General features: G+C 41.3%; 1 protein-coding gene across 3 annotated transcripts; it reads left to right on the top strand.

Moving 5' to 3' along the window:
- Positions 1-4,854: 4,854 nt before the first annotated feature.
- On the top strand, positions 4,855-56,112 carry LOC134172550 (cytosolic phospholipase A2 beta-like). 3 transcript variants are annotated; one of them, XM_062635734.1, is made up of 21 exons: positions 4,855-5,015; positions 24,431-24,549; positions 30,291-30,363; positions 32,176-32,312; positions 33,327-33,458; positions 34,998-35,056; positions 36,700-36,742; positions 37,975-38,038; positions 38,453-38,580; positions 38,702-38,812; positions 39,428-39,465; positions 41,909-42,044; positions 43,005-43,141; positions 43,405-43,627; positions 44,205-44,322; positions 45,366-45,503; positions 46,636-46,740; positions 47,326-47,511; positions 50,503-50,669; positions 51,329-51,515; positions 54,044-56,112. In XM_062635734.1, the coding sequence occupies exons 2-21, from the start codon at positions 24,529-24,531 to the stop codon at positions 54,286-54,288; spliced, it is 2,448 nt and encodes an 815-aa protein (XP_062491718.1). In that variant the 5' UTR covers positions 4,855-5,015; positions 24,431-24,528; the 3' UTR covers positions 54,289-56,112. The 3 variants fall into 3 exon arrangements, with proteins under 3 accessions (XP_062491718.1, XP_062491719.1, XP_062491720.1); XM_062635735.1 differs by lacking the exon at positions 4,855-5,015 and adding an exon at positions 5,200-6,203; XM_062635736.1 differs by lacking the exons at positions 4,855-5,015; positions 24,431-24,549; positions 30,291-30,363; positions 32,176-32,312; positions 36,700-36,742 and having other exon boundaries at positions 33,330-33,458.
- The last annotated feature ends 223 nt before the right edge of the window (positions 56,113-56,335 follow it).

Here is a 56,335-nt window from a genome sequence, read left to right as displayed (position 1 = left end):
ACTCCCTTTTATTCAGAGTCTTACAAAATTTTCCATGCATAATCTGCATTAAACCTAAAATGCCTGGGTCTGACTGTAGACAGCACTTAGAGAATCATAATTAATGAACTACATTCTATTAATTTAGCCTTTTATCTTTTCAGTGACTTAAGCCACTGAACATTTGATATCTTGCATTTAGGTTGTACATTTATCTGTATTAAAGTCACTCTAGTGAAAGGTGTGGGTTTATGCTGCAGTTTAACTGTTTTAAGGGTACCTCGCTGCCCAAAGGGACAGTCATGCCTTCTCCCTGCTTGCTGATCTGAGAGGTAATCCTGTAGGCAAACAGAAATCACAGAAGGTTAAGATGTTCCACCGGATCAGAGAAGGAAGCAACAGGAACACGCATGGGGTGACTGGGAGAAGCTGGGGTGAGTCATGTTGTGTCTTTCAGGGTCAGTGTGCCCTTGTGCCAACCCAAGAGAACTGAGTAACTAGCAGCATTTGTAGTTCTGTTTGTAAGAGCTGATTCTAACTGATGCTCTGTTTCTGTACACAGTGCAGTGATTGCTCAGTGGCTCACTGTGTGCTTTTTAAAGTTCTGAGCTAGTTTAGTGTTTAGATTTTTGGAAGCAAACCAAGGGAGCCTGGAGGTGGCTCCTATTTCCATGTTGTTCATTTCGAGCTCAGTTTGCTGTTACTGAAAGGAACGCACGTGACACTGCTTTGGATGTGCTTGGTTCAAAGTAATGTCTGGAACAAGCAGGTAGTTTGGACCTGTCTGTGTGTAAGAGAGCTGGCAGGTCACAGAACAGCCAAGTCTGGGTGCAGAGCCAAGTGTTGGCTGAGCAGACCAACTGTTAGGACTGGGCAGGAACAGAACACTGGGAAAAGCCGTTAGGATCACAGTAGTGGAACACAGATATCATCTGTGAGAGTGTTCTCAAATCCATCCTGCTGAGCTTTAAATTTCTGGTGATAGATCTTGCAAAATGGAGATATCCGTGATTTAGAGGTGACATCAGAGAAGCACACACGTGACAGTGCAACTGGTGTGATATATGTGATGCAGTTTGGCTTGGAGTGAGATGAAAGGGCAGATCTCTCAGTCTGATCTGATTCTTTCTGATGCTCTCCTGTGCAGGTTAGGTTGATGTTACATTCATAAATACATGCACTGATTAAGCTGCATTTGTTCACAAGTTCTGGATGCTGAGCTTAAAAGTTCAAGCATTAACCAGTGGCTTAGAAGTCACACATTGACAGTGTGGTGAATTTGAGAATGACTGTATGATCTGGACACAGTGCATTTGGCCTGATGAGCAGTCAGCAGTTCCCTGCCGGGCACTGAGTGTGACATGAATACTGATGTACTGTCCTGATCATGCTTCTGATGGAATATTGCTAATACTGGGTTTAAATCTGCAAATAGAGATCACGTAGCACTTAAAAGTCAGGAGTGAGCTGTGGGGTCTTCCCTGCAGCACCATAGCCCTGCCGCACTTAGGGCATTCCCCTTACTTGTGACAGAAGTAGCAATGCCTAAAGGAAGAAACATTAATTTTTGTGTCTTTCTCACTGATTGTTACAAGTGGGCTCCAACTCAGTAAACCCTCTCTTAAATCCCTGACATGAGACTCCAGGCTGCTGCCAGTGGACTGAAGAGAGAGCACAGTGCTTTAGCTTCGGGGATGTTCCAGTAGAGCGTTCACTGGCTGTTGGAATGTGGAGCATGACAATGCTGTTTTCCAGTGGAAGGTATGTTTGGAAGGCCAGTATTTGCTGAGAAGGACAGTTTTTCACCTTGCAAGAAAAGTTTGGAAGTGGCAGTTGGTATGGGGGGATTCTTCTCTCAATTTGACTGTTGTTCTGAATAACTCCATGGTCTCCTTTCTTACAACATATGCAAATGCAACTTGAAAACGTCTTTGCGCTGTATCTATCCAACTATACCTGGCTGCAACTTAATGGTGAAGATTCATGTTCCTGTTTGTACTATGAGGGAGGTAAATGTTAATACTGTAAAGCCATCTGAAACCTTTCATTATCTGGTAGCCTTTGTAACCTTCCTGACTATTTTCTATAGGATGGATTAAAGTTCAAGAACATAATCACATGCTACCCTTCCCTCTAAGTTCAGGATCAAGGTTATAATCCTGCTTATGGGTACATGCTTATAAAGAAACATATGAAACAGGTTGTGCTGGAGTGTGTATTAGTGATTGACTATTGTGACAGTGTTCAAGGCTTTAAATAAGATCAGGTACCCTGGAGATTCCTGCTGAATACCTGAACATCTTTTGCATGCTAAAGGCGCAGTGGCTGGTAAACACTCACAGTTTTTCTGGTGAGGAGGGTGGTTAGAGAATGCAAGAACAGCACAGAGGGGTCACACTTTGCAACCCTGAGAAATGGAGAAACAACAGAGAAAAAAGTTATTCACAGTGAGCGTGACTGGACACTGGAAGAGGTGCCCAAAGAGGTCATGAAATCACTGCCTGTGAACATTTTTGAGTGGAAAACGGTGTAACTTTGGAAGTCAGTCCTGCTTTGATCAGATGTCTGCATGGGATTACCTCGAGGGCCATTTCCAGTGTTTTGAGATTCTAAGAAATAGCATATTCATTCTCTATTCCCCAGAATTAAGTGCACTAGCCTGAAATGGAATGACTGGTTCATGAGGTGTTAAACACGTTTATTTATTCTTTTTAATTGTATACACCACTCATGCATTATATCCACATTCAGAACAGGTACAGGAACAGGAACCTCTGAATTGCTTTAGCACATGCATAAATACCTCAGGAGGAGATGTGCTATCTCTTCCTCTCTTCTGGAATGTGTACCTGCCTTGGGCATTGTCTTTAGTGGAAACTGAGGGATAAATTTGACCAGGCAGTGAATGACACAGTTCAAGTCAGTTCTATTGAAACAAATTCCTCTCTTCAAAGATGAAAGAACATACCGGAACTAGAGTATTGGGGGGGGGACGACGACAACAGATTCCAGCCTGAGAGGAGCTAGCAGAGTGTTGAAAAGATGCTACCCTTGGATCTAACAGGAAAACATTTCCATAGAGCATTTGGGAATCTTAAAGATGGTTTTAATGAGTGAAACCTGTGAGTACTGTAGGTACAAGCCAAAGAACAGCTAAGTGGTGGAAGAGGTTTGTTGAATGAAAAGAACGGTAGCTCTCTTGGAGACACCAGTTCTTACTTTTATGTTGTTCTGTTTGTTGCTCCCCACTGAAGATTGACAAACCCAGGAGAAACAGTTGGCAGGTGGTGGTGAGCGAAGCTGTATGTGCCACCCACAACACAGCTTCCATCCAAAGCTGCCAGTAGAGACCCAACCCTTGCTTTCAAGTGATGACAGACTTCTAATTACTGTACGAAGCTCTGTCTTAGTGCAGTTTTAGTCAGCTTATACTGAAACAGTGCAAAAAGGTGATGCTTGAGAAAACTGGATGTGAGGTTGACATCTGACTCATGCTTCATTTTGTGTGTAGGCTTATTTCTGCCCTTCCTGCCAGATTAGACATTACAGTCCAAGCCTCCCTATAGATGACTCCCATTTCCTTATAAGAAAATGGAAGAAGAAAGGGCAAAAGAGTGTCCTGCAGAAGAATCTGTGCACTTGATTTGTCAGGATGATCCCCATAGAAAAGGAAAGGTAGTTGTTTCAAAGATGCCTAGATTTCATCAGGGACAGGGGTTTTGCCTTCAAAACTCACCATGAAATTAACGTTGTTAAAATGTGACCATAAAAAAATCTGATTTGATAGTGGTATTCCTGTCACAGCCTCTGTAAGACTCCATATCCTTCTCAATCTCAATTACTTCAGAGGTTTGTTCATAGTTATTTTGATCAGTGAAAGGTCAATGCCTTCAGCCGATAGTCACTGATTTATTGTCTTACACTTGCAAATGATTTCCAATACTTTTTATCATCATCCTTAAGCTCTGTGGAATAAAATATCATGGCTTTTTTAGAAGTGGTTCATTACCAGTTCTGTTGCCTGGTACTGTCTTACAAATGAGACCTTTTTTTCACTACTTTCTACTATATGATGGGAAAACACATAGAAATATTTCACTCCAGCCCAGTACATGCAGTGGAATTTCAGTATGTGCAATACCTAAATTCAAAATCATAACCCAGCAAGGCAAAATAAACAATCAACTCAATTAGATGTAAGTAGAGATATAAACTACGCATTTCTAAGGAAACGAAAGGCAGAAAGTGCCTTCAAAGAGTATCAATTCTTAATTTTCTCCCTTTCATAAAAGGAAGTACGTGAGTGTGTGTGTGGGTATGGGTGTATATAAATCTGTGTTGAAAGGAGGGTAAGAATGGGGAGTGGAAAGAAAAGGAATAACAGAAGATTAAAAAGAAGATTAACCCCCCCCCCCGGTTTTGCAGTTACTTGTATGGTTTGAATACTTGTACAGTGTAGAATGTAGGGTCCCCAGCAGTATTCTTCTTCTGCCAGAAGACATACACATGCAAGTGGAAGCAGGATGGCTCAGGTCCCGACGAGATGGTCTATTTCAGTGCTGTGCTAGAGGGGTTATGTATGATAACCACTGCCTGCTTTGGGATTTATAGGATAAGTATGGTTGTAAGATGCCAATTGCTCGGTCACAGGGTGAATCCAGTTTTCCTTTGTAACACAATGAGTGACAGTATGACCGGATACCACAGGACAAAACGCCAACTTAGGAATACCAACTGAAATCTGTGTTTTGTATACTTTCATAACGATGTGGTTTTGCAATCGGTTATTATTAGTACAGTTATTGTCTTGGGATGCTGACAGCTAATGCTTTTATGAAGAGTTAATAACTGCTTTTCATCACTGTGGACAGGTTATAGAAATGTTCTCAAGATCTCTCACTTTGAGGTCAATGCAGAAACCAAGGAACAACTTCTACTTACTGCGTTTCTTGTTGACTCCACTCGGATTTTCCAGTCACTAATCGGACATGAAAATAACACGGTCCTTTGTTCTCCAACTGCTACAGAGTCCCGAGGTAAGAAAGTTATTTAAAACAGAAAAATCATTTTTTCCTCCCATTGGGGAAAGGTCAGCACTTGGTTGAGTAGCTCTCTTGTGTCCTTAAAGATAGGTGGTAAAAATCGCCTTTAAATAACCATTATAAAAGTTGGGGCTCTCCATGGGGATTAGGAGGCTGAAATTCATGCCTTAGTTATGCTTGTTCAGCTTCTCCCACTTCCAGTCTAGTGTTCTGATCAGTGGGTTGTTGATTATTGATACATGGGTGGTTAGGGTGGGTTCAGAACGAAGTCTTGTTTTTAATTCCACATTAGACCAATAAGTTATGAAATCTTGGTGTTCTTTTTATGCAATAAAAGCTTTCTTTTTTCCACCATTACCTTACACATCATGTAATGTGGAATTAGTCTTTTGGTAATTAAGCTTCCTTAGGATATATGCCTCGTGCTGTTCTTCGGGTTTCCCTTGATTCATCTGGAATATTACGCCCAGAAGAGGAAGACCAGAGATAAACATTAGCTTTTTTCTTTGTTTTTAGTTGTCTCTGGCTACTCAGCACATTTTATACATCCTGAAACCCATTGTCTACTAACAAAAGAACTCCTTGGAAAAAGCCAACCCCATTTATCTCCTTACATGGTCTCTTCATCCTCTGCGGCATGAGAGAAAGCTTTGATGCTGCGAAGCTTTGGAAGTGCAATGCACTGGAAAGCGCCAGTGCCCAGTAGTTCCTAAGCAAAGAGAATTCAGTCGTACTCAGGCCAGAACTGTCTTCTCTCTCCACTTAATTTTCTGCTTGTTCTATTTGCTTTCTGTGCATTTCCATCACTTGTGTCTGCCTGATAAGCCATGTAACAGACAGCTCATGCAGGATGGTAATGGGCTGAGGCAGGTAATACCGTTCTACTTCTCAATTCACAGACTGAAGAAAAATAGCTCAATTTTTTAATAACATTTGCTCCCTGTCCTTTGCATGTGCAAGTTCTCCCTCTGGGTTGAGAGGAGAGTAGAGATTTTTAAGAGAGTGATATATTATCCCTCTTCATTCCTTTCAGTTTATAAGGTTCATAAGGCCATTTAGCTTTCCAGTGCTTCTGCTTTGCTTTTCTTCTCCCTGCAGAAGAGTATAATTTTGCATTATCAATGAACACCAGTCCAGACCTCAAAGGAATGCAATTTCCTGGGCTCAGGAAGGAATCCAGAGGTTAGTCTCATAAATTCTATGTATGCTCTGCAGCTGTTCCAGCTCTTAGTCAAGTTTGGCAATAGGGTCATTTCATCTATCACTCATGTAGTAAACCACATTTCTTTTATGACCTCCTAGCCAGCTGTTCAGGCTAAATCATGACTTGACTAATGCCTGTGCATGTCTCAACTGCTTTCCTGTTATTCTGTCTGTGGAACAGTGCAAAATTCTCCTTATGAGGTGGTGTTCCTGGAAGACAGATCCTTCTGCTACACATAAAGAATAGGCAGTGATTTTTCTGTGGGTCATGGCATGTACAGATCACACAGTCAAGGAGATCTTAGCTGGATACTGACTTAGTATAAGAAATGGAGTTGTTGGAGGAGATGAGTCTCTGTGGCCTGTAAGGATGGTTCCTCCTTGCCGTGGTCCCCAGTTTTTTAGTGTGAGGTTCCATGTGGAGACAATCAGAGATGCTTTTATCTCTGTGAGATTTTTCTTCATGTGTTTTTAGGTTTTCATTAAAAAAAGTGTAAAAGCTGAAAGCATATTTGAGCTGTGAAAGTGATAGGATCAGGTCATGGGCCTCCAAACAGAGTTTTCAGGAGGAAAAGAGTAAAAAGAAAAGCAAAGCTCTGCTTTCTCAAAAACCATTCGTCATCTAAAAAATGTCTCACTGAAGCAAGAGGTGCTTTGATGAGCTCAGATCTCATGACATTGTTTGCTTGGCTGGCAATTCTGTGACACCCTCAGCTCTGTCTTCCTGCAGGCACAGCAGAAACAGCAGGCACAACATGTACCTACCTCTGCTTTTAGGGAAGAGGAGCAAACTACTAAACTCTTCTGCTCTTGGCACCAGGGCAGCTAAGGGCCTGAGCTGCTTCTGTTCATCCCTCCTTTGTCCTGGTTCCTTTGTTTTATTCTCCTCCTATGTTAGCCTGTTTCACTCTGATAGGTTCTCTGAATTCTGCTTTTCTGTCTTTCATCACATATCTCATAACAAGAATGACAACTTTGAGATGTCATTGTTGGCAAAGATCGTAAAATGAGTTCTGTATCTCTTATAATACAAATAATCACATTATTGTGACAAAGTAGGTCTTAGGCTTTAGTTCAATTAGCAGGCACTCAAATTACAACATATTGCAGTTAACATTGGTATAGACCTATGTCTTTGTGAGTCCACTTGCTGTTTGGACTGCTGCTGCAACCTGAATCCAATCTGGGAGCAGAGTGTATTGGAGAAAGACACATCCAGGTGTATTATTGCAATAGAGAGGAGCTAATATATGAGAAAGATTTAAAGATGATGCTTACTTCAGGGCAGAGGGACTCAGTGCCTAAGATACCACTTAAGCCCTCCTTGTGCAATGAATAAGAAATGGCAGGCCCGGCACAAATTCTTGTTGCAGAGGTAGATTTATTTCATTTAAAAATAAAGTATCTGCATGTTTGGAGCTGGGCTTTAAGAATATGGAGATGCAAATGCTCTGTAGCAAGGATTCCTCCAGGAAAATAGGATCCTGTCTTACCATTATTGGTAACACATAACTATCTATTTCCATATGTGGATTGTGTTCGCGTGACAGAGGCTATGTCCCCTTGCCAGTTATGATGTCCAGTGTATCCTTGGCTTACCACCACCCTGCAAAACCCATCAGCAACCCCTGAACTTTATTCTGGATTCATAGAAGTTTTCTGACAACAGAATACCTTCTGCTCTCATAACTGGGTCTTCTACCCCTTTCAGAGAAAAGGCTGGGTCTCTTTAGCAGTATCTGTCTGCTCTAAAGACTTATTGTTTCATCTGACCCAGTGGAGTCCTGAACACTTTGTCCAGGATTTTTGACCACGAGTCTACAATGAGATCAGATGTCAGACATCCTAAAAGGCTTCAATTGAAATCAATGGGATTTTACACATCCGCAAGTATTAGATTGGTGCCAGAGTGATCAGTAACTTACAGAAATGAATGCTGGGGAAGCAGAGATTCAGTTTTCCTCTTTCTGTATTCTAGAATCACGATTTACTGGACAGGTATGAAGTCAGTAATGGAGCAGTGGGCGCTCCGTTATGGACTGGGGCTAGGATGTTTTGTTGTGCAGCATTAGGTGTAGTGCTTGTTTGCCATTGAAACTTCACTCTCGTTGTAGTCTGAAGGCTGCTCTGGAGTTTCACTATTACATTGCCTTCAGTTGACCTTTTCTGAAAGAACACTCTTCATCCAAACCCATCAGAAAGACTAAATACTTTCTTGGCTGTGGAAGAAGGTCGCTGTAAAAAAGAGATGGTAATTAAAGATAAGAAGAGAGGCAAAGATCAGTAGAAGATATTTATACATACATATATAGGAGTATATCAGCTCCAGTTATGTGCTGCTGAAAGGAATATTTGTTCCCCAGATAGTCATCTGCTTTTAGTTCCAGCAGACTTGAAATGATATCTGGTTGATGCTGCGTATTTTATTGTATCAGTTGGTGCTTGCTGGTAAGGAAAGGAAAAGAATGAACTCCACTCTTTCACTTGGATACAGCATGTTAAAGATAAGCTCTGATGTGAGATGATTTAATTCTTCTACTGTTTGCTGATATAGTATATATTGGTTTTGCAAAGGAGGTGCAGCAGCTAGTCATGGAATTCACTGGAATTCACTTCCAGCTCTGAAGAGAGGATCAGAAAGTGGCTTTTTGTAGTAAAAGGGATTTACAGGAACAATAGTATATGTGTCCTTTCTGAGCCTCTTAAGAAGCCTCAGCTACCCCAGTTGGCTCTCAAAACAGTAGCTTTAGACTTTTGCAACTGGACCTTACCCTTAGGCTCTCCAGGAGTCTCTCTCAGGCACACCAGCTGTGCAAAGCTGAAGCATCTCTCCTGCACCGTGCTGTGCTGTGTGTGAAGGGTCACTGCTAGCTTACAGCAGTGTCAAGGGCTGGCACTGTGCTGCGAGCACCTCCTGACCTGACTATACCGAATGTCTACCCTGACAAATGGCTTTGCTGTCAGGAATGTTGGAAAGACAGAAACTTGAGGCACCTTCCTTGTCCTCTGAAGGAACAAATGCTGATGTTAATGAGTCTATAGACTCACTGAGGGACTGTTACCACATGGCTTCTCTCTGTTTTTTTCTTGACTTAATTCTGCAAATGGATTAGCTGTCAGTCTGCCCAGAGCTTTGCTCTGCCGCAGCAGTAGTACTTGGTAGTATGATTGTTGAAATATATCGCTATGTCTCACAGAGATGATTCAGCTGCCTGTGTATTTCCCTGAATATTGTAAAAAAAAAGTACAAAATCCCCACTGCCACAAAGATTTGAGGTTCCGTTTATGCAATCATTGCAATGCAATTAGACTCCTCAAAAGCAGGGAATAGGTAAACGTTATCTTCAGTTGAAGCTGGGAACATTCATTCTGCTATGCCACGTCCTGAAGAAAATGCAGCATGTCCTGGAAACTTTAATCAGAATCTAAATGCAGGATGCTTTAGTTTACTTTGGCATAGAAGCATTAGAGAGAAACTACTTCAGTGATTTGGGTGTATAATGGTGATTGAGGCTTGTGGTGAAGAAGGACTGATGACTTGCCTCCAGTCAGATGTGCTGAGGGAACATTTTACCCATGGATGCCTTCTGTGGGCTGTTCCAAACGTGTATCTGAGTACAAAGCAGCTGCCTCGTTAGCTTACAGCTCTCAAGCCTACATGTACCTCGTACGTCCCTGTTGCTTCCTTGCCTATGTATTTCAAGGTTTGATTCTGTCTTCATTATATAGTTGAGGTGTAAGGAAGGAAGAGGGTATTACCAGCAGAGGGGCTTCCAGCTTGCTTTTCAGTGTGATTGCAGCCATACTAAGCTTTTTCCAAGTGTTCCAAAATTCTGTGTAAGCAGTCACTGCAACTGAAGTCTGTGTTGTTTGAAGGGAACAGCATAACCACTTTGACATATAGCTGTTGTATTTAGTTTGACCAGATGGAACAACCCCATTTCGTTTTAGAATACAGCCAATCCTAACACAGTTTCTTTTTCTTTCAAGCAAGAAAATTTCTACCATAAATATTAAATACCATAACAAAACCTACCAATAAAATTCTACCATAAATGAAACAAGCTTTACACTTGAGAAGATGGAGAGGAAAACTTTATCATCTATGTGCAAAACTGTATAATCATTTATAATATCCTCCCTCCCAGCTGTAAAACGCATGTCTTCTTTCAGTATACACTGTCATATTCAAACACTGGCTAAGTGTGTATTTTGCTTTCCTGTATGGATGATCCTCATGGCAGCAGGGAAACATTCTGTAGCCTTTATTACAAAGCCCTACTCCTGTGAACAATGCAGGGATGCCTCCAGCCTTTACCCAGGCTTGCCCACGGACAGCACTTCTATTAGCAATGACAATGACATTAAAAGGTGCATCCTGTGAGTCACAGGTAAGAAAGGAGAGGAAACATGGGTCTAAGTGTAAAAGAGGGTTCAGCTGCTCAAAGTATAGTCATCGTGCCTGTATACCACGGAGACATGTACACTACATGGCAGAGAAGCTGTTGTCACCGTAGCAAAGTCAAGTTTACAGGTCACAAGAGGGCAGCAAAGTCTCACTGCTCAAGGTGACAACATTTGAGAGATGGGGTCATTCATCTTCAAGTCCAACTCCTGTTTTGGACAATCAGAAAGCCCTGTGTCTAACTAGCTGGTGCTTCCCAGGCTCTGAACTACTTTGTATGCAGAGTGAAACTATTATGTACGTAGGTGACTAACCTATTTAATCTAAATACAGATGCACTGTGATAGTGCTGAAATAAATTGCTCACCTGGAGTTCAATGCTGAACAAAAAGCTACACCAGCATGTTATCTACCTAATCAATAAAAAAGCAACATTTATGGAACACTGACTTTGCAAAGCCTTTGCAGCTTAGTCGTTTGTTATATTTCCCCTTCCTTTCTGCTCTTGAGAGCAAGATATTCTGAATCCTGCCTCAAAATACACGTTTCTTATAGAAAAAAATTCCTTATAGTAGTACTGAGTGAATATATTACCTGTGAAGAGCTTATTTAGTGTAGTATTCTCTTTCTGCTTGAGGATATGTAAGTAATCTGTATTCTGTGTTCAACTGCCTATTTGCCTGCCTGTCTCTGTGTCTCTCTTTCCAATAAATCTGCCCATTCTTCATGAGCTGAACCTTCTGAATGTGCAGTACTCGATTTGGAAAAGAACTGTGCTGGGGAGAGATGATTCATTGCATCAGTCACCGTGTTATATAATGCTGAGTGATAGCAATTGCTGAGAACAATCCGAGCAGCAATATTCCCACTTGTGAAATTAAATGCAATGTCTGTAAGAATAAATGGAGGTATCTGGGTGTACTTGGAAGGAAAACAAGTCATGAGAGCAAGGCAAAAATACATCCATTTTCAAAATGGTTTGCTATTTTCTGCAGTATTACTGCAGATTTTAACTAGAGTTACCTCAGTGCACCTTCCAGGTGCACTTTTCTGGGAAGAACATAGAATCAGTTCTATCAGTTGCTTGTATCTACCATGTGAATATGAGGTTTTGGCACATGTGAAAACAGTGCTTATTGGTATTTACCTGCTGAACTTACAGGTATGCTTTCAGAGGATACTTTTGCAAACATTAGACTTTTGGATGTATGCTGAAATCCCTAATGGTCATTATCTTTGGTTTTGTATACCTGTTCAGATGCCTATTGTTTTATCCAAGTTTACTCTCACTGGTCAATATAGTTGCATCTGAGCATCCCAGAGCTAAATTTAATAAAAGCAAAATGAGAAAACTGCCCTTTCCATAGGCAATTGGCCACATGGTGTCACTGTGTCTTAAGGCAGCAAAACCTCCACCAGCAATGCCTTTAGCAATTCCAAGTTTTCAAAGTATCCAAAGCATGTGGTATTATCTAAGGAGACGCTTGAGCAAAAATGGCAAGGTCATGGAAGCTTCACCGTAGGAGTGTTTTAGGAAGACATTTTATGCAAAGCATCTGTTTTCCCGGCTTCTTGTACCTTCCTGGAATACATCAGAAATGTTTTTAGCCCGGAAGCGCTTGTTTGTTCTCCAGATGTCTGCATTTGGAAGCATGCTTATATGGAAAACTTTATCTTAAATTGCTGCAAGTCAGAGATCTCAAAATTCAGTGGTGCCGAATCCTACACTTGAATCATCATCTTTCTTCTTCTCCTTCTACCTTTGTATATCTGAATGTGCAGCATCCTGAGCAGAGGAAACTTGGCCTTATGGAGCTCAGAGCAATATATACTGTATCTCCTGGGACCCACAAAAGGCTGTTTAATCCCTGCTATTCTTGAAGAATGCTTTGCACAACACACCTGCCCAAGAGAGCTGTGCCAAAAGCTGACGCACTGGGTGTTTAAGGGGTTTCATAATCTACAGCTATAGCAACAAAGAAAGAAACAGTTGTGTACAGATACAGTGTGAGCCTTAGCAAGAAGATGATATCTGGCTCAGGGCACAATGAAAGACTGCAAAATCTCATGCAGTAAGTAGTGTTGGTGCGCACTGTTTCTTCAGTAAAACAGTGACCCCGGACTAGCAGGACTTATGTTAATACCCCGATAGTCTGTGTAGGTTGGATTAGGATTTTATAGAAAGGCTGAATCTCTGGCAATGACTTACCACTCACGTAGAGTGCAACGTGTTTTGTTTTCATTGTTAGGACATTAGGTAGTTGCAATGCTTTTCCTAAGTCAGATGCTCTGCACTGTATGACACTTAACTCCCTGTATAGCTGCTGAGAATGAGAGCACTGTTTTAAGATGCATATTTCTTAGTGACAGTTTCACTCCTGGTTTTGTTTGGGATAGGATTACACTTGTAATATACCTGTTTTCATGGCCATATCTCCAATTTAAGTGCACAGTCAAATCATATTTAAAGTTATTAGGTCTACAGATCTTGGCTCTGTGAAAATTTTGATGCCTTGGTATGAATTTTGGTGCAAAGGTATGAATTGAGGAAATGGTTGTGTTAGTCTGGCCTTGAATGACGTGAGATTAAAAGTGCTAAATAAAACCTGAACTGTCAGATCTCACAGGCTAGGGTACAGTAGACATACCCTAGAGTATGTAAATCCTTTCAATAGACAGGGCAACCTGATCTAGTTCCAGGTGTTCCTGGTCATTGCAGCGGGTTGGAGTAGATGACCTTTGAAAGTCCTTTCCAACCCAAACCATTCTATGATTCTATTCTATGGACAGCATACAGGGTGGATTCAGAAGACCAGAACACATTTGTGAGTAGCAGGTTGTGTTTCCTCTTGTTACTTGCAATGTAACAACATCTTAGAAGCACGTTCAATGATGTTTATTTAGGAACACTTGAATATGATTTTGGCCTATTCCCTCTCACCACTGCATCTGTAAATAACAGGAGGAATTCTCCATTGGCCTCTATGCTGGTGGTGGCCCTTAGTCTGGGACCTTCTGCAGAAGGTGAAACATGATGTGGTTCATCCTGGGGGAAGAAGAGTCTGAAACAGAAAAGTAGTGTTTCAGTAAATGCAGAAAAGCAGATGGGGTCTCCTGTAGGAGAAGGTGGTACAGATAAACTTGGGAGTAAATCAGGAACATTGCCAAAGCAATTTGTCCTTGTTTCGCAAATCCTGGAAGCTGCTGACCTCGTTATGTAGATACAAAATGTCTCTTGGTAGTGTGCAAGGGATTTGTATCATAACTGTAATTATCTTAATAGCACTGCTGCCATGGTGGTATATAAACAGGAAAGGCTGAAACCCACTGACACAGATGAGTTGCAAATGAAGTGCTGGTGCCTCTACTATAGGAATATGAACAAGAGATGGGAACTGGCTGAGGAAATCCCTCAAGATTTGTCCCTGGGAACTGCCTTCAAAGTGTTTGCTCAAGGAAGAAAGGTGTGAAGAAGGGGAAGGATGTGTGTTTCCTCCCCTTACGGTTTTATGAACCTTGGGCCCTGGAACCAAGGTTTCTCCTGAGAAAGCTTTTATATGTTGCCTCATTAGTGTGTTTTCTGGGAGGCTCTGTTACTCCATGTTTGTGGGAAGAGGTACGTTGTATACCAGTGCCAAGGGTGTGTGGTTTCTAACGCGGTTTGACTGCAGAGTGAGTCTCCTTGAAATAATGGGAACAGCTTGTCTCTTCATGTGAACCTTTTCATGAAGCACATAGACCGTCACTCCCTATGGTCATTAGTCAACTACAGGCTCCTAATACATGTTTGAGATGTAAAGAAAAGCTTGATGCATGGAAGGAAAATAGATTTTTAAAGTTAAGGCCAGCTGTGGTTATTTAGTCTGACCTACGGGATGCATGCATTTTTCTCAGTAATTCCTGAGTCATGTTCCTGATGGCTGATTGAACTACGCATAAAGTACCTCATCCAGTCTTGGTTTAAATTTAGCTGTCATGTGGGAGGGAAATGTGGTGTGGAGGCTGAGACAACTCAGGGGTCACTATATGAAAGGAAGATGTAGGAGGGAAAATACATAGTTTAGCTATTCCACAGGTTTCAAGGATCAGCAATAGAATTTATTGTCATTTATGGCACTGCAAAAAGTCAACAGGGAAGTGAGCCCCACCATGGTAAAAGTGATGAAAGTTCCCAGATAAGCTGTAGAGCTTGCTCGAAAGAAACTGTGCAATCTAAGGAGATTACATGAACGCCAACGCAAACACCAACACAAGCGAGAAAATAGAAGTAAAAGGGCAGGAGTTGAACAATAATTAAGCCTGTGAATAAAATGTGGTATCTTTGGGTTTTGTGGGGAACAGAGAGGGGAGGCTGGGCTAATGTTTTGTGCATATTCCTTTGTGTGTTGTTTGGTTGTGCTCCAATGCATCAAACACTTTTGCATCTGAGTTGGCACTCTAACAGTGAATCCTATTAATATCAGTTAGACTATTCCTGAGAGGAACATGAGGAAGTATCTGAGATCAAAGCTTTTGACTTTTGAAGTACATGAGATAACTACTAAATAGATATTGGAAAAACTGGTATTGTTTAACCTCAAAACCTACTAATGAATTACCAGTTGCTGCACATCAGGAAGATGTCTCTGAGTTTCTTCCGCACATCTTTTTCCTATAGCAAACAGAAAACTTTGAACTTTGATTGTAAGTTGGCTTTTGGCTGGCTGAGTTTTGACTTGCTCCTCTCAGTTATCTGGAGAGGCAAGGGACAGGAAGGCACAGTGTAAGAGTTGAGGATTTCACTTGTGCTTGACACCTCACAGGTAGCAGTAACAACCATGAGATGCTTTGTTGTCAGTATGTTTTGTGTTCAACACTGCTGTGACACAGAGAGGCTGTATAATGGCGATGACTACATATGTCAGAAGGAAGTGAAGGTCAAATGATCACAACCAGAACTAGAATTAAGAAATCAAATAGGTTTTGCTGTCTCTAGAGGCTGAAATGGATTGGCATGGGTTCATAGGTTCATCTGTACAGTTGTTTCAAAATGTTAGGTATAAAAGGAGTTAATTGACTGCTAGTAAGGTTTGTTCTCATTTGGGAAAGCATCAAATAGCTTTACAGTATCGTTTCATTGTTTTGCAATGGATCTCTTAATATATTCTGTTGAAGTTATTAATATCGGCTTCCTTGTACAGGAGTATATTGAATGAAAATTAAGCTGCCCTGCTCACTGCTTCTTACAGACTGTCTCTGATGCGGAGTGAAACTGTTAATTAACTTTCTGGCTCCCGGTTATTCCTCACAGAGTTGAAGGATGTTTTTCTAGGGACAAGTGAACAGCATTTACCTGCATCTGCAATAATGTAATGCAACCATTCCTTTAATTTGATTCAGAGCCACAGAAGGCAAGACAATGTCCTATATGGAACAAGAAGCGTCTTCAAGTATGAATTCATGGGGTGCGATGCATTTCTGACCCATGCTATGTTGGGCTGTGGGATGTTTTGGTGCTGTCTGGATCCTGTGTAAAATGATGTCTCTCATGATAGAGACACTTAGTGAAGAATACACTAAATTTCTCTGAACATTGACAGTGTCAGGATACAGTATTTGGGTTCATAAAGGAAAGCATCTAAAGGGTAGTTTTCAAATGATAACCATTTGGAGGAAGCAGTATTCTATAACAATAGAATAATGATAATTTTTTCTTTGCATTTCTAGTTTCTCTTTCCTTTGAGTTGCTCCAGTTTCTCTGATCTAAGGTGAACTGATTGCTGCTACTTTCGTTTCATGCTACAAATTGTTCACTGAGTTGTCTAGGATGTGCAGAGAATTGATGACAGAGCCAAGGAGTATTCAAATGCCAAGGAGTATTCAAATGGAGCAGGAGGCACATTACCATTTTTATTATCATTTCCTCTCTCCTCTATTTCTTGTAAGCAACAGCACACAGTTGTTGCACAAGGCATTCTGTGCTCCACATATCTGTCCAAGTTGTCAGCTGTTTGTGCATCAAGTTTGAGGAGGAGGAAGAAATATGAGGTGTGTTAACAACAGTCAGGTTCTTCCCATTTGGAGTTTTAACATGCACGAGGAAATGATGTCTGATGAATAGAGCTGATCATAAGTTTTATGATGCAACGCTTCTTCTTTTGAACCTGTTGATTGGGTTCGGTATTGCTGGGTTGGCTGGTTCTCCAGCTTCATGGAAACCTGCTTGGAAAGTTGTCATGCTGTCGTCAAACTTGTGGACCCACCTGGCCTGTTCCACTGGCTACCCACCATTCTGTGATGCTATGACACTTCTGTCTTTGCTCAGCTACCGCTGCTACCCCACAGGCTACCAACAGCTGAAAGAGCTGTCCATTAGACGTCCTTCACCTGTTGGCCAATTCATTTGCTTCCTGCTTGCTAGTGCTCTTAGCTACGCATGTGACAGCAAAACAGCTATGTAGGCAGGGTCCTGGCATGTGAACTTAGGCATAGCCCAGAAATGTTTCAAAATCTTTCGTACATACATGCATGAAAACTTTCTGGGAAGGGTGACAGAAGGTGTGATTTCCTCTGTGGGATGAACATTCCAGCTCCCAGCACTGGGGCAGGCAAGTCACAGGACATTTTACCTTCTTGCGGTTCACAGCTTGCTTGCTGTACTTGGCTGACAAATGCATTCAGTATGTGTGTGAGTACACAGTAGAGAAGACCAACAATTAGTGGATTTGAATCATAGAAGGCAAGGGTCTCTGCCACTTTGCAATGCATCTATTGCATGGGGAGAGATTGCAGGGTCCAGGTTGCATGTGTTGCAGAGAAGGCACCATTACAAGTTTGTGCCCCACTGCTTTGACAGGCTGTGGGTGAGGCTTGGTTCCTGGAGGGATTTATGGGAGGGGTCACCATTTGAAATCTAGTTTTCCATCAGATCTCTACCCCTGGAAGCTAGAGTCTCTAAGTGAGTGCATCTCCTCCAGCACAGACTCTCCCTGGCTAGAAGACCTAATTTTGGACCTTTGGCACATAGATCTAGATCCTCTGGCAAAGGAGGCAGTGTATGTAGCTTGTTTTAATGTTCTGCTCTGAACAGAGTCAATGCCTCTCATAACCTACACAAAAATTTTCTGGCTTATTGGCCATATCGTATCTCACCTGACACATAAACCATGAATGTCAGAGGTCTAAGGTTAAAAACACCCTAGTTCATTGAGATGCTAAAAGCTATACATTTCCATTGGTTTTGATGTGAGTTTCTATTCTGAGTTCTCAGGTTTCAAGCATTGCACATCTTAGGAGCTTCAGAAGTCCCAAGATATTGCATGAATTAGAAGGTTAAAAGAGATCTGTGCCTGTGAAAAATCAGTTTTCTACTAGGATGAAAGCATTTACAATTGCAGTCAGGTGTTATGTTTTATGTGCTGCTGAACCAGAAGAATTAAAACAGACCTAATGTGCAGACATAGAGACAGAGATGGTATCAGGCTCCAGGGATGACTCTGCCTTGGCACAGGTTGGAGTAGTTTTCTTGAGACCAGCTGAGACACTCAGCGTGTTTCAAGTGCCAGACGCTCTGCTTATGCTTGTCTGCTTTCTACACTGGTTCAAGGGGAGCAGGTGACAGAAAGCTGCTTTCATGCTGCTGGAGTAAAGTTGAGAGTGTTCTCAGCAACTTGAATTCTAAGTCACACTATTAGGAAAAGCTTCTGAGTTCTTTTTGTTACAGGAATGGTACAAATGGACTAGAAGGACAGACATATAAAATAAAGGAAACAAGAAGGACAGACATATAAAATAAACAAGCATTTTTTCTCATCAGAAATAATTTTTATAGGGATAAATATCAGTTCAGAAGAAGCTTTCGTATTAAAATCCCCATGACTCTGTAGAGCCCATGAAGTCCTCATGAAGTAGTCGTCTGCTGTTGGAAGTTGTAATACACCAGCAGTGAGTCACAAGGTTCTTAATTGCTCTAAATAAGCTTGCAAGGCTCGTAACTCATAATAGCTCTGGTTATTCTGTTTTAAATTGTTCCCATGGGCTGGTTGATGTCTAGAGATTTTGTATTAAAAAAGAGAAAAAATTATAATGATGAATAAAAGTAAAGTCAGGGAGAAACTCAGTTTTCAATTTTGACAACCCTGCAGTAACCTTAGAAGAACTATACAAATAGGTAGTGAAGCTCCCTGCTACTGGGGTCAATGAATTGTAATGATCTGCTTGTAGGGATGTGCGCTGAATTGTCTAATGTATTTTCCACCTCTGATGCTCATTTCCCTAAAAATCTTGATGCTTTAGGCAGCACTTATGGACAACGCTACTTGCCTATGGTCAGACTCCCACTACTGAATTCAATGTGAGTTCCTATGTTCTAGTAAGCTGAGGCTACAAAGAAGGGCAGTCCTGTAAATTCCTGAGAAAAAGAGTAATTTTTTGTTGCTTCAGCTCCTCAAATGACCTTACCATTTGGCCAGAAGAGTGCCAGATGCAGTACTGTGGGGTATGGGCTGAAGTCTGTAAGCTTGGGACTGCAATGGGAGCCAGACCTCCTCTTTTAGTGACAACTAGCTCTTAGGTGAGTTTTGCTGCACCATGAAACTTCCCCCACCTGATATTTTTAAGACTTGAGCACTTTCAGGTATTTACCAATGGTTGTGTGCCAGTATTCACTTCTTGTTTGTGATCAGTGTGCCTGCTAGAAAGGCATGCTTTGCAGGTATTTCCGAAGCTACTGGTAGTACAGTTGAATGTATCCAGTTCACCCTCAATTGGCTGTTTCTGTCTTTCTTTGCCCTGTCTCTATGCTCAGATGAGTGCTTTTCTTACATTTACACTTCACTGAAGTCTTCCAGATGACTTAAGCTAGGACATAGGTTGGCTGATGCTAGCTTTTTTCAAAAAACCTACCCGTTAACTGTACTAACATACAGAATAACATAGTGAGGATACCTGCTACTTTCTGTAGTCTTGTTAATTTTGGAGAGCTATGTAGAGAATAAGTTACTGCCAGGAATGATTGAGTTGAACCCTTAATGACTTTCATGTTACCTGAAATAAATCCTTGTGTAACTTTTATCCCTTTCTGACCTAACGTATAAGGGCTGTCCTCATAACCTTGAATAAAATCAAATACAGGCCTGAATGAGAATTTGACACAGCTAGGGCTAGAAGGGAAACCCAGCTGTGTCATACAACTGCAGTAACCTTTGTTTTTTAATTATTCTTGCCCAACATAATAACATTCACTAGCAAACATTTCCTTAGCTGGTCTTATCCCAAAGAACTTATGGAGTGAAAAACAAGAGAAGAAAACAAGAGTTACTGTCTTGACTCTAAAAAAGTGACTGTTGAAGAAACAGAAGAGGTTGGTGGCAACTAAGAAGAAAACCCTTCTCTTGATAATTTGAAGCTAAATACCATAACCATAAGTCAAGTCTTCCTGTCAGCCAAGTGGTGAAATGTAATACCTACCTAAGTCTTCTGAGGTCTTTACTGAAGCAATTTCATACTGACATCAGTGTCAGACTGTTTGTATAAGATCTGAAGATAAAGGTCTCCGAAACTGGCTTGAGTGGAATGATATTGAAATATCTTACTCATTTATTTCAATTAGATGCTCTGCAATCACTTGGTTTAAAATAAAAGAAAAATATCTAAACATAAACACAGTGGGTTTCAATGTGTGGCTTTACATTGACGTGTCTTGGAAAGATAACACTCCCGTCCTCAGATATCCCAGGTAAGTAATAAGCAGCTTCCTCCCATCTTGAAGCTGCAGAGATCACTATCTTGCCATGCTTAAAACCACACCTGCAAAGTATCTAAGGAAATTAGTAGCTCTCTTACTCTGGCCAGGAAAAAGAGCCAGTGATACTGGCTTTACTGTATGATATCTTTATTCAAACTCGCAGTGGCTCAGGAGATAGGTAAGAGGATATAGAACCTTTTGCTTTTCTGAAACAGGTTTAGATCTTGATAGCCAGGATGGTTCATGTATAAGTTCTGTTATCATCTGACTGCCACTCAGACAGACGACTAGTTGGAGTCCTAATACCGTCAGGTTGGCTGAAAATGTTTGGTCAGAAAGCATTCAAAGATCTAAAGCAGTTTCGAATTAACTGTGTTGTTTTGCTCAGAAAGAATGGGGTGGGGGGAAACAGTGAAAAAATAGAAATGTTTTATTTCAAAATTAAATGTTTCAGTTTTGAAAGGTCTCCAAATCTGGCATTTCTGAAGCTTTGCTTTAGAGCGTCTAGTTTCATATGGCAATGCTGAATTAAAAAATGGAGATCTAGTTGAATAAAGTTTTTTTTGGGGGGGTTATTTCTCACAGTGGTTAAATAACCTGGATAAAAATTAGCTTGGGGATGAGCTAGGGAAAAAATACTAATTTTTGTTCCCTGATTTCTGAGAATATTTTGAAAATTTTTGGTTTCAATTTGACAATAGACAATTATTTTCTCGGATTACTGTAATTTTTCTAACCTAGCTACTGAGCTAAATAAGATACAAACTGATTTGAGGCAAAGAGAAAGCGACTGTCATCTCTCATTATCAGTGTCTGAAAAAGAAGTCTCCACAAAGCAGCACAGTCTTCCACCTCCATCTCTCAATGGTGTGGCTGCATCTAGCCCTAGGAAGGTCCATCACTTAATTCTACACAACCACTTCCATGAAATAAATAAACAAATGTTCTTATCCAGAATGATAGCAGAGTTAAATTTATATAGTATTTGCCATCCTTGCTTTTGAAGCTGTTAGGATCAAGCACAAGAGCACTATGAAGACAGTGCTTCACTAAGGGCAGTTCTCTGCACACCAAAGCTGAGACATGTTTGTATGTAATTTTGTGGTGCTGTTCCCATTGCTGGGGTAAATAATAAACACCATTAAATGAGCCCTTAGTACCTTTTGGTAGTTCTGTCTCACTTAGCTTTTAAGGTTATGCCAGCAGTAGGATGATCCAAATCGCAGCCATTTAGAGTTGCTATCACTCTACTGCTTTTATCTGACAGCTTGGCTGTGACTCTGAGTAGCTTCTTGCACGGGGCTGTTAGTGAGCAGCCCCCTGGGTAAGCTGCATGCAGCTGAACACTGTATTAATTAACTTGCATACTGGGAGCAGCATGGGCTTGCATTCCTTCCATTCTGATTCTGTTTCACATACACAGGTAGTGTATGAAGCAATTTAACCTCAGAGTAATTTGATATGTTTTCTTATCTCTTCCCTCCCCCGCTCCATCTTATTTCCAAGTACTTTCTCAATATTAATTCAGAAAGGAAACAAGATTAAGTCAAAAAGGTGGAATGAGACCAGCTTAATTAACCTGTACAATCTGAAATCCCTTTTCCCTCTGTCTCCTGAACAGCCTTTTACAGACTGAAACTGGAGATACCGTTTTACATATTCTGAATCTAACTCCACTAGTATAAGTCTAGCATGACTATGTCCTCCTTCTAAAAAGGGGAGGCGGAGGACTTTCTGTGCCGCCTACTAGATACTGCCTACTGTTTAACTTGTTCACTAAGGTGCTGTGCTGTGCTGTCTTTGCCTTAGTTTTGTTCCTTCCTTGGTTTTGCAGTTGACTTTCTTTGTCTTACTTTCCCCATGCTGCATTGTTTTTTGTGTCTGCAGTAAAGCCTGACTTCACGTAGCCCATTTCCCTCATGTCCAGGAGGAAATGGACGTGGTACTTGTCAGCGTGCTTGTTGACAAGCAACACAAGATGTTTTATGTATTTTGGCAGTGCTGATTTACTGGAAACATTGACATTTTGGAGCAGCTTTTGGAAAAATTTGTTCCAGAGCTCTCCAAAATAGCTTTTGCACCTTGATTTGAAGACATTCTGGGAGCTTTTTTTCCTTCTTTCCTGTTCCATTAAGACCCGGGTCTCTCTGCTGCAGCTGTTCTCTATTTAATGTGTTGCTCTGTTTCCAGGCAGCCATACCCCTCTTTGAGGGGAGTTCATTTTTCTCTGGCTGTTTTTCCATTTGCCTTCCCTTTAGGAGGTAAATTTGTCAGCCTACTATTTTGGTTTCTCAGTTCACTACAGCAACAGCAGCAATATGAAGGCAGAAAATGAAAACTTCACATGAAGAAGTGATTTTCCCCCTTTTCCTCTGCTTTTTTCTTATCTCTGGAAATGGGATGCTGCACACTCCTGTGTCCAAGGAAGCATGGAGAAGAACGTTTGCACTGCATTCTTGACTGCTGGGAAAAATGTCCAAGTGCGGCTGTCAAAACAGTGTTACTGCAGAAGCACATCATAGAATCATAGAATAGTTTGGGTTGGAAAGGACCTTAAGATCATCAAGTTCCACCCCCCCGCCATGGGCAGGGGCACCTCACACTAAATCACTCACATGGTTAATCGCACTGAACCCCAGATTGCTTTCTGATGAGTTTGGCTTATTTTTCTGTGGGTTTTGCAGCTGCCCTTTGATTTGCAGCACATACACAGCAGACCTTTATTTGAGATACCTTCCTTATTATTTCAAAGATGGCAACCTACCTAGGCACTCCAGTTCTAACCCTGCTGCTTGGGTAAGTGTGCATCCAGTCCTCACCTCCAGGATGGTGGCTGCATTGCCAGCAGAGCAGAGTCTTTGGAAATGTCAATTTGAGGTGTTGCTTGTCATTTCCATAAGCCCAGGGGCATTTGACTGGAGCTGATTTTCAACTGGGGACCGATTTTTGTGGAAAATACTGTAAAAAGTGTTCAAAGGTGATCCGTCTGAGGTTCAGGAGAGATCTAAAGCCTAAGATTCCAGGAAACCTATTTTCCTAAATAATTGTTGTGGTTGCATTTAAATTTTATTTCTTCTCTTGCCAAAAGCCAATCTCATAACTGCTATTCAATGAAAATTAACTCTTGACACTCTCCCTTTCCATAAGTGTACACGGTCCCACGGTCCACTGGTTTGGTGAGGCTTGGTCCTATCTCATATTGCAGTCCTCCAGTGAGGACATATCTTACTGCAGACTTATGGTGGCCTCCAGCCCTTTTCCAAGCCTGGGTCTGCAGGACATCCAACACGAAGTTACAAGTGTGGAATAAGGTAAAGCCAAAACAGATGGCCTGGTGCAATGTCCTGATAGGCACTCCATGGGTTGTCCATCAGGAGTCCACAGTCAGCATGGGAGAGGTGAGGGAAGCCATGCCTGCACCATCTCCAGAGGCTGCCTTAGGACCCACTACTGTCACCACCAAGCTGATGGGGGAATAGGATGGGAATATGCAAGATGTCAATGTTCTTCTTATAAGAAGTGTGTAGAGGGGAAGAGCCCAGAAGGTATGCAGCTTTTCCTTTCCCTGCCAAAATTTGCCTCAGTTTCACCAACATTGGCCAGGTAGGTACTTCAAAGTGAGGAGATTTACTGGCTGGCAGAAAGATTTCCAGTAATATATTGGAACAAGTCCCTTTTGTAGGAAGAGTTGAAAGGAGCAGTCAGAAGTGGGTTGATCTCCCGCAGGAATTTTTATTATTAAGGTTTGGCTATTCCCTCCCTTTGATTGTTTTTTATTTTTTGGAGTATTTTGTGGAAGAACGTAAAAACTATTGAAAATTCATTTACTGACTAGATAAATGGAAGAGATGGGGAGTGCAGAAGACTTTCTGAATATGGCAGAATCTACCCAAAAACCTGGGGTAATAGCAAGTTGTGATAGGTAATAAAGTGACAGGCAAAGGTGTGGTAACTGCAGCTTTCCTCTCCCTTCTGACACTGCAGATCTGTCCCTCTCAGACATAGGCAGACTCTGCTCCGCACAGGGGAGGCAGAGGGTGGAGCTCAGCGCCTGTATAAATTATATGTGTCCTTCAGGTTATTTCAGCCGCAACAACAAGCTGTGAGCCTGTTTGGCAGCTGACGGATCTGTTACTCAAATTGGGGTGCCTGTTGCTGTCGCCATCTTGCATGCCATGGGGAGCCCACCAGCCAAGGTAAGAGAACTGCAGCTCCGTGCCTTGCTGTGACCCGGCACCTTGCCATTGGGACCTCCCTCCTCCAGGTCTTGAGAGCAAACTCCTTCCTCTTTACATCTGCTGACACACAGAGTGGTACGATGCAGGAGGGTCATCTTGGACTTCGTGAACTCACCGCTTTCCTCTTTCACCATGTAGTAACTAACATGCAAGTGAGCTTTCGTGACAACAGAGACTAGGTGGCCCTTTGCTTTTATCGTGAAGTGTGCATGCTGGCATGAACACCGGGGAGGAAGAGAGGGCTGGCCTTGATGAGTTTATCTCACTGTAAAATGAAAGTGCGTTACCCCTACTACGTGCTCTCCTCAGGAGCTTGCCCCAGCTGAAAACCCAACATCTTTTTCTAGCAACAAAGCATAATTTATCTTACTTTAGCTGCAGGGGAGAGTTCTGTTGAGCCCTTTGGCTGATTTAGCTATCTTTGACGTAATGTTTAAAGCGCCTGCAATTCTAGTGGAAGTATTTCATGTCTGGACTTGAGTTCTGTAATAGGAAGTTCCATTCAGAGATCTTAACTGATACTTAACATAAATCAACAGAATTATTAGCTGAGAGTTACTTCCTCATGTATGTCTTCAAAAAGGAATGGATGCAGTGTCTGAAATCCAAGATACGTGTTACTTACAACTAACCTTTCTCTATATATCAAACCCCATGCCAAATTTTGCAACAAATAAAAGAAATATGGGCATTCATGGGTTTTAAATACAGTAAAAAAAAACAAAGTTACATGCTATGACTTCTAGAGAATCGTGAATCATTAAGAATGAAGAATACTACTTGTACGTGTGTCATGGTAATATTTGCAAGTGAAATCAAAGATCCAGGAAAATATCAGTAGCTTGAAGAGAAAGCTGAAACGATAGATTGACAATATTCAAATGTTGGATGCTCAGGGCAAATGACATAAATGCAATGTACTTTGGATAAAATTTGTATCTAATCTATCTACCTCTTAGATCCAGAGGTATCTATCTGTCTTAGATATAAAAGCTATCACTATTAAATGCAAATGTTGTATCTGATAATATAATTCTGGATCTGATAGATGAGTCGATAGCTCAGATATAATTTTATCTAGAAAGTCTCAATTACAGCAGAAGTTCTTGCATTTGACCCTAATGCTGTGAGTACCATTCTGTGAGTATAGACGTAGTCCTTGTTAATAGGCAACACCATCAAAAGGTTAGAGTGAGACCTTAGCTTCAGGTCAGAAAGCTTCTATTCCCAAGGAAGGAAATTCATTCAGTACAGCCCGTAGCTCTGCCATACAGCCAGGCAAATTAATTTTTCATGAATGTAAATTAGTAAATAGATAGGAAATCAGAACAGAGTGGGTTTTGTTTATTTTTTTATATTAAAAAACAAGGTGTTTAGAAAAGTGTGGACTCTTTGAGTTATTTAGGAAGACCTACAGAGAAGACTATGTAGTATTCTACTAACACTGTCTGGTATTCCAATTAATTTTTTGCTGTTTAAAGAAAGCTACCAAGTTGGCACAGAAGTGATGGACAGTAGTATTTTACAACTTGCTGGGAGTGCTTTTGATATTCATAGCAGGGTCTTTTCTTCTGCTCAGACAAGATTAATCACTCTTTAGTAGTTTTATTTTGTGACCCATGGAATCATTTTTATGTGATAAAATACTCAGAAATAGTTACTAACTGTTCAACCTCGAATGATAAGATTTTGGATAACCGTGATTCCCAAGGAAAACACAGCTTTTGTGGTCATGCTCTCTCCTTCTGTTCTCTCTCCTGGTTTTGCATTCGCTTTTCCCACCAGAACTTTGCATTCCTCTAATTTTGAAGAAAATAGGCAGCTGATGGGAAGGAGAAATTGCTAGCAATATTCTCACTGATGGAGGGGATAAGAATATCAGTCCATATTAGATGTTAAAGAATCTATGTGTAAGAGTGCTTTGGAACCAGGCTGATCACAAAACTTTTTTAACCTTATTTTGATAAATTGCCAAGTTGTAGTTGAAACAAATCCTTAGGATCTAAGATAAAATAAATAGTAAGAATATGCCAAATGATTGTGTGAGATCTTGTGCATAAGATATTATACAGCTTCTGGTACACCACTGGAGGAAGAAAAAGTAATCCATGAAAGGAAGTAATTATTCATATCTGAAAGACATCTATAAACCCAAGTGATAAATCCTACAGCTATCTACATGTCAAAATAGCGAGGGCAAACTCTTCACGTAAAACTTCATATACCTTGGTGTTATCTCCTCTCAGAAAATTGGTTACATTTGGTGCAAGGCCATCAAAATTGGCCTTCCAAGTACAAACCAAGAATTTTTGTTTTAAGAAAATAAAGAAAATTAAAGAAAGAGAAGAGAGAAAAGAGAAGAGATATAAAAGAATAAAAGCAAACCAAAGCAAAGCAAAGGAGAGAAAACAAATTAAAAAGAAAGCAGATGTGGCGATGGGAGTACGTTCCCAGACTGTCCATCTCTGCAGAAGCTGCCCGCTAGAAGACTAACTTTCTAGTGAAGGCAGCTATGAGATCTTGTTCTAGGAGCAGGATGGAGAGGCAGTAAGGAGTGAAATCAAACATAGGAGCTGTTGGGAGGTTTTTCTTCTTTTTCTGCCATCCAAAGACCATCTCAGTAGGCTCCTCATTATTAATGAGCTTTGAGAAGATTTCATACTCTCAAAGTTGTCTTTTTGGGATGAAACCTTGAAGTGACCAACTGCTTGCAGACAGGAGAATTATGTATCCTCCTAAAGCTGACCAGCATATTACTGCTTTCTGGAAGCCAGTCAGTAGGTCAGTAAAGGTGACCTACAATCAAAGAGATGTTAGCAACAGATGTGAATTTTCAGTTTTTTTAGGTTTGACACAGCTATGGCAATTCTACATGTTAGTTTTATCTCCTGTTCATTGAATTTTCCATATTTTAAACCTGAAATGGTTCCCCCAAAACTGTCTTTGAGAGTTTTGAAATGGAGTTTAGTGCTAAATGTTATCAAGTGAATAGAAGTTTGGTTTTTCTGTTTCTGTGTGGGGTTTTTTGTTTGTTTCTATTTTGTTATTTGGGGTTTTTGGGGGTGGTGGTGTCATTTTCTTAGCCTACTCTTTGGGACTCTGGGCATGCTACTATTTATTGGTCTGGGGTGTTATGCAAACATACACAGGCAGCCATCATTGATGTCAATGTGGCACTACTAATTTTCCAGCAAAAATGGAATGATGCACTTCTGGAAAAGCTACCTTTGACTTGATATTTACAGAGGGAGTTTGTTCCTCTGTGTGCCTATGCAGGAAACTTTCCTCCAGGGAAGTGAACTAAAGAGAGCAAGACCAGTACAGCTGCAAGACTGTCGAGAGCTGTCTGGATATGGTCTGTGCTTATCAATTTGCATTAATAATGAAATTACACATTTCTTGTCATGTTATGAAAATAGCAAATTACTTCTCTAATTATTTTTAATAAAGGGTATTCTGAAATGCTGGCAGTTTTAGGCAAGGATGTTATTTGAGACCACTCAAATCAGATCCAAACAGTCTGCTATGGAACACTGCAGAAGAAAAATTAGCTGTGCCTTTTTCTGATGAAAACAAAAAGAATAAGCCCAATTCTAAACGGTTATCACAGCCTGAAGTAAACTGCAGGCTTGGGAGTGGGATGGCTTCTGTTTTTCCCTAAGTATTTGCACATAATGTTTATTATGGCCACATTTACCTATCTGAACCTCTTTTTTATCCTGCACAACACAAGGACTAAGCTGCAACAAATCAGAAATAGTGAACAGTCATCTTTGATGTAGGCAGATGTTGACATGTTTAAGGGAAGTGATTGCTGTTGAAAGGGGAAAAGAGGAGGAGTGAGGTTCTCTGGTTCTAGTGGGAGAGGATGAAAACACGACACCAATGATAACTGTGAGTACTCTGATGATGAACTGCAGATGAACCATTTTTATAAACAATTACATTTTCATCACAAAAGGTTCAAAGCAACTTTGTACAACATCCTTTTCTCCTTTAAAGGCAGACTCTGAGCATGCTTTGGCTTCTGTTGAGCAAGGGGGAAGTGATTACAAAATAACACAGAATTAACATATTAATTAAAAACAGTCAGCTCTGTAATTGTCTACATAATCCAATACTTCATGTTAATGAGACCCACTAGGAATGCTGACTGAGTGTTCCGGTTGGGAGTATTTGCCCAGGAAAATTAAAGTCAAATTCTTTCAGTGGCCAATGGAATAATATGGAGGTGTCCCAGCTGGAACTTGTAATGTCTGTAATGCATTAAATGCAGAATGTTTTAAATTTATCAGTTTCAAATTGGGGGAAAATGTAACAGAAATAGTTCTTGTCATGCAGGAACAAATATGTCTTACATTTTTATACAGGAATTGTTTCAATCAACCATTAAAAGACCAAGAAACAGAGTAATCTGTGATTTGGTAGGTTTAAGAACTCTGCTCAAGGTGACTCTTGAATATTAATCTGAATTTAAAAAGGATGTCACTTTAAATGTGACATCATACAATTTAATATTAAGCCTATTTGAACGTGCCAAATCACAGTTGGAATGGCTTCCATTTGATGTAATGTAATTTACCTCTAAACAACACTGAATTAAACTGAATTAAGGCTATTCTCATCTCTAATAAACTTGCCCAGTTGTCTCCACCCCATTTTAAAAGAATTTCATATTAAGTGTAGTGTGTGACTCCTTCTATAGAGAAGTTCAGTTTCCCCAGCAGTTTGTATCTCCAAAGTTAATAATTTCAATGTCAGGAACATTAATCATGGTGCTAACTTTCAAAATGAAGTTGTTGAATTATTTTGTTGCAATGTAATGAAATAGATAGTCTCATTTAGGCAGATATGATGTTTCAATTGGTATGTAGTTTAAGCTGCCATTCAAACTGATGCAACACTACCAACATGGTGAGGCCCTGTTTTTATTTATTTATTTTATTTACTGTATGCTATTATTGCTGACAAGCTGTGCTTATATGCAAGAAATATGTAAAACAACAGAAATTTAAATGTTCCAATTTGAAAGAAGAAGAAAATATTTTTCTGCTTATAGTATTATCATGTGTTTGTGTATGTGTGTTCATTCAGGCTTATCAGAATGTCTTTTGAAAATGACAAATAATTTCTGACCAGCTTAGGTTGGGAAGCTTAATTCTTTGTTAGGGTTAGGGACATGTAACTTGAAATAAGTGTTACGATGATAGCTTGTGTATGATAGAAATAAATCTCATATATGAAATGGAAGGGGTTCCATTCCTGTTGATATTTACAATATACCTAATGATGTGGGATTCTGTGATATGCCTCCAAAGCAGGGCACTTCTTTCATCATTTGAAAGGTCTCTGGTCCGTTCTATGGTCTGTTCACTCAAAGTCAATTGTGCATTCCTCTAGATGCCTTTTGGTGAGCTTGGCCTACTTACCAGTGTTATACAAACCTAGTTGGGATATAAAGTCAGAAGTTTTTAGAGCATTTTGGTAACTAGCACGTCCTCATCTAGTGTCAGTGCTGTACCTCGTATTGTCTTCCAAAGGCTCAATTTTGACCTTCCTATGGCACAGGACTTACAACAGATTGGCAATACACCCATCACTATGGCTATCCATACTTCAGGTTGTATGAAAATAGGGTGATTACGTATTGTTTTTGTATTCTGAGCTGGTAAATCTAATTGCATTTGTTTTCTCTGCAGATGAAGGTCTGCCCCATCCACATGCTTTCTGTAAGAATCATTCAAGCTAAGAACATCAAATCAAGAGACCTGTGTGAGTTGTGCTTTGATTGTACTTTTAGTCACCTCCAGAGTTTATGCAGTGAGAAATGTTCCTGAGCTTGAAGGTATAAAAGCAACTTACATAAAGCACAACAACAGAAGTACTACTGCCAGGGCTATAATTAGATTAAATGCCTGAGGTGTCATTAGGCTGGAGGACATATCTAGTGGCACCTTGGGGAACTGGTAAAAATGAAGCCTCCCAGATGAATTTCTGGGACAACAAGAGAAGGTAGGCCTTATGAGGATACTGCAATTAGTAAATCTGCTTGAAGTTGTTTGGTTTTGATGTTCATGATTGATATAAATCCTATAATGGACTGGAATTTTGCCACATAAGGCATGTATTTAGGGACCTTTTATAGCAATATATCAATTACACACGATAATCGAAGGTAAACTAGAGAATTTCAAGCTTTCTGAAGTACAGTATCATTCGGGGTATTTGCTGATCTCAGATAACCAGCCATGTTAAATTATATTGATAGTTTCTGAATCTTCAGATCCAGCCCTAAGCACGTTCTTGAGCATGCAGGCAAGCCAGCCTTTTTTGTGTACCTTTGTGTTCAACTTTCTTTAACTCATTATCCCTCACAGCTTCCTGTGTCTCCTAAGGTGTACTATAGAACAGCCATTCAGCTGCCAGTTTTGCTCAGGTCTCCTATGGGTTCCTCAGCCAGGACAAAGACCTTGAATTGCTCCTTCTTGCACTCTTAAAACCTCTGGTGTGTGTATTCCTCTAGTGAAAAATGACATGTTCAACAAAAAAAGTGTTACTTTACAGCTGAGACCCTTCGCATCTCACTGTGCAGGGCCAAGCACAACCTTGGCCAAGCCTGAATGCAAGGGAGACCACAGGGAGTTGAGTAACTGCCTGATGAAGTGCTTCCTGTACTCCTGTGGCAAATGCCATGTAGCAACATCCAGAGGTGGACACTAGAAAGGTGGTAGTATGACAAGGCCTGTATTTCTGAGTTTCAATGATCTCTTCTATCTACTCTATTGAAGGGACAGTTCCATTTTCCTGCCAAAACCTTGCGGGGCAATGTTATTCACTGCTTGATACCAGTCTGAAGTATTTAGGCATCTTGGGATGCAGTACACATCATCAGTCGAGTCCAGACTCCAGCTCTGAAAGACAACACCTTGGAGATTTCCTTTCACACCGTTGTCAAGCTTCACAAAGTAAATGTGCTTTCCCAACCTGGCTTTTCCCAAAGGATGGCTGCTCGAGGGACTGACTGCACTAACCATAAGGAGTAGATGTAGGCTGGAAGTGAGATGAAGATTTCCAAGTTGCTTATGCCCTCATGTTCTTGGGTCCACACCAGCCTTCAGCTGCAACAGATCTTCCCTAGTACCTAACCCTTCTAGACAGCCATTGTGTCCTTTTTGCATGGCTGGATTGAGCAACAGTCTTCCTGATCTTCTCCATAATACGCATTCTTTTCCTGTAATTATCCTAACAGCCCTTTTTGGTGCTAGCTCTAGTTTTAGTTAAACGTTTTTAACATCATTGACTGGAATCACAAGGAATGTTGCCCGATGAATGGTCAGTGGGGTCTTTCTTACCTCTTTCTCTTGACATGGGAAACATGGCTCTTAGTGTACTTTGGGTGCATGTGTACATTTGCAACTTGTAGTTATTTACCCAGGAATTAGAGGGTTTTCCTTGGTTGCTTCCAACTGATGGTCTATTTATGAAAAAAAAAGTAGTAATATTTGTTAGCCTCCAGAATCATGGCCTTGCCCTGCTTTTTATCTATAACATTGGCATCAGGTTTTTAATGTTTCTCTGCTGCAGTGACTGCATCAGACTGCTATGTGCGCTTGTGGCTGCCGTCTGCTTCAAATCGAAAGCTTCAGACCAAAACCATCAAGAATTCTGACAACCCTATCTGGAATGAGACTTTCTACTTTAGGATCCAGAGGGAAGTTGAGGTAGTAAATAAATATGTCGCTATTTTGAATAGGTGAGAATTCTTGGTTGACACTATGTCAATCAACTGTGCTAATTAAGAAAATGCTTGTGTAATAGAATTTGCAGCTGATTGGTTAGGACACAGAACTGTTGGAACAAGTCCAGAGGAGGCCATGAGGATGATCAGGGGACTGGGGCACCTCCCGTATGAAGATAGGCTGAGAAAGTTGGGGCTGTTCAGCCTGGAGAAGAGAAGGCTGCATGGAGACCTCATAGCAGCCTTCCAGTATCTGAAGGGGGCCTATAGGGATGCTGGGGAGGGACTCTTCATTAGGGACTGTAGTGATAGGACAAGGGGTAATGGGTTAAAACTGAAACAGGGGAAATTTAGATTGAATATAAGGAGGAAATTCTTTCCTGTGAGGGTGGTGAGGCACTGGAATGGGTTGTCCGGGGAGGTTGTGAATGCTCCATCCCTGGCAGTGCTCAAGACCAGGTTGGACGAGGCCTTGGGTGAGATGGTTTAATGTGAGGTGTCCCTGCCCATGCAGGGGGATTGGAACTAGATTATCTTAAGGTCTTTACCAACCCTAACTATTCTATGATTCTGTGATTCTATGATCTGGGCTATTTTGGGCTAATTTAGAAAGAGCTTTCCCTTCACTGGTTGTAAGGAAAGAGTAGAGGAGTATCTGTGAATTAGCAAATTTAATCCTACCCTAACCTGTGTAGTTAAAAGAACTTTGGGAGTGTGTTCTTTGGGCAGGTTATCAGTATGGTGCAGAGCACTGATATCTTTTCTGTCTCAGAACAGTGGGACCTCTCTGTTACAAGTAGTTGTTTTTGATTTCATATGTTTCCCAAGACTGGGTTTAGTGATGGTGTTTCCCATTAGCAAACTCCTGAATGAAAACATGTTTCTTTATTCTTACTATTGTGCTAGCCAAGCAGCTGCAAAAGTCTATAACCCCTTTTTATTTCTGTGTGATAACAGCTCAATAAGAGTTCTTATTTGTTTTTTTTTCTACTCCCAGAACATCTTAGAACTGGCAGTGTGTGATGAAGATCCACTCACCAAAGATGACATGCAGTTCACAGTTCTTTTTAATGTTGCTAGAATCAGACCAGGGGAGACAATCCGTGAAACATTTGCTTTGAAACCAGAGGTAAGGATTCAGGAGACTTTACAGCAGCCTTCCAGTACCTTAAAGGGGCCTGTAGAAACACTGGAGAGGGACTTTTTATAAGAGCAAGTGGTGATAGAAAAAGGGGGAAAGGCTTTAAACTGAAAGAAGGAAGAGTTAGATTAGGCATTAGGAAGAAATTCTTCACTGTGAGGGTGGTGAGGCACTTACACACTACACTTGCCCAGAGAAGCTGCCCCATCCCTGGCAGTGTTCAGGTCCAGGTTGGACAGGGCTTGGAGAAACTTGCTCTAGTGGAAGGTGTCCCTGCCCATGGCAGGGTGTTGGAACTGGATGAGCTTTAAGGTCCCTTCCAACCCAAACCATCCTATGATTCTATGGATCTATGAAAACACAGAGAGAGATGGCAAGACCTCATTGTCCACATTAGCTTCTATGTTAAGTGGTATTTGGGTCTGCATAAACAGATATCCTTATATACCATTATCGGTATTTCATCAAAACAGATATAATTGTGCTGAATTTTTGTGACTTCATAAATCTCTTTTCACAGATTCAAAAAATGAAGCAGCTTCTCTTTCATGCCCAGCATCTCTGTGAGGCCAAAAACTGTTAACAGAGAGCATTTGTAAAAAGTCATTTTTATATTTTATAGTCCAAGTAAATAACTTCCTTACCTTTTGTCTTTAACTTTTGCCATGCTTAGAAGACACTTCCTCTTTAATGGCAAATCTAAGACAACCTTAAGACATGAAGACAATCCACTCAGTGCCTGAATTAAATGGTTCTTTCAGGCTTCTCCTATTGGTGGTCTTGCTGGGTTTCCTTCTAGGTGATTCAGATTTCTGTACCCATAGTAAAGGCTCATCTGTTCTGCTAACATCTTTGGTATTCTATTAAAGAGTCCATGAAAAAGAATTGTCCAGAGAACAAAGCTGGGGTCGGTCTGTGACAGCTCCAGGTCTTGTCTGAGCTGTGGCTGAGGTATTGCTACATGCTCATTGCAGGTAGGAAAGAGTCCATATCCAAAAGAACAGCTACTTCAAATGCTGAAAGCTGTTAACATGGATATTCCTTCTACCCTGCAGACTGGTGCCATGCACTTCTCAGCCAGTGGGTGAGTCACTGGGAAATATAATGATTCAGTAACCACCTCAGTACAGACTACTCTTGCCAACTTCATCTCTGCTGGATTCCATGCTCTGTACATGGAAATGACACTGGCCTTAGTCACTTTTGTTGCTGGGATTCAATGCCTTTCTCCTATGCACATCATGTTTACAGTAAGCCACTATATTTCTGCGTCAGTCAAGCTTTCCCTTGTGATTTTATCTTTGGAAATATGTATAGTTCTACAAGTCCCACAGTGGGAGAATATTGATCTTATGTGCTTTTGCATGTGGTTTCCATTGCAGTCTTGGCTTTGGAAAGAGGTAACACACAGCTTTTCTTGGTAACATTAGCAGCAGAGATGTCAGCCATGGAAGTGGTTTTTCTGTGTGTGTCTATACTGCCAAATTCTTTTAGCCTCCAATAATCCATATTTATTTTGCCTTTTAGAGGGAGACATGTACTAAGAAATGGGAAAGCTTAGAAGTGGAATTCTGGATGGAAAGAATGTGAGTAAAATTTCAGAGCTGAAAAGGTATAGATCTGCCAGGGAGTAATGATATCTCAGAGAAAGAGGAACTTCTTCCAGCTCTTCCTCCCAGCAGCAAGCTTAAGTTAGTGTCAAACTTTTTTACCTTAAGTTCCCCAGCTAGTTCTGTCATTCAGTGTATTTCATACAAAATTTACCTTCTGTTCGACACGTGTATCCTGATGGTGGAAATGTAGTAACATTGGCACAATGTGATAGCTTGGACACAAGGTACATGTAAAACTTAACAGAGGTGCTCTTCAACTTAATATTAATTGAACAATGCCTAGAAGACTATGGTGAAATTGAACACAGGACATTTGGTTAAACTTGAATAACAACAGTAATAAAATTAAGACCATCCCCCTTGAGGTGGTAATCAACGTTGTCTGGAGGAGTACAAACCCATTAACTTCATCTCTCTTCTAAACGCCATTACTAGTTTGGTTGGAAAAACAACCCTAAACTATACATTCTGGCGTACCTGAGCTTAGCATTACCCCAAAAAAGTAACATAGTCCAGTCAAAACTGAGTAATTGCATGGTAAATATGGCTTCTTATTCTTAGACATGGAAAAGCTGCAGAAGAAAATCACTGGTGTTCTTGGTTAATATCTTCCACAGTCAAACTCAGGGATATCGATTTAATTTGTCTATGAGAGGTACTACACCAAGAGATGGTGTAAGCGCCTCCTGCAAATGTGGATGCAGTCACAGGCAGATATATAAAAAGGACAGAATAAGATGCAGTGCTTGGAAACTGGACTGAGCAGATTGGGAGTAGATAAGAGGAACATCCTTCACCGTTCAAGTTATAAGGCATGTGGGGGGGTTCTCCACCCTTGGAAGTCAAACCTCCTTATTTATATTTAAATACATTTTATAGCTGAAATAAAAGTTTTAAGGCTGGAAGTGATGTTTGGTAAAATACCCCAGACTTTGCAGAAAGTCAAAGGTTACATACTACATAACTTTATTGGTCCTTTAAGATATATGAAAGCTCTTACGAATGTGTGTAGCAGTTGGGGTATTGACCTCAATGAGAGATGCTGTTAGTAGACTCTATAGATTCTCATAGTATTAAACAACTACACCCATTCAGTGACTGACCTAGGTCTTACAAGGTAAAATGTCTGGGACAAGACCTTCTATTACTTACCTTTGTGTTTTCTAGTCATACATATAGCTCAGTGGGAGCTAATTCTTATTTGCTGTTCATTTGTAATCAGTTGTAAATTATAATCTGGAACAGCCACAACTGTCTTTCCTAATAAGTATTTACAGAGTGCATTAATAGTAGTCTTTGCTTTCCTCGAGTCATATACTCATTTGTTAATAGTAGGACATGGCTCCACATAGACCTTTGTTCTGCTGTATCTTAACATATAGTTTTAAGCATTGGTATTTTTATGGGCTCTCCTGCCTTTCTTCTTGTTAGGCTACTATATTTTGGTTCACATGCTTAGCAGGTGATCATGTATTATGCCTTTTAGAAAGCAAATAGTGATACTAATGTAACTGTATTACATTGTAAGCAGGAAAGATCATAAAACTACTATTAAAAAAAAACCCAAACCAGATACTCACACAGCTTCTGTTTGTTTTCTGATTCTGTCTTTTCAGTCCTGGCCCTCCAGAGCACATAATTACCAATGATGTCCTAGTGGTAAGTTTCATACATGAATTTAGCTTGGAGTGACTTCTCCTTTGGTTTGAGTCTCTCCTCCTTCTCCCATCCATCTGACATTTCAGAAGCTACAATAATAGATAAAAGGATGGTATGCATTATAAAGCAAAAAATGTGGGACAATTCCAATTCATTTTGGCTTAACTGTTGCACTCCTAATTCAAGAATAGAAGCAGTGTTTCTTGAAGTCCTCAGGTTTTACAAATGTCAATATTTTGCCCATCTCTGGTTTGTTCATGTTGCAGAACACCACATTTGTTGATATTCAAAGTGAAAACTGCTTGTGTTTTGCATAATACAGTATGGCACTTAGCAGGAAAAACAGAGGTTATAAAAGGGATGAGTCTGTAGATTGTTCAGTATACTCATGTCTGAAAAGTTATCTCATATAACAGCTTTTTGGGAAATGAGTTTTTTAATAAAGAATTGAATTTTAATAAAGAATTTAATAGTCATTGAAACATAGAGTCCTCCTTTAGTGTTAGTCAGCATGGGGTACATTACCTATGTCCTTGGGCTGGCCCAGCAGCTAAGCAGTACAAAGTACTGTGTGTCAACCATTCCAAGACTGCACGTGACTTCCAGATGCTAGTCTTCAATACCCCTGAGACAAAGTGACACATATTCTTTTCTCTCCCCCCCCCCCCCCCCCCCATTTTCTGTGTGAGGCATAAGGGCTGTAATGATTGGCATGAGTTGTTCCTGAAATGCCTTGGAAAACTGTCCTGGCATGAGTTATTAAAGTTGAACTGGAATGACTCAGGTAGAGGGTAGGGTGGAATATAATCACAATTTCCCTGCATCAGGACCAGCAAGAAGATGCCTTGTAAACTAATCACTGCCACACTACACAGAAACTCATCATCAGGTGTTTTCCCTCAGCTTTCCTAAATAATTATCAGATATATGTGTAGCTGTTTGGGCAGCACTGTGTTGTACAGTATCCTGATTTTGGGATAACTTGAATGGGTATAACAACATCTGGCAATATACCACTGTATGGACAAACTAGTTCTGAAGGAGTGTAGCTGGGCTACTGTCCTAGGTTAATAAGCTCCAAATTTACTCTTGTGCAGCTGGATTGCTTCCAGCATTGAGAGCAGTTTAGTTGGCTCTACATTATAGGTAGTGTTTATTTGCATGATGTTTCATTATTTGCAGCAGATGTGGCATTTCCTATCTTTACAATTTTCCACTCCTGTTTTTTATAGTCCCGTGATGTCTGCTGCTTGGAAGTGCAAGTGGACATTAATGAAAGCAGGAAATATTTGAAAGGTACGCTGATTTCTCTGTCAACTGAGGCCATGACCGTATCAACCCTATTGTAGTCATTCAGATCCAGGTGGAGGCACTTTAGGATACAGAGATGACTAAGGATGTTCTAAAGACAGTAAAATGTAATGGAGTGAAAGTCCCTGAACTGCCTCTATTTGTAACGCTGATCTCTGCATCTTTTCCTAGTCTGGACACAGTAAACTTTGCTGGTGGAAGTATGATGGAGTGCTGACTCTGGGAGCACCCCAGGCTTTGTGATAAAGGCAGGAGCACCAGTTTCTGTGCTGTAGGAGACTTGCCAGTGTGGCATCTTACACAGTTACCACAGAGAATGACTCCAGAGTAGTTTGCTGACTATGTTCCTATTTTGCCTGAACAGTGGTATTATTATCTGAAAAAACCTCTTTTCCCTAGAGGGTAAAAATCTCGTGCTTACGGTGCCTGAATCTCATGAGAGAATACAGAAAACTACAGAGGACACAGACACTTTCTACTTCCATTGTGTGAAGGCTTGGGAGCCAGTTCTGAAAATCAGGCTGCAGGTAATGGAGGCTGCACAGTACCACTGTTCATACTGCTTGCTCTTTTCATTGTCACCAAAACAGTAAAGAACTGAATTGTTTCTATTCTGTGAATAAACCCCATGTTTTCTGTTCTCTGTAGAAAGTTTCTGATAAGGAAGATGAGGATAGCAATTTAAGTGACACCTTAACAGTTCCACTGAAATTTCTCCCTGTTGGATATAAAGTGAAAATAACCCTTCCTGTAAGAAATGTAAGTGCTTCGCCATTTATATTTTTTTGAGAGAAGAGTACCCCTCAGTATTTAACACCAAAATGTTTAAAGAAAAGAATAAATTCCTAAGCCTGAATGACAATTTTGTGTAAATACAAGTTTTCTCTGGAAAAAAAAAGGTTAGTTTTCTAGTGAAATACCAATTTTCTTTCGATAAAATCTATAATTCGAAATTCATCCTGGTCAGTTTGAGATGCTGTCCTTACACAGTTAAAGATGAATATTCAGTACTCCTAGCAAGGCTTTGGGAAGCCCCAGTGCTCTTTATCAAGCCTGGATGGTTAGCTCAGTCCATATACCTACATTTAATGTGGCTAAAGTTAGGTGAGTGGAATCTTACCATTGGAGAACAATTCAGATCACAGAATGGTTTGGATAGGACCTTAAAGATCACCTAATCCAACCCTCTGCTGTTATGTTCTTGTGGGTACAGTCATAATCATAACTGGTGTTTAGTTGCTCTCCTTCTCTTTCCCAGTATAGTCTATGCAGGGTGGTAGTGGTGGGGTATTCCAGGTAGCACTGAAAGTCTGGATTTCAAACTTCTCTTTTTCCCAGTGATTCACATTCCTGCTTTCAATGTTTTCTTTACAGAATGTGCCACTGTATTTGTACCTCCAACTAAATGATTGGTAAGAGGACTGGGTTCTTCTTCTCCAAAAGTTTTATTGCTCTTTGAACTATGACTTCTAGAACAGTGTCCTTTACTTGGATACAAAGAATGCACATGACTGGGGCAAACCATTATGATAATTAAGTCATCATTAAAGAGTCACCACAACAGATCAAAGTTAAATGTCCTTGGGGCAGAAGAGTCACACCAAGATGCAGAAAACCCCCACCAACCTATGAGAGTTTCAAACAGTGAGGAACTTAGTCACTGAGTGTCCTTTACATCAAAGAACCGAAGACTGAGATTGAAGGCTTCTTCAAAAGGGACACAGAAGCAGGAAGGCAAAGGGAAAAAGGAATTTGAAATAAGCAAAACATTCAGAGCCCATGCATTACTCAAACCACACAGGTGCTCTTAAGCAAACAGATTTGCAGCTCTGGTGATATCAGTAGAAAGAAGGACAAGCTAGGGAAGATGAAAAGTTGCACTGTAAAATAATGAGACAGACAACACATAAACCGAAATTATTTGAATATATTTTTCATTGTACTTTTTCTGTATAAATCTGTGGTACAAATCCCCAGGAAAGACCTTGTTAGGTTCAAGTCACCCTTTGCTTAGAAATTATGTGAAGCAGAAATAGAAAGGATTCAGCATACAAAGACACAAAGAAGCCTTTCTTTTTTCATATTTGCTGCCCTTAGCTGGCAGTAAAACTTGCACTGAAACATTAGAAAATAGAGACCATGTAGAAGCAAAGACCATCTTAAAAATCTGAATGTGCGCAAGTCCGTGGGTCCTGATGAAATCCATCCGTGGGTCCTGAAGGAGCTGGCAAATGAAGTTGCGAAGACGCTGGCCATCATATTTGAAAAACCATGGCAGTCAGGTGAAGTTCCCGACGACTGGAAAAAGGGAAATATAACCCCCATTTTCAAGAAGGTGAAAATGGATGACCTGGAGAATTACAGACCAGTCAGTCTCACCTCTGTGCCTGGCAAAATCTTGGAGCAGATTCTCCTGGAAGGCATCCTAAGGCACATGAAAAACAACAAGGTGCTTGGTGACAGCCAGCATGGCTTCACTGAGGGGAAATCCTGCCTGACCAATTTGGTGGCCTTCTATGATGGGGCTACGGAACTGATGGACAGGGGTAAATCAGTTGATGTCATCTACCTGGACTTGTGTAAAGCGTTCGACAGTGTCCCACACGACATCCTTGTCTCTAAATTGGAGAGACATCAATTTGATGGATGGACCACTCGGTGGATAAAGAACTGGCTGGATGGCCACACACAAAGAGTTGTGGTCAGTGGTTCAATGACCGGCTGGAGACCAGTAACAAGTGGTGTCCCTCAGGGGTGGGTGTTGGAACCAGTCTTGTTTAACATCTTTGTCGCTGACATGGACAGTGGGATTGAGTGCTCCTTCAGCAAGTTTGCCGATGACACCAAGCTGTGTGGTTCAGTTGATACCCTGGAGGGAAGGAATGCCATCCAGAGGGACCACGACACGCTTGTGAGGTGGGCTGATGCCAACCTCATGAAGTTTAACCATGACAAGTGCAAGGTCCTACACCTGGGTCAGAGCAATCCCAGGCACAGCTACAGGTTGGGCAGAGAAGAGATTCAGAGCAGCCATGCAGAGAAGGACTTGGGGGTGTTGGTCGATGAGAAAATGAACATGAGCCAGCAGTGTGTGCTTGCAGCCCAGAAAGCCAACCGTATGCTGGGCTGCACCAAAAGGAGCGTGACCAGCAGGTCGAAGGAGGTGATCCTGCCCCTCTACTCTGCTCTTGTGAGACCTCACCTGGAGTATTGTGTGCAGTTCTGGTGTCAACATGAAAAGGACATGCAACTGTTGGAACAAGTCCAGAGGAGGCCACGAGGATGATCAGGGGTCTGGAGCAACTCCTGTATGAAGAGAGGCTGAGAAAGTTGGGGCTGTTCAGCCTGGAGAAGAGAAGGCTGCATGGAGACCTCATAGCAGCCTTCCAGTATCTGAAGGGGGCTATAGGGATGCTGGGGAGGGACTCTTCATTAGGGACTGCAGTGACAGGACAAGGGGTAACGGGTTAAAACTGAAACAGGGGAAGTTTATATTAGATATAAGGAAGAAGTTCTTTCCTGTGAGGGTGGTGAGGCACTGGAATGGGTTGCCTGGGGAAGTTGTGAATGCTCCATCCCTGGCGGTGTTCAAGACCAGGTTGGACGAGGCCTTGGGTGATATGGTTTAGTGTGAGGTGTCCTTGCCCATGCAGGGGGATTGGAACTAGATTATCTTAAGGTCCTTACCAACCCTACCTATTCTATGATTCTATGATTTCTTTGAAACTGGAAGGTGGATTTCTGTCTCTAAATCTGAACAGTGAATCATGCTTTTTTTCTGATAGTTAGCTGACTGCAGTTGTTGAAAATAGATCCATATGCATTCTAAACACCATTCCTATGCCTCTGTTTCAGCACAGAAAAACTAGATGTGCGCTTAGGCTATGATTTATGCCGAGAAGAACAAGAATTCCTGCTAAAAAGGAAGAGAGTGGTTGCCAGTGCCCTGAAAAGGGTGCTTCATCTGGAAAGAGATCTGCATGGACATGAGGTCTGTGAGTTGAAATCCAAGCTTGGGGTGTGGGTGTGTTCAATTAGGGTTGGCACATCTCCCCACAAAATTCGTAGTAGTTTTTTGCATGTTGATGACAACCCCATTGATGTGAATGACAGCAGAACAGAAGTTCTCATTGTGGCATACCCATATTCATCTAAAATTTCAGCTCAGCTATTCATGCCTCCATTCTTCTCAATAGGCCAAATTCTGAAGGACATAATGTACTACTTTTCAAAGCCAGAGCTTCAACAGTGTGATGCAGTGGGTCAGCAAGATATGAGGTGTTGGTACATTGTGTTAGACACAGCCTGGTCAGACAGCACAAACCAAGCAGGAAAACAAGAGTATTTGAAATTCACCTCACATAGACATTTATGAAATCATTGAAATGTCCCTTCTTTTGACTTACTTTCACAAAAAGTCAAAATTCTTTAGGGTGGAGAAAGAGCATTTTATAACAAACTCCAGCTGAAATGTTTTGTTGCCAAGATCCGGGGCAAATTTTTAAGTGAACATGATTTTCTTGCTGGAATAATATTTGTTAAATAGGTGCTGTCCAAAGAATAATTTTGTCTACTTAATATATTTTTTTTTCTGAACTTAAATCCATTCTTAATTACACTTATTGCAGTTTTTGTTATTTATAATAAAATTGTATCATTATCTGTTATTAATCATTGCAATTCCAGTTTTAAAGAAGAAGGTGGGGAAGGAAAGGTAAAATTCATTGCAGTTTCAAAATCATGCAAACTCATCCAAGCTTTGGGGTTAAGGGAACCCACTGAGTATCTGGAGGTTAATTTAAAGAAGGTACTGGTAAAGGGTGGCAGGATGTTGCTTTAATTTCATTGTCCTCCAAAGAAGTCTCCTCAGGAAATTAAAAGAGCTGTAATTAGACTTGTCCATATAGGCAAATAAGTAACTTTTTGAAGATAATACTTATGTTTTGAACAGGTCCCAGTAATAGCTGTTATGGCAACAGGCGGAGGCCTCAGAGCAATGTCAGCTATGTTTGGCCACCTCATAGCTCTCCAGAAGCTCAATCTGTTGGATTGTGTTACCTACGTCACTGGGGCTTCTGGCTCGACATGGTGTGTATAGCAAATGAGATTTGTATTTGGAATGACTCTTAGACTACATTTCTACACAGCAAGAGAGACGCACATCTTTCAAAGTCTTACATTGTTAATAAGTGAATGTAATTCCCTGGTAAAGCTATTACTGTTGACTGTCAATCATAACTTCAGTTTACGCTTGTCAGTTCTCTCTTTTGATGAAAGTGGTTGGGTCAATATAGTAATTTTCCAGAACTATCCATATAAATGGATTATTTTCCCATATTTCTGTTCTTTAGGACCCTAGCAGACCTGTATGAGCATGCTGACTGGTCACAAAAGTCTCTGGAGGGGCCACTTAAGGCAGTAAAAGAACAAGTGACAAAATGCAAGCTCAACCTTATGTCTATAGAACATCTGAAGTATTATCACAAGGAACTTGCTGAAAGAGCAAAAGCAGGACATGTGTCATCTTTTACAACTCTGTGGTCCCTTGTTCAGGAAATGTTTTTACATGAACGGGTATGTGCATGGTCCTGCCACACGTTTGGGAAATATCCAGTAATGTTCTATAGAGCTTTACATTTTGAGGGCATGACATAATGTATGGAACAAATCCAAAGTGAATCCCAGTGTGATCTATAAACTTGTAGCCAGGATTTTCCATAGTAGCTAATGGTTTGAAGATGCCTCTGTGCTAAAGGTACCCAACAGCTAGCAACTAGTAGGAAAACTTGCAGAAAGAACTGAGCAATCCCCCTGTGAAAAATCAGGTCTTTTGAAGTCTGTTTTAGTTGGACACTTAAGAGCTAGAGTAATCTGTCCTCATGTGAATATTAGTCTCAGTCTCAAGAAAGATCTGTGGGATGCAGGCAATCAAGGCACTTTGATATTAATGAAAAAGTTACTAGGAATCAAAAAAGCAACCAGGAAGGGAAGTGCAGGAACATGAAGGAAGTCTCTTATAAAAATGTGACTCAAAGATTCCTCTGGGTTGTAAAACATTTACAATCTATCTGTGTCCAGATAGATTGTATTGGTGTTTTTTGCCTTATGCTCTTCCAGAGGTTTACTGTGTTTTTTTTATCTCTTTGATTAGCCAAGAAAGTACAAACTCACAGACCAGCGCAAAGCATTGGAGCATGGACAAAACCCATTGCCTTTCTATTCAGTCCTCAATGTGAAAGAGGAAAAGTTCAGTACATTCAGATTTAGAGGTAAATATTCCTACAGTTTTTTCTGACTGTAAGTAGGGACAAAAGGGAATTTGGAGGAAGGGGTTGTGCGTGTGTGTGTAGAAGAAAAGGGGAATACATCTGTTACTTGCCCTGACTTGGTAATCACCTTTTAATAAAATGTCTTTTTTGCAAACTGCTGGATGTTGATTACAAAGAGCACATCTGCTGAATGACATCCTCAGGCACAAATAGGGCATTTCTGAAGAGCTGGGCTGAAGTTCTAGTTTTGCCACAGACATTGTGAGTGAGTGTGAGCAAATCGTTTGATCTTTTTCTGCCTCAGATCCACACCTATAAAATGGTTTTGGTGGTTCCTTAGTTTATAGAGGTGCTGTGAAACATAATTTTCACTGCCCTAAATATTACACTGATGGAAGTACGAAAATGGAGTATGATTGCTGTAACAGGTGTGATATGACACCCATTAAATGGACACAGACAACATTCAACAAAAGGTATTAAAATGAGCAGATAATGGAAAGAAAAAGAACAGTTAGTGCTTACATTGGGTTTGGTTTATAGCTACTGTTCTACTGCAATACATGAACAAGACAGCATGAGCCAGGAAAGAGCACGGCCATGCCCACACTGTGATACTTTCTAGTTCGGCTCTGATGTGTCCTCAGGCTGCTCTATTACATCATGTAGGCTGACAGGTTTGGGTTAGTAGAGGTTTAATGCCAGTCATTCCTTGCAGGCTAGATCACACTTGCATGTTGTACATTTGATGCTCTTTGTTTAGAGAGCAAGTGGGATCCCAGAATCTTTATATAGGAATCTATATACAAGCTTTTGAAGCTAATGTTAGATTCATTCTGAGGTGAAAAAGTTAGTCCTATTTGTATGCAAATTATCCCTCAGTTTTGCGTGAAACTAGACAGTGTAGTTTGCAATACAAAATTACTGACAGTTCAGAGCTGCTGAGACAAGTAAAGTCTAATGAGCCCATGGATAGCTTCATCCACAGGGGAAGGTTTTGTTTTCTATTACATTAAACATGCTATGTATCAATTCTTTTGTAGAGTGGGCAGAGTTCTCTCCTTACGAGGTGGCCATACCAAAATATGGAGCCTCGATTCCTTCAGAGTACTTTGACAGTGAGTTCTTCATGGGAAGGCGAGTGAAGAAGCTGCCAGAATCTCGGATCTGCTATCTGGAAGGTGACCTAGTAGTGCAGTATATTTAATCAGAACATGGTAGAAAGTACAGTGCTAGCTAGCCACTGGTCTGTATACAACACTCCTTGACAGCAAGTCTCCACTAGGTCTTGATTCAAGGGTCTTTTTATCCCTTTTGTACACTGCTGCTTGTTGTAAAGCTTCTTTCCTTCTGTCCTCCCTTTTAACCTGGGCAGATCTGAGCAAGTTGCAGCATGGTCCCCCTTCCCATTATCTGAACCAAACAAGAAGGTGGAGAAGGCAAGTTGTGGAAATAATAAGCCTTTCTTCCCTGATCAGTCACCAACTGTTAAACAACTTCATTTCTAGACAATGCATTGCTGAGGTAGAATTGGAAGGAACTGAAAATAAAACATAACTCATGTAGAACATGAACATGTAGAACAACCCACAAAGGTGACAACAATGAGAGCTTTGTGGGTTGAAAATGGTGTCGCTAATCTTCCCTGCCCATAAGGATGAAGGAAGTCCTTTTAACCTCCCACAACTGCTTTGACTAGCTGTTCTGCCTGTAAAAGTGAAGGAAAGGAGAAAAGTCAGAGGAATCCATCTGCCCAGGCAGATTTTAAATCCTTGCCAGAATTTTAGCTTTTGATACCAGAAACAAGGATTCAGTGGAGACAGAAACTATTTCTTACACTGTGAAGGCTGCTGGAGATTGTGTTTGTACCTCATGTGAGTATCTGGCACAGGGCTTAATGACAAAGGACAGCGCTTTCTTTTCCAAAAGCAGACTTACATGTGGAGCCAATTCTATTTTGATCCTGAACCAGATGAACTCTACAGAAACAAAACATGCCTGAAAGGAAAAAATGGGTCTTAGATCAATTTAAAGAATAAATATGTTTAAGGAGGGCTTTACACTTACACGTCTTTTCTACACTTTTAATGACTGCTTTCTTCCACAAATGCACAGTTGAAACTCTAAAACATCATTTGGGTGGCTGGTACCTCTTATTTTGTTACTCTGTACTATACAGTGGATTGTCTGTGTTGTAACAGGGTCACTTCACATAAGCCAATAATATGCAGCCTGTATCCAATAATACGGATACTTGTAATAGTATTTAACATGTGGTGGTGCAGTATTTTTCCCATGTGGTTTGACTTGCAGGTCTTTGGACAAACATCTTTACTAGGAATTTGCTGGATGGCTTGTACTGGTCCTCAAATTCAAATGAATTCTGGGAACGATGGGCCAAAGATATGGTAGATATAGGTAAGACAGAGTTTTGAAATCAGTATTTTGACCAGATAGTGCTTCCTGTTCAGGGGAGGATTAAGAAAAATACACTATTGCTGTTTGTGAGTAACATCTCACATGTTCTCCCTAAACTGCTGCATGATGTGCTGCCTCACTGTGGATCTTTCACCTGTATCAGTATGATCACTATGGGATGTTTTTATTTTATTTATTTTATTTAATTTTTTATTATAGTTTTTTTTTTTTATACTCAGATGCACACTTCATGCTATTTACAAATGTCTTTCATTTAGAATTTGCTCATGATCTACTAAATGAGAAATGCAAATGAGAAGGGTGGCTTTTACTTGTAGGCAAAAGTACAAAGCCACTGTGTCATATGAAAGGGCAAAAGACAAAACCTGTGCTTGCTTTAAACCAGACCAGATAGCTCTTTGTTTAAAGGGGTTGGTCATGTGCATATGTTTTCAAGCAAACTGCAGGGAAGGCTGGGGACTGAAGGACGGACCCACAGGAAGACAACAGGGGCAGTAGCCAGTGAAGGTGCCTGGCAGAACCCATTGCCGATGTTTTCTTCTCACAGTCCCTTCTCTATTTCAGAAAAGCATTCCCCTGAGGAAGACATCACTGTCATCAAGCCTCCTTCCTGCTTGTCAGGGAAGCTGTATGAGATGTTTCAGGACATTATGACCAAGCGTCCACTTCTGGGAAAGTCTCATAACTTCCTGAGAGGCTTAGAATTTCATAAGGATTATATCCGTCAGAGAAAGTTTATTGAATGGAAAGGTAACTGCAACAAAGAGTTAGCTGCAGTGTGCAGGTAACATCTCAGATATTTCTTTTATTATACTTTGTGAATCTCACATTTAGAGATATTTTCTCAGGGTCTGGAAATCTGCTGAGGTGGAACTATGTTCATGGTGTCTGTTTCTTAAGGGTAACAGGTTAAAATGAACTGTTCCGTGGGTCACTCTTTCACCTCCTGAAGATATCTGTAATTTATGTCAAAGCATGCTCTTCTACAGGAAGTTTGTGACTGCTTAGGTACAGTAGTCAAACGACTCAGAAACGGTAGAGTCCTTTGAGGTCAAGAAACAAAGGTAACACCTAGCAGGTTATTATGTGGATCAGATGAAGGAAAGGACAGGTTGCAAATGTGGCTGCCCATATGTGTGCTATTACTGCTGGATGATTTATCCATCCAGACACCTCTCAAACTCTTCAGAAACAGAAATACGAGGATCCAACAACAGCGAGTTAAAGCCACGTAGGTTTAAATGGCAGGTAGAATGTGTAGATTTCATGTATAAATCCAACAGCAATTTCCTATGGCCTGTGCAATGCAGGCAGGCAAAGTAAACAGCCATGACAATTTTACCTCAAAATCTATGGAGCAATCTGTGAAATGATAGCAAGGTGACAGAGCTGAGGCTTTGTGCATTAGAAACCTTCCTGCAATCCCAGCATTCCCATTTATCCCATGGGCAGGCAGCAGTGTGGGAGGACCCTCCTAGATTAACATTATCAAGGTGTGTTCTCTGCCTCCTCTGAGTCCTTCTCTTTGGTAACTTGTGTTTTCTCTCCCCCGTTTCATGCAAGTTACAACAGTTTTTGTCCCTGGCTGCCACTGCTACATGGTTTGCTGACAACGGCAAGAGATGGTGGAGCTTTTTTGTAGGTGAAGGCAGAGCCTGCAGTGTGCTAAGTGCTTTCAAAATGTTCAGTAAGCAAAAAGTCCATATTCTAAAGAGTCTGCTCTAAGAAAACAAGTGGGAGGAGAAAGCAAGTAGCATAAGAAGGGTGGGTGAGAGAAGGAGCAAGTGAGTATCTTAAGAAGGTGGATGGGGGACAAAATTGACAGTCAGTAAATGCATTAAAAAAATCACTTTCCTTACATTTTTTTTGACAAGCAATTTTGTAAAGGCAAATGGGTAGGAACATATTTCAAGCGGGATTTGGAGGAAGAGAACATAGAGAAACTGAAGCCTACTTCAGGTTAGATATTCTACAAAATAAAGTAAAAGAGGTGAAAAGCATGAAGTCTGCAGTAGGAAAAGGGAAACTGAATGTCTGGAGTAGGAAAACGTAGCAGATTTTGTATCATCTTTTGGCTATCTGCATCACGCCAATCTAAAGCCAAGTATGGATCTCTAGGAGCAGGAGGAGATGGCAGCTCAGTGAACAGAAATTACAGTCTAATGTTAGGTGAAGTCTCCAGAATATAGCTGTGCTTTAAAGCTTCCCTGCAGCTCAGGTTATCTGACGCATTAAAACAAGACTTTAAATGCCATGTGAAAAGCCTATTTTTCATGGTGAGAAATTTGAGAACTTGCAGCCTGGAATTAGTGTAATGCATTTACAGGAGGGTTCATGCTTTCAAGGGAGTTCCTGAGGCAGGACTTACTTAAAGGCCCTTTTTGGGTGTGCGATGGAAGAAGCAGCTTTCCCAATGAAACGTCTACTTCTAATTCATATATCCAGCCATGAGAAAATGCTGCACGGTTCCAGCTCTGTGATAAGAAAATGGGGGTAATGGAATTTCAACTAAAACTGTTCACCAAGCCAAATAAAAGGGCAAAGTATGCTCTGTTTCTGTGAGGGACTGCAAGCAAATGTCTCTCATCACAGCAGAATCTGTGAATTCCCAGCAGCCATGAATGCTAAAATAAGCAAATAATTTTGTGAAGACCTGACAGGGAGGGAATGGAAAAAAGATGAGTTATTACTTCAAGCTGCTGTCAAACATTCCAGGCCCTGGAACAAGCTACAGCTATTCTGCATGGTTTAAATCAACATGAAAGAGACCAAGGAGGCAGAGAGATCAGAAGGAGTGAAATGCTGGAACTTACCTGCAGTATTTTTGTGATCAACAGTTTCTTAAAATACCTAAGCACACAAGATTTAAGGCTCAAGGGCTCTGCTCTGGGCCTTGCTCCCTCGTTCCATGAACTTGAGGAATACTCTTAAACCACTATATTCGTATTTAAAACCATGGCAAAATGTTTCATATTCCATGGGATTAGAAATGGCACAGGGGAACGATAATGGACTTGCTGTCTACAGGGCAGGCTGGTGGGGTTGTGAGCAGAGGGACAGAAGTTCAGCTATGAGCAATTTATGAGTATAGGTATAAAATTACCAGTTGGTATAATCCCTTTTGTCTCCTTTTGGTGTTAACATGAGGTTTAATTAACTCAAGCAATACTTTAAACTGTTGGTAGGGGATGCTGTGATCATGATGTGGTATGTTTTTGCAGCATGGCTCAGATCATTTATGTGAAAGCAGGTTGAAGTCAGATTTCTTACCCTGTGATAGGAGTCTAATCCAGAGAACTCAAAAGCAAAAGCAGAGCAATGCAGACTGTAGTGATGTACTGTGCTTGTTAGACCTGTTGCTGCCCTCTGAAACTGTTTGTGCTGTTTTCATTGTTTTTCCCAGTTCTCAGGGGAAAAAAATAAAATCGGCCAGATTCTGTATTCTGTGAGAACTCGCTCCCCAGAGCAGCGGTGAGGCCAGCGGAGCCTGTGTCTCACCTGCGTGCCTGGCTGCCTCACAGCCTGCCTCTCACAGTGTGCTGGGGGAGTGTGGTAACAGGCCAGATGTGCTCAGACGTGCAGTTTGGAGGGAGTGCTCCTGAGGCCACGTTTGTGGGCTCGCCTTATGGGAGGTGAGCCTGGTCTTGAGGGCAACCAAGGGGCTGCCCTTAGCACAGACAGATTTACTGAATCCTCCTTTCCTACCAATGCGCCACTAACTGTATTAAAAATGTTTTTCAGACTCTGTGCTGGACGCTTTCCCTAACAACCTGACACCGCTGCAGAAATATCTTTGCCTGATAGATGTTGGCTATTTCATCAACACCAGTGGTGCAGGGCTTTTCAAGCCAGAGAGGAATGTAGATGTCATTATCTCACTTGATTATGGATTGGGGAATGTGTTCAAGGTGAGAAGAGGAGCATACTTGGTGCCTGGGGTGACATGGTTTAGTGCGATGTGTCCCTGCCCATGGCAGGGGGATTAGAACTAGACGATCTTAAGGTCCTTTCCAACCCTGACTATTCTATGATTCTGTTCTATGATTCCTTGCCGTCCTGGTAAAACTGTTTATGTATTATTAACACTTTTAAGAAAGTGGCTCTCTAAATCTTGATCATATAGTCAAGAGCAAAACAGTCACCAGATCTTGGAGGAGGAAAGAAACTTCCCCTGAGACTAGAACTATAGAAACTGTTAGGCTTTTTCCTCTATAGTGGATTGCAGCATATACTTTCTAGGATCCTCAGAGAATGCAGGAACTATTGGTTGCTGGAGATATGACCTTGATCTCTGTTGATCTGTCCTCAAGACAAGTTCTAAGCATGGCTTTTGGTCATTCCCTCTAGCTGTAAAAAACTTTAATGGGTGATAAGAAGCATCTTCCAACTTGTGATGAGTGATGACAGGATGCAGGGTTATACTATGGCTGCTTTGTACTACACATTCATTAGAGAGCGGTTTTAGGGACTGAGTTAAGTTGCCAGCCATAGTATTTCTATGATACCTCAGTAAACCCGATTCTTGTCTTAGTGTTATCTTTAAGGCAAGGACATTCTGTTTCCACAGCAATTAGAGATGACTTACAAATACTGCAAGATACAAAAAATCCCATTCCCGAAAGTGGACATAAGTAAAGAAGAAGAGATGAACCCAAAGGAATGTTACGTGTTTTCGGATGCAGAGGACCCCAGAGCACCCATAGTAATCCATTTCCCCCTGGTGAATGATACCTTTAAGGAATTCAAGGAGCCTGGTAAGTTCGGTCAGCAAAACTATCTAGTTGAGTTCAGGCCATTTGTCTTTCCAGAGCATGGATCCCAGTTGTCCTTTCTAGCAGTAATTCTAAGTGAGGGCACTGCCTTCATGTGAGTGAGACCATTCTGCCTCCTACCCATCATGGCCATACACATCTATTTGCCTGTTCCATTGGGCCCTGAAGGAGCATGCCCACTCATCTGTCAAGACAGGCTTAGGTTACTACGTTCAGCTCAAAGTATGTAAGTTTCCACCATGGCAGAGGAGGAGGTGTCAACTCTTCCTGTTAATCTAGTCATGTTAATCTTCCCACCACAACCAGGATTATGTTCCCCATTCACAGAGTGAAACTATGATGCAACAAAGATAGCTGAGCCAGGTCCCCGTCTCCACTGATAAGACTCCACGTACTGCTCAAGAAGCAGGTTAGCAAACCACAGCAGGCTCAGTGATGTTGAGTAAGACGCAGGACAGAACAAGGCTTTAAGCCACAACTCACGCGACAAGGCATATTGGAGAAGGCAGTACTTGCAATGGTAAAATGTTGGGGAAAAAGGCGAGAATTCTTCCTCAGCCCAGAAGACACTGGGAACGTCTGACAGCTGCTTCTTCCCTCACTCTCCCCCTATTATGTTAAGACCTATCAGTAGGCAAGCAGGCTGGGCACTAGTTGCTTCTCCCATGCAGTTGGGTTGGTTCTGTGTGGAGGTCCAGCAGGCCCTGGGCAGGAGGGTTTGCCTTCTGATGTTGTCTTTGCATGCAGGCATGAAGCAGCAAAGGCCATATTAGTACAAGAGAAGGGTCAGCATAGACTAGGTTTTCCAACAGCTTATGGGATACTCTGCAGAAATCAGGCAGTATCTTCTTACTGCTTTTGCTGTCTGACTTCCTTAACCTGAGACCTTCCTCCATGCTGGAGCTTTTACAGCAATGAACCTTGAAGTATCTCACACACTGCTTTTTGAGCTTCTACTTCCCCTCACTCAGCACACCAGACAGAGCATTAGCTCTCCTTCCAGATTTGCCCCAAATTATACTGTGGTACTGGGTGGGACCGCAGCAAAATGGATATTTCTGAGGGAAAATCTGGAGAAGGTTATAAACAACAGGAAAGGAGGTCAAGTAAAGCTCATTTTCTTTTATGAAGTTCACCAGTGTTTAGAGAGTATGTGCAGTAGGAGATACACCAATAAAATCACATTTAGAAACTGGATGAACAGAGGAGGTACCCAGTAAAAGGAGCTAGGCTTGTTCAGTAGAGGCTGGAGATGGTCCAAATGGCAATACACAGTGAGACACATCCACTGAGCAGTGACTACCAGGTAAAAAGGGTGTTTTACATTGTCTCTGAATGAAAGATGGATGAGATTATGCAGAGCAAAGCAGCTGCTGCAGCTTCTCAGCGCTTCAGGACCAAATTGATGAGCTGCGATGCTCACCTGCATGTGTCTGAGCAGCCGCTGATTCCTCAGTCAAGCTGACAGCCTGCAACTGATGTGGGTGGCTGGGGAGGGAGGTCCTTGGCAAGCTGCTTGTGTGGATTTCAAGTTTAACAGTGAAGCTTTTCATTTCTAGATGGCTGAGAGACACCTTGTGGAATGTGGGTACTTATTTATCTTGCTTTTAACTGTTTAAACTCTAGAAAACCGAATCAGCTTGTGAAGTGCCCATTCACATTGCAATTACACTGTGATTTTGTGTGCTTGAGGCAGATGCAGCTGTATCTGGGTGTGGATAGCACAGACAATATGTCTCTGAGTATTGGGAGGCTCGGTGAAGAAAACTTTGGACATTTCTAATCCAGCAACCTCTAGCAACAGCCTGTGCCCAGCACCCTCAGATCACACTGTCTAGAAACTGCTAGGTTAGACTAAAACCTGCTACGTCTCAAGCAAAATTCATGTGTCATTTTCATGCGGTTCTGGTAGACATTATAAGGAATGGCTCAGCAGTCTGTTTGCAGCCCTGCTGACAGTTAATCACAATACATTTGTGATTTGGGTGTATTTGTTTCAGACTGCAAAGAGACAAAGAAAAAACGTAACTCTAAACATTTTATAGAGGCATAAATCAGAGTCTGAAGTCCCTGGTGGAGGTAATTAGGGTGTCTGTAAGTGAAAAATTGACCTAACAGAAGGGGTGGATATTGGCAGTATCCAAGATATATGCCAGGTGTGTGGATTGTCTGAGAGTCATGGGGTTTGGGAAAAGATCTGGACCCAGGGGCACGCTGCCCAGGAATGACTGTCTGGGAATGACTGTCTGCAGGGGCAGGACAAGGGGGAAGGTAATGATTCCTGCCAGCCCTGCTGAGGGATTTCCAGGTCTGAGCTTTAGCAGGAGGGGCAAGGAAGAGCAGCTGGAAAAGCTGAGCAGGACTGGCTCTTCCAGGCTGTGGAGGGGTGCGGTCTTTCCTGGAGGCTGTTTTTAATGTCAGGTTCTGCCAAGTAGATCAATCTCCTCCAATACCATGTGTTTTGTGCTCCAGACTGATCTCACTGTGGTGGCTTTTGTCTTTCCCTGCAGGGGTAAAGCGCTCTCTCTCAGAGATGGAGGAAGGCAAAGTGAATCTGAATAACAGCTGCTCACCCTATTACCTCATTAGGCTAATCTACTCCTCTGAAAACTTTGACAAGCTTGTGAACCTGAGCACCTACAACATCCTCAATAACAAAGACCTGCTCCTCCAGACAATCCGGAGTGCTGTAGAACGGAGGAGAAGCAGCAGGACTTGGAATCTCCCCAGCTACTCTAGAGCTGGATACCGCTAGGCTGGGTTTTTGCACTGTTCCCCACTGAAGGCTACAACAGTCACACTACAACACATCACAGTCACATTACAACATGTCATAGTCACATTACAACACATCACAGTGTTCATTATTTGCAAGAAACTGAGGAAACCTGTACATTTCTCATCTTGCCTTGTTCAAGTTCCTGGCTTTCAAAGGGGTTTATTTAGGCTCCTTCCCCCAAGCTTTCAGACCACAGGAGCTTCACACTGTGGTCTTACTTGTTAAGAGATGAGGGTCCTGGTTAGCAGAGATCTTCCAGGATCTCCCTGATGTTATAGATATGGTGGTGGTGATAGTGATAGTTCTTAAGAGCCTGTCACCTCAATCCTGAGCCTATTGTCGGTGTCTTTTCAATGCTTGGTTACAAAGCAAGTCCTGGCCATTTGCATTCAGTGATGTCCAGATTTTCAGACGGGCTGAGCAACTAGAATTTGCACTGAATTGGTGGGCTCAGCTTTGAAGTCAGGCCAAAGAGTCATATTTATCTGTGAACAACGGCCAAACTGCAACGTGAGCAATTGCATCCTGTCTGGCCGATTACCTTTGCTGATTTAGAAATTATTCCTTTTTTCCATTCCTCTGCAAGAGCTTGGCACAGAAACACTGCTCCAGACTGCCATGAGGGGGGCAGTTACATTTCAAGGAGAGAGGACATTACCTACAGAGAGTGAGTACGGTGCTTTTGAGCATTGGCTGGAGGAAAAATTCCGCACAAGGCACAAGTGATTATATTAATTTATATGGGTAGTGCCTTTATGCATCAGAATGTCAAAAGCCTGAAACAAGCTTTTGATACCAGAAATTCAAGGGGAGTTATTATCATAGACTCAAGTACAGTTAATTTAATAAAACATAAGCTAGTGCTTCTTATGTATGTCAACTGAATGTAGGATAACATAACTCACAGAGTGCACAGCCATTGTATTTTCACACCCAGAAGATTTTTTCCTGTTACAGTCTTCTACCCCTAACATCATAGGCAAGGTATTTTTAATAGGTGCTACACTAAAATAGAGCACAAATAAGGAAAAGGAAATTCTTTATCACACCTTTTTGCTGGAGGAAAATGTTTGGAAAAATGACACCTGGTTTTCATTTGCTTTGGAGCGCAATGAGAGATTTTGCATTGAACTAGGAGCCTGGAACATCTTAATAGCCCTCCAGAATCTGAAAGGAAAGGATGCTGAGCAGCATAAAACAGCTCCACAGAAGTCAAGGAAGTTTCCAGACTTCCTAGCACTGAAGGATTTAGACCTGTTTCTGGCTTATTTAATCCAAACACAGCATATTCATTGGGATCTCCAAGGAAAATCTTATACATTTCTTCTCTGTTGGAAATTTACTTCATATCTAGAATTGGTTTTGTTGAAATCCAAAATTAGACCAAGAAAGAGAAATGGAGCCCTGCCTTTTTGGTATATGTAGGCAGTATTCAAGCTCTGAGGGAGAGCATTTATGAAAGGCTTCATTGACTGAACCCTGCATCTACTAAACGCTGCTTCTGCTGCAAGCAATGTCAATGAATATGTCCCAGCAAGATTCTTTGTGCAATGCTTATTTACTAAGGAATACTATGTGGAACCTGAGGAGTCTTAACAGCTGGAATGCAACTGGACAACTGAATTCAGGCCATAAGAACTAATTGGATACTGTCTGCAAGAGAATAGTAGCCATTTTGAGTTGAAAGATGAGATGGCAGCAGGCAGCTATCTCAGGAGAGACAATCCTACGGGCAGGATCTGTTACCTTCCTGTAGGAGAGCAGTACATTCTGACACAGTATGCTGTGATGCAGATAGATGCACATGTGGCTGTGTGCACTGTTTCCATGCTCCCCTGGCTGGTCCTACAAAGAAACCTCTTCCTACAATCTACTTGCACAGAACAAAACCTGATTCCAGCTTGACTGTGGAGAGGCTGCGCGCTCCCATGTCCTGTGACCTGGTATACCTTGATTCACCCAGGCTTCAGCACTTGGCCTCACAGCCAGTTGATGCTTGACCACTGCTCACTTTGGCCAGGAG

The sequence above is a fragment of the Pezoporus occidentalis genome, unplaced genomic scaffold, assembly GCF_034315485.1.
Source record: "Pezoporus occidentalis ecotype Australia unplaced genomic scaffold, CSIRO_AGI_Poc_V1 ctg46, whole genome shotgun sequence".
In the NCBI taxonomy this organism is placed as follows: domain Eukaryota; kingdom Metazoa; phylum Chordata; class Aves; order Psittaciformes; family Psittacidae; genus Pezoporus; species Pezoporus occidentalis.
The sequence above is the reverse complement of the archived record's forward strand: the minus strand, read 5'-3'. Positions and strand labels throughout refer to the sequence as shown.

Bases quoted from the DNA above. Each gene is read 5' to 3' on its own strand.
- LOC134172550 (XM_062635734.1), top strand. From the start codon at position 24,529: ATGGGGAGCCCACCAGCCAAG. The intron at 44,323-45,365 runs GTAAATATTCCT...ATTCTTTTGTAG, and splicing joins CAGTACATTCAGATTTAGAG to AGTGGGCAGAGTTCTCTCCT. The intron at 47,512-50,502 runs GTAACTGCAACA...AATGTTTTTCAG, and splicing joins AAAGTTTATTGAATGGAAAG to ACTCTGTGCTGGACGCTTTC.